The sequence below is a fragment of the Cottoperca gobio genome, chromosome 1 (assembly GCF_900634415.1).
Source record: "Cottoperca gobio chromosome 1, fCotGob3.1, whole genome shotgun sequence".
NCBI classification, from domain to species: Eukaryota; Metazoa; Chordata; class Actinopteri; order Perciformes; family Bovichtidae; genus Cottoperca; species Cottoperca gobio.
This window is the reverse complement of record NC_041355.1, coordinates 13,299,805-13,371,893: the sequence shown is the minus strand read 5'-3', so window position 1 is coordinate 13,371,893 and position 72,089 is coordinate 13,299,805. Positions and strand designations below refer to the sequence as shown.

Genomic DNA, 72,089 nt, shown 5'->3' with positions numbered 1-72,089 from the left:
AGGGATAGAAACAGCTTTCGAACACAACACAAGGGATATACTTACAGGAATAAACCAGTGGGCATCATAGATGGGGGGGAGGGGGTTACAGATAAACAGATCTATAATTTATATGGTCAAAACAATCTCTCAGGACCATAGAAAAAAAAAACTGCTCTACAGCTGGGTGCATTTAAATGTAGATGTAAAGTACCTTTAATTGCTGTTAACATTTTTCTCGAATGCAGCATGGATTTTATTTGCAAAAAGCTCTGTTGAGGGGCTTGAGACAATTTTCTACATCGACTTGCTAAACTGCCTGAGCTCAGCTGCCTTCAAGAGCTTGTGCGTATGTTTGTCTGTATATATAAAAAGAGAGAGAGAGCGAGAGCGAGAGCGAGAGCGAGAGAGAGAGAGAGAGAGAGAGAGAGAGAGAGAGAGAGAGAGAGAGAGAGAGAGAGAGAGGCAAGTCCTATGTTTGGAAATAACCCGGCTATTGATTTGTATGTGTAAATAATCTACATCATGAACTAATGGGTTTATACGTATTCCCATATTCCCCGACCACAGGCTGCTGAGTCGGACACATTTCATTTTTCTCAGACTGATGGGAGCCGCGGAGACTGACGGCGCCTTTAGCGGGTCCATTAAGAAAATGAGATCGATCAATCAAAAAGGATTAATCCAACTTGATCTCCCAGAGGCAGATAAAGAAATGTATAACGGACCAACACACCCACATGTTGGCAGGGACAAAAACAACATGTTGCCACCGTACTTACGCGCTCCCACCAACATGTAGATGCACACATACAAAGCACTTCATGATTAACTCATTTCGAGTTACTGTACAACATTGTCTCTAACTGCAACTCAACTTGTACTTAAAGAGAACATCATTAAACTCACAGTATTATTTGTGAATCCCATGAAAGCGACTGTACTCCACCACGTAGGTTGTAAAGAGAGTGTTTCTGACAAGGAGAAATGGTTGCGCTTGTTAAAGCTGTTTCCATTCAAACGTGATGCATTTCTCAGCAAACGAATCTACTGAATGTTACACGACAGAAACAAAGAAGAGATTTGGGAAAACCTTTTAGAAATTGCTTTTTTTCCCCTGTTGTGCTTCAGCATGTCTTTTATTTACTAAGAAACGGATGGTCCCTATCATCCGAGCTGACAGGTAATGCCATTTTAACTTTCCAAGAGAGAGGAAGAGCCCAAGGCTTGGCAGTACAGCTCACACACACACACACACACACACACACACACACACACACACACACACACACACACACACACACACACACACACACACACACACACACACACACACACACACACACACACACACACACACACACACACTACCAGATCAGCTCAGTAAGCTGCTAAAAAGATGCTGCAGTGAAAGAAAACCGTTAACAGGCAGGCAGGCAGCATGTACGTCTAGGTAAAGGATTGAAGTGCTAGTTACTAGTGGTGGGCGGATCGATCTAAAATATCGATGTATCAATACCAAGGTTGGTATCGGTATTAGTCGATACTTCATTTTCAGTTTCTCTTCTTTACGTTCAGTACACAACTACCGTTAAATCACCTATTAAGAGGTGGGCGAATTTACCCGAAAACACCTACAAACGACATACCCAAAGTTAATTAGAAGCTGCTCTTCAACCATTTGCACCAGCTGCATGATTTTGGTCTCATTCAAAAGATAACTCTCTTATTGTTCTTGCAAAACAGTGAAGACTCACTCCAAGTTCTTCTGGCACTGAGTAATAGTGGTCTGAATATACTGAATTTGAAGAAAATACACTCCGCCAGAATGTCTTTGTTGAAAAAGATATCTGAAGATGGGTACAGCTGGTAGTCCCGAGCTGAAATACACAATAGAAACATAGAACCAAGTGTTATCAAGTTCACCACCAAATTTCAGATAAAAAGGGATAAAACTTAATTTCTTAGACAGGTTTTTCTAAGAGTAACACCAGGCATACACCAACTGTGCAATATGTACATATTATAATATTTATTAATAAATATGAATTTTATTTATTTATAAATAACTATTATATACCCATATTCCCTGTTAGTAGTAATCACACAGAGTAAATATAAACACATTTCTTTTTTGTATTTTCTTCTGAACAATACATAATAAATATAATTATTTTAATACATTTTATTTTGTAAAAACAAACCATGGGAAGTGATGCATGTAACGTTCATTGTCTATACGATACGTGCGCCACCGGGAGTCTGAGCTGATCCAGGGTCAGTCTGTCAATGAAAGAAGTGGGCGGGCACTTCCTTATCAAGTTGACACTCATTGGCGCATGAAGTTTGTAGATAAGCTAAAAAAGCTCCGATTGGCTCAAATGAAGTGTCAATCTAACGCTAAGCTTCCGCCTAACATTTAGGAAGTAACTGGACAGCGCTGAATGCACAAGATATTACGTTATGACAGTTTATGATAAAAAAAATGTAAAAATCGATCAGTTGATTTCCCAGATTGCAACACCTGTTCATGGGCTTTTATCGAGGTGACGTTGTTCACGGTGGATATCTTTTTACCGGAAACAAACGTACATCTGGCAATGGCTGATGAGCGTCTTTTTCAAAATATTGCTGAAAAGAGGATATTTATGAGGCTTATAGGTAAGTGGGCTTAAAGTTATGATTTTGAGTGTGCTTGCTAGTTTGAGGAGCTGATTGTACCGCTGTTGTGATTTTCATCTCAATATTAAAATAGACGAGATTCAAAGCTTTCCAAAAATATAATATATATATTTATATTTTTGGAACCTCCCCCCACACACAAACGAAACGAAAAAAAAGAATCCCGCTACGCTACGCACCGCACACGTATTCTATTGATTTCTATGAACATTATCAACACAATGAATTACTGTCTCACAATCAAGAACACCCAGTGCCAAGAAGGTAATACACAGAATTAAACACACATGAGCATGTTGTAGACTAAAACAATCACAATTTAAAAAGTGAGAAATTGTAATGTAATCACCTGCCAGATCGCTGAAAGGACTACTCTGGATTTATTAATAGTCTTTCAAGCTTTTAGGTTGTAGAAAGTCCTCTTTACAAATAGGCTAGATTTTATTTTGTATGAAGAGTTTGCAAATAAAATAATGTCTTGTAAATGGAGAACAAAATGCTGTACAATGGTTCAACCAGACTGACAGGTTCCCTGTTTCTGTGTCAAGTTAACAATAATGCCTGAAACAAGCTTGAAGAGACCATGGACCCCAGGAAGAGTAGTTTCTACCTTGGTAGTGGCTAATGGGGATGCAAATAAAAGTAAAAATATGCAACAGCGTAGGAACATCGACTAAATGGTAGTCGTAGTCATAATTTAATCATTATTCTTTAGGGGCCAAAACTATTTCAGTGTCAGAATTATTTAATTGTTTTTACTTCTCTTAAAATAGCTATTGAAGGATAGAAAAACATCAGCATAACAGCTTATTCCAAAGATTTTATACCCTCTTTTTTACCCATTTTTAGAACAAGTAACCAGCGATTTGATTATTTAACATACAAGTGAGAGGTGGGATTATCTAGACAAGAATTTAAAACCCTACTTATTAGTTATGCCTCCTCCTTCAACTACTGGCCAAAGTTTTATCAAAAAACATACAACTATACTTCATAGCTGTACAACATTAATTAGTTATTGGACACAGATGCTGATAAGACAACCATTAGAGAGCTGTTGTGAGTCTGTGAGACAAGACTGGCGGCCAACATCAACAGCATCGTGACATTATCACGCACTGCTGACAGATGTGCAACATATCGGCTATTATCGTCGCTGCTGGCGTGATTATTGCTGCCACGTGATTATTGGAAGCACCGTAAGGCTTGACACATGTCTGTGAGTGTGTGTTTGTGTGTGAGATGTGCGGCAGAGAGAGCGAGAGAAACAAAGGGCGGGGAAGAGAGATGCAGTGAGGTTGACCGTAATTTCAACCGACTGCGTGACGAGTGGGCAAAAGAAAGTGTTTATGCAGTTGTGTTTACAGCACACATGCATATTAATTTAGCTTTGCGCCCATGTGTATCCTACTCCTTCAAAAGGAAAACATCTCAGCTGCCCTAGACTGACCCTTCTCCTCCTCTCCTAAACTCTCAGCAATCACTCTCTCTTCCTTTCACCTCAGCCCAGACAGTTCATCTCCCAAACAAGGTCTTCACTGACACACTGACACACACACACACACACACGCACACGCACGCACGCACGCACGCACGCACGCACGCACACATTTAGATGAGGTTAAGTCGACCTGTCTATTGCTTGGACAGACTCACTTGAGCTCCTTTTTCTGTGGTCAATGTGCTTCTCTCATGATCTGCTTTTACCTGTCAGGAGAAGCTGTGGTACGTGTTCATCTTTTTCAGGAATGGGGAGGTTTGGGGTAGGGTAATGCATTTTTTCATACATGATTGTGTTACATAAACATATATATGTTTTGTATATGGACGTTCAATTATGTGGAGTCTTCTACACGTGGAAGCAGTGGGCTCCAGTAAAACTGATTTGGTTGTTTTCTACATGAAAACTCACATCAGTAATTGATATGGCTGGTACATGGACAACCCATGCAGGTAATTATACTTCATTAACCACACTGATTGTGTCCCAGTGTGTCAAAATGTAAAACCTGCTGACAAAATTAAATGATATTTACTGCTCTCGAACTAGAAGCCAGATGAAAAGACGATAAGAGGGAGAAAAAGAAAGAGGCATATTGACATGGATGGAAAGAGATGATGCAAATCAAACAGGAAAGTATTGCACTGTGAAACTGAACAAGCAGAGCAGAGTTAACTCTTATTAGAGCGAGCTCTCTCATGCATTGTTTTCTTTTCATCTGTCTATCTTTACTGCCCTAAGAGACTTGTCACTTCCTCCTTGCAACATTTCCTGAAATAGCACCAGGGCCCTCATAGGCATTGTGCTGCTACAGTATATAAGCACCAAACAAAGCCCTTCACTTACATTACATACAGTATAAGGGATTTACTGTGCCACCAATTTAAAATCAGCGTTGGTAACATAATTTATTTATGATAGTTTATGCACGATTTGTCTAAGCGGAGTTCTCCTCTCTACCCATTTTTACCAGGGGCAGTTTTATTTTTTTGAATTTCATACAATTAGAGTGTGGCATGTCCTCTGCCAATTTTACAGCAGTCGCCTGTCGCAAATCCCTTGTAATGCTCTTTTTTACGTGTGTCTTCTTGAGATAAGGAGAAAGGTAGGCATGAATGAGTACAATCAGTTTCCTTGTTTGAATTTTTAAAATATTAATAGTCAGATATTACTGAATTATTCATACAACTTGTCAAAAATGCTTCTTAAACAACTGAGACTATGATTAAAAGGTATGTAATGCTAATGTTACTGCAAAATTAAATTTCCCATTACACTTCCTTTGTTCCCTGTGGTAAACTCAATGTTGCCACGTTCCTACCATGGCAGTACTTTGTGTGCAGTGTTTTCTTTGAAATCCTTAAAGCTGAAAGAACCGTGATTCCTTCTCAGTTTACTGCATTGAGGCAATGTTAGTGTGTATTTTCCAACAGATGATACACTATACACAAGACAGACACTTGATACACAACAAGGTGCAGTGTGGAGGCCCTGAACGCTCCAATGTCATGGCAATGGTCTCATTGATTTACAGTATATATATTCCAAAAATAGACAAAAACAGTGATGATTTATCAGTTATAAAAATGCTTCATTATTGCCGTTGGCATCTTAGATTCTTGAGCGTACCTTTGCGCATATATCCATCTTTCAAACCATCTCTGGAAAGATCATTTTAGATATTTTGGGGGAATGGGGGAAAAGACAACACAAGAGGTAAGGTACCCTGCACTGGCTTTCTAATGTAGTCTCCAATTGATGGTTGTCTGCTAACCATCTGAAACGAAGCTTCTTAATTTAGAGTCAAATCTGTCACTTTGAAGGTGTTAAAAGGGTTCAGAAACCTTTTTTTCTTTGCCTTTTCATCACGCTCCCACTATACTTCTTCTGTCAAAGAAATTAATTCCCCTGCACTGCAGCAATCATTCCTGTCACTTTTCAGACAAAGGCAGAAGTCGGGTTTTCTTGGCAGTGAAATAACTGTCCAACTGCATTCAACACAGGCACGTGTTAGAGAGGGGGGGTGGGGGGGGGGGGGGGGGCGATAGGCAAATACAATTATTCAGTCTAAAACCGGGCATTTCGGAAGGAAAGTAATGAGAGAGAATGAGAAGCAGGTGGAGGAGGAGAGATAGTTGAGGGAAAAAGGTGGCTCGAGGAAAGAAATAATCTCAAGTCAAGCTTGGTGTGCTTTTACGACCTTATCAGCCAACACCAGTAAAGGGACCAGACAAATACAGCTGCATTTGTTCCGTCAACAAAGACATAATACAATCTGTAGCCTTCACAAAACTGTCAAGCAACGGAGGCCATGGCGTCGTAAACACCGTTAGTGTATATCGGCGGAAAGGAAGCACAAGCATGCTTGAGTATGACACTATCAGGACCCGAGAAAATAACCAGCTTATGGCGGAGGAAATGATGAGCTTGCGACCTATAGACAAAGCTTGATGCAGGCTGGGTAATTGAGACACCATATTGCTGCAGAGTAACCTTCCCAGAGACATAACCATAATATAATGTGCACTGGAGAAATTTCTCATTTACGGCCGGGTAATAGCACTTAGGTTGGAACAATGGCCTTCTCTACTTTTGGAAATTGGATAGGCTTTCTCATTAATATGTATTGGTGTCGGGAATGGGCTAAGGATGGAATAACACAGCGAATGGCCTGAAGTTTGCACAGAGGGGAAACAAAGTTGGGGGGGGAGAGTTACAGTTTATAGTAGTGTGTGTAAAACAGATACGGGTACAAACCTACTGATATAGAACAACTGAGAAAAGGTGTATGCAACTACTTTTTAAGGACATAATATTGTCACAATAATGTGCTTTGGTAAAAGGACTAAGGAATCTAACTTATTACATCCTGGTGATTGTTTTTGACCAAGTGCAAAGGGATCGTTTGTGATGACCTCACACGGATGGAACACAGTGTCGGTTCAGGCAGAGCGTTGAAGTTGCAATCTCACGAGCTGATTCATCAGATGTTTTATTCATGCTTTACCATTACTGGCTTGTTTAACAGCTGCTTAGCGACCAGCTGACTACCAACGCCCAATCATATTCATACAGCTGTGGCAATTATAACCTCATATACTCTGCTGTATCTGTACCTTCATGTCAACACCATTCCCTGCTGTAGCTCCCTCCACCACCCCGACCTGCCCCTTAGTGCCAGGTTATTTTGCATTTGTATATTGTAGGGGTCGAAAAATAGACCCGTCAGAAAGATTACCATAGTGTACGATGGTGCTGCCCAAATATGCATGTGTTTCTATGAAGCCTTCCCATGACTCTCTCACGACTACCAAATACAGCCTAACATGATTTACCAGCTTCCTTTAACCACAACCCTTTATCCCCGACACTAAATTGCTTTACGTACCACTACATACTTTATTTACCTCACCCGAAAGTCTAACCTTGGCCTTATCTAAACCTCATGGGATAGTTTGTTTTCCCGTAGCTACCCACACACTTGTGGATGCCTTTCCTGTGTCTCTGGGTGCTATTTGATTGTATGATGAATGTTCAGCTTTGCTTAGCTCAGTCTATGGATGGGAATCAAGAAACAGCTCGTCTCTAAAAGAGAAATACACCAAGAAAATGTTTTCAAAGCAACATTAAGTCGTCTTCAAGTTGTAATTTGTGCGTATTTGTCACTAATTTGAAAACAAAATACTACATGATATTACAACTGTGCTCCATTTCCTGTATGTGCACAAAGGCACATGATTGGTTTAGTTGAGCTTAAAGCGACATTCAGTATTGCATACCATCCGCCCTTCATTCACACCACACACACTCTTTGGTAATGCTGTATCCTAAATTACATAACAAATGTTATGAGTAAGGGGACTAAATCAGGTGTGTATTTCCAGTGGACATGATATTTTATTACATATTCCACACCTAAAAGAGCGAAAGAATTAACTAGCCAAATGTCTAGTGAATATTACCCGCCACTAAATATAGATTAACATTGTTTTTTCTGTCCGGTGAGTGATGCAAACATGCATTTTACTAGCTTTTGGCTGATGTGTCCAATTGTGTGCACTGATTTGTGGAAGCGATAGATTTGCCACCATATACTATCCAACTTGCTATAACCTTTATCCTCTTACTTCGAATGTTATTGTTAAAGTACCTGGTAAATAAGACTCCTGTAAATTAAAAGTTGCCTTAATTTAGAAGATTTTCCTGATCCGCTATCTTGTATACTTGTGAGGACACGCTTGATTAGGAACACACAAGTGCACAGACACACATACACCCCCAAACCATTTCATATTTTCGGCACTTAGATGATCGTTATCCAGAGAGAATCACAAACCCATAACCCCTGCCCCCACTACCACCACCAAACACACATAGCCCATTCTACCTCCCCAGGCTATGAGTGCAATGATAAAGTGTACTCCCCAACTGTCTCCCCTGCTGCACCTAGCACCGGCGACATGCAGAAGATTGTCATGCCATATTTGTTCGACAAGAAGCGATGGGAAGGAAACATAACTGCAGGGAATGTGTGAGAGAGATGAACATCCAGTGAGAAAAAAAAACATGAAAGGGGACCACAGAGCTGGGGGGGGGGTCTGATGTGCTCAACCGGTATCAACTACTGCATACCGATGTAATGAAATATGCATGCATAATAATATAATGCATAAACGTGCATATTCACGTAAGATGCAGTTACTTGTTAGCATTTCTCTCAGTTGAGGTCCTCTTAGGACACAAGTAAAAATGTCTTTTGGGAGTGTGACACATTGGCGTGAGTGTTTTTCTGACTGACGGCATGGAAACTTTCAGTCGAAACATCACAGCACTGAGTTTAATGTGAGCCAAACAACCATTAGTCTCGGCCCCTGCTTGGATCTGAGAACAGCAACATTTCCAAAGAGAGCGCTCTCCTCGTGGCGATTAGAAGTTTCTCATTTTATAAATCACACACTGTGTCAGTATTCTCAAGCAGTTAGTCATTAAACCTACAGAGATGAGAGAACTGCAGAATTTTAAACGGAGGCAAGAATATAAAATCAGATTCTCTCTCCCAGCAGGGACCCACCTAGACAGTGAGGAAGCCCCGAGTCTTTCAGCTAGAACAAACACTAGTGAGAAACATGCTCGGGGTGAAGGGACTGTCATGGGTCCTAGTTAATGTAATAAACTGTAGAGTATAAACAAGCTCCATAGGGAGGGCCTTTGATCAAGCCAACATCTCCCCTATATCTGATGTATTTTAATCTAGTGGGGGAAAAAAAAGTCTGGTCATGTACCTTTCTATCCTGCTTTTTCATCTTCCTCTTTTGTGAGCAAAGCAACCTCTAGAAATCTCATTCTCTTGCTTGATCACAGATTCACAAACAAACCTTCAATCCCTATTCTACTTCCACCTCCATCTTCCTCCCCCACTTTCACTATTGAGTCTCTACCTCTCCATCTCCGGCGCACAGCTCTTGATGAGTTTGTGAGTCACTGAGGAGAGACGGGGATGTGAGCGTCAACCCAGCACTGTGAACCTCCAGTGGAAGCTGATAATCCACGGAAGAGAGAGGTGGCGTTGAAATTCAGCTAATACCCAAACAATTGATATCAGTGTGACTCCCACTAAGGTGACAAAGCCCTACACAAATTTGGCTGTTATTGCGTGCAAACAGCAAGCTAATATCTGTGTACAAATGACTGTGGCACGATGCAAAAGATGAATCCGGTGAATTTGATTTAAATACAGAAAAGCATCTTGTCTACTTGTGTTCCCGATAGCCTTGTTGTCAACACATCACGCATAATAATTAGGCTTAGATGAAAGCTACTGACGTCATCAGACATCGTCAACTGAGGACATAGAAAGCCCTGTTATATAATGACATCTAAACACAGTGATATTTTAAGAAAAAGGAAATGGACAGCAGTGACTAAAGGATTGCTGTGGGCTACAAGGGACAAAACTGTTATGGATGTGTTGTCTGCAAGGGTTTGAATATGAGGCCTTCTTTAGCTGACAATGTCACTAAAATCCATTAAAGAAACGCACCTTTCCCATTATTGCGACGAAGCATTTCCATTTATAGGTTGTGTGTGCGTGTGTGTGTGTGTGTGTGTGTGTGTGTGTGTGTGTGTGTGTGTGTGTGTGTGTGTGTGTGTGTGAGAGAAGACTGAAGGCAAATGACAAAACCAAACAGCCTTTGACAGTTTGCTGTGTAGTGACACTTCTTAGTAAAAAGGCTCTGGAATAAAGCTTTTACAGATACATAATGCATGACATGCGTTGGAAACAACAACATTTTACAGTAGACCAATGCTAAAACAAGAGAACTGCTCTCGGGGGTGAACAACTTCAGTTTAGAAATTAGAGGCCTGTATTTATTGTCCACATATTTAACCCCATTTCCCATGTCTGCTAAGGAAACATTAATTTCTATAGAAAACACACATTTAATAAGATAATGAGTTAGCAGTATAATGGACAATCGTGTTATATATATATATATATATATATATATATATATATATATATATATATATATATATATATATATATATATATATATATATATATATATATATATATATATATATATATATATATATATATATATATACATACACATACATACATATACATACACATACATACACACACACGTCATATTTTCACATTGAAGGTTTGCCAGAAATGACATGTAGTTAATGAAACACAGGACTGTAACCGTGTGTGTGTGTGTGTGTGTGTGTGTGTGTGTGTGTGTGCAGGTGATGACTGGAGGCTTAATGAAAGGGCCAGTTGTTTTTGCAGGGCTGATTTGCAATGAGCAGATGGATTGGTCTCTCTGGTCTCAATCTTGTCCCACATTGCTGCTGTCGCCCCATTTAACAGCCAATTTCCTGCCAGCTCATCACAAACACACATACACACACACACACACACACACACACACGGAGGGAAAAAGCAGCAAAAGCAGTGTGAGGTAGTAGACCACAGAGATGTGCATTAAGGGAGAAAAGAGGGTGAAACATCGGGGCATGCACAAGCAGATGTACCCAGGCGCACTGTAGATGAGAGAGATACAGGCATCTTTTTATGCATAGACAAGCACAAAACTATTTAAGTCCATAAAGGGATACAGACAAACACATGTAGAGACACACACAAAGTAAACTCCTACGGGGAAGCACGGGTGGACACGATACAGTTTTTAATGAGCTTGCACCAGATGTCTTCCCAGGCTGCAGTGCACGACTAGATGATTAATCAAGTACATTTTACTAAGAAACACCAACACATACACACTAATCCTAATTTATCACACAAAACACAGTAATCTCATTTTATCACAAACACAGTAATCCCAAAAGCCACCCCCCCCCTCCCCCCCACTCCCTATTATCTCTCTCGCACAGAATGCGCCTCATTTTATAATTTGCTTCTGCATCTACGCATTCAGTCAAGTCTGCTACTTTCTGTTACCATTTCTACTGGTTCATCTTCCTCCTTTACAGATTACTGGCACATAATCAAACACACACCTGACTGAGTCACACTAATAGTAGCGCTTGCTCCATCTCTTACTTGCTCCCACACCCACGCAAACTGACAGATGAATGCTTCAGCCAGTGGTGTGCATACACACATGTTACACACGTGTGGAAGCGCCCTCAGAACACAGGATTTTTAGATTTTTTTTTTTTAACTGCAGTAGTGAGAAGTGGCCGGCCTCCACAAAACGACCTCTGACTTTCAATCTTCGCACATTGTACAGCAGGAGATTACAATGGTATTTTTTCTGCCTTGCCACTGGCAGTCAGCCTTCAGTTCGGGTCATGTGATATCGCTGGCCGGCCAATGTGCTAATAATGTTCCACTGGTGAGATATAGCTTTGCCAGAAGCAGCGACCAATGTGCAGTGTGGAAATGCATGCTAATTGGGGTCATATTTACTCAGTAATTTCACACTTATGTCTGTGTAAAAATGAACACCCTGAAAAGTATTTTAAGATTACTGTGTGATGCTTCACCTCCGGGTAATTTTAATGTATTAATTTCGCTCTCTCAGTTTCAATTTGCTTGCAAACTCACGATTCTAACCTCACCTGCTCTGCTCTTATGAATCTGTGCTTCTCATATCCTAATATGCATGCTGTTTAGTGCAAAGTGAAGATATTATTGTTCACTTAAGTGCAGGGGCAAGACCATGTTTCACCCTTACTTAATTTCCTGCACATTTTTTTGTCGTTTAATTTTTATCGGGTTTTGAAAGATTAAACAGCATATGTATCAAATACAATTGCGCAATAACCTACGAACAAACCAGCAAGGACACAAGCATACTGGAAAGCAAACGCATAGTAATGAGGATGTTCAACAGCACATGTATATTATACCTCTACTCTTTAGAACCAAACTAAATAAATGAGTAGAGCCGTGTCTAACCACTTTCTCTTTGTCAGAGTTCTCACAAACCTCTCCCCCACATCCCGTTTCTCCTCCTCTCACTCTCAATAAAAGGAACAACAGGGGGATGATAACACCAAAGCTCAGCGTGACGTGCCCCCACCCTGAGTCTCACTCCCTGGGTTCCTCAACGCCTCCAGGCCAAAAAATCGATCCCCATTCGACCCTCCGTTCATCTCCTTGTACTTGAACTACTTCATCCCAACCCTCAACCCCCTTTCATCCCTCTATACCTGACCCTTAAATCAACCCCTTCACCACACCATGTCTTTGTTGGTGATCATTTATTTTGTGCTTCCCTGTGGCTAACGTTAGTCCTCAACTCAACCACTGACTCAAGACAATCTCGGGAAATGTAGGGAAATTCAATGCATCATCAAACTGTAACTGCTTGTGTTAATGCACTTCCATATGATGGAGTCTTAAAGAGCATCCTGAGAGGGTTCAGGGGAGCTGTAAAATGCATTTTAGGCTGGATTGTTTATCGTTTCTCAGAAGTCATCAAAGAGTGGAGTGATTTCTGCTGTCAGTCTATCACCATTAAGTGGATTAATTCTGTTGTAAATTAAGCAAAGTTTTGTCTTGCTGTACAGCACTGTCAGCTGAGTAAATAACATTTTACCAAACACATATTCACATTCTTATGCACTGTCATGCACACAGCCCCAGCATATAGTGTTGCTGCCATCACTGCAGAATCCCTGAAAGTAGTGAGGGTGAAACCCACAGATATAATATTAGCCAGCCACCCTGCTGGGGATCAGACCAATAACTTTTAAGCTACTGGCTGGCAATCTCTACCTCGATTGTGTTTTTACACGCATCTCACCACTATAACTGTAGAAAATGCAACACTATATAAATGAAAATCACTGGTCATACTGGTCCTGGAATGTCATTTACTTCATGATTTCTTTTCCTCATCCTAAAATTCCAGGCAATTTTATGTTTCCAGTGACAGGTGGTGCAGCGTTGACAAAGTTTCAAAAGTGCCAGCATGGAGAGTTATAGCACAGCAATATGCAGCGACATTACAGCATTTCAACTCAGTGAAGGAACCACACACACACACACACACACACACACACACACACACGTACCTTCTGTGCGGATGGTGAAGGGGGAGTCCCCCAGTCTCTTGGCTGAGAACTGCCCCCCCAGAGAGGTCATTAGAAAGCAAAGGCTGAAGAAGCCTATTCCCACCACGAATATCCTGCAACACATGGGGAGGAGAGAGGGAATAGGTGAAAAAGGAGTTGAGATAGATAGACATATGTATAAGGAAGGGCAGGTAAATAGATGTTTTGGGTCAGTAGATGGGAAATATAAAAATGAAGAACGAGAGCACGAGAGAGAGAGATATTTGGTGGCAGAAAAAGGAGTGGATAAAGAGCAAGAGGCATGAAAAACAAAAGGAAGAATGTAGGCAGATGAGCAAGACGACAATTATGGAAGACAGGTTTGCAGGAAAGAATGATTGGCAGCGGGACAAAAAGAGGAAGGCAACATAGAGGTGAAAAGAGGAGGGGTTGAGGGAGAATGTGGAGGAGAGCAGAAGCGGATGGGAAATAAGACAAGTCAGGAAAACACTTCCAGAAGGCAGAGCAGCAATCACATGTGAAAAGTTGAAATTTGAAGCCAAAGGGCACTTGAAACATTTTAGGGTTTTGATTTTATTGGTTGGTATATATATATATATCTAGGACAACTGCCAAAATAAGGGTGAGCAGTTTGTCACTAAGTGCAGGCGAAATGGGTGTGACAGTTTGTGTAATATCAGAGGCGCACAGAGGGGAAGGGAAGAAGGGGCGAGGAGAGGACAGATGAAAGGCAAAAATATTCAGACGTTTAGATAGCTAACATGCTAAGTGAAGTCTCAGCACACACACACTGGTCACACTCACGCAGTCTGAAATACACAAAATGATCCCAACAAAAACAGGATATGAAATACTGTGTCACCAAATAGCTTTATATTCTAAGGCCAGTTTTCTGATTTGTTGCATTTAAAATGTCTTGGTGAGGGACAAAATGTTTGTTCAAGTCTTTTCTTTAAAAAAAATATATATGCATACAAGATGTACAGTAAGAGGGGGATCGGTTGCTACAATAGCTTGTAGTATTACAGTGTACAGTATTTAATTCCACTGTACAGTATTTCATATGTATACATTTGACTGATTCCTGCATTTTACTTGCAACATTATGTCTCTTGCACCATTTTATTTCTTTATTTCTTGTGTTATGCCTTAAAGTATAATGTTGCATTGTTGGAGGAGCCTCGGACTTCAGATCGTCATTGCCAACTACCAATGTAGCTTTTGTGCATATGACAATAAAGCCTTTGAATCTTTAAATCTTTCTGCTGTCCATACTGACCCAAAGGATATCCTTTTTAATGTGATCGGGGGCAAAATCCACATTCCTCTGTTTAACTAAAGCTAAACATGAGGCTGCAGGACCCTGAGTTAGCCAAGTGGGTACCCTCGTAGCAAGTATGGACAACAGATATGACTTCAGCCACCAATAACTCTTGAAATGTAATCTATATGTTGGCCATCCATCAGGATGTGGGTGCCACAATCTGTAGCGCAGATCTTGCTTTGAGACATTAACTTCTTCTTTACCCCACGTTGTGGCACAGATCTGACATTTGAAACGCTGCCGTGCCTCAGAAGGGAAAATAAAAATGGAGACACCGTGTGGATTCTCAGTTGTTAGAAATCTGTGAGAGAAGCAGATCTTTGACTTAAAAGAGTTGAAAATCAGTGTAAATCCTGCCCTAGTTAAGCTACTCGGTTCACTGTGTATGGATCAAAGGTTATCTTATGATGCCGAGACTCTTCGGGGAACCAGATAGGCAAAGCTGTGATTCTTATCCGCTGGACAACATACTAGTCAGCCCTTGTGACTAACAAGTCCCACTTTAAAAATGCTTGCGCTCTGCTGCTAACCCCCACAAGACAACGTTCTTGGAAGCTTAAGTGGTGCAGTACAAAGGAAGATTTATGTGACAAAGAAAGGCTTACACTCCAGCACCTACACTGTACATTTGAGCAGCTAAAGATATTTAACTGAACGTCCTCATCCTCATGTTTTGGTTAAATGCATTGTAGTTTTTAAAAACAACACACGCAGGAAGAAAAGGAACTTTTGTTATAATTATCACAATTCACTTCATAATTCAAAGGCCAACCTTGCAAAGGTAACCTTCAAACTCATAACTTCTGCATCAGAGGTTGGACAAATTGAATGTTAACATAACAAATGAATAAATTATTCATAACTGTTGCTTTCTCTTCAAAGCCAGGAAAGAGCTGTTTGCTTGAATGCATGGCCCAGTGTGAAATCTGACGGCACATCCTGGAACGGTAAGTAGCTCTGAGCTCCAGTCACGCAAAGTTCTGAACAAAAGCTCTTAATATTGATGAGGCCGTAAGAAATGAGTTCCGACCAACAGCAAGGCAGAATGGCCCACTTAAAAGAACATTTGCTCGATTGATCTGATTGACCTAAAGGGATCACGATGATGTTGAATAATCTGTTAAGTATAGAGCGTGGCGGTTTGGCAAGCTCCCCGGGTGACTTTATGTTCCAAGACAGAGCCCGTGCGTCTTGTCCTGACTCGTAATACAGCGGCTTCAAGGACAGACGGTGGGATGTGGGTCTTTGAGAGGAAACTTTAATACAGCACAAGAACATATTGACAGCGAATAATCATCATCAAGAGCAAGGCTCTTATCTAATGGGTTGCATCAAACATGATTACAGCTATACAGTCGTTGCAGTTAAACTGGTCATTTATCTTCGTTTTCCATACGTGTTGGAAGCAAAGTGATCGGATTACATTTGAAACTGGAGTTGGATGTAATGAATTACAGCACTGATTACACTTGTAACAAGACAAACTGGAATGAAAAGGCTACTATTTGAAATGTATCAACTTCATCTGCCGGTGGCGGAAACTGATTTATAGACAACCTTTAAATGTGATGATCACTGATCGTCAGGATTACAGCAACACGCTTTAACTGATTTAACACGCTTTAAACTGATTTATTTATTGATTTACACTGAAATTATATATTCATACTGTATTTACAGCAAAGTCCCAGCATCTAAGCAGCTGGCACGTGCTCATTCACTATGGCTTCTTATTGTCCTCTCTCTCTCTCTCTCTCCCAAAAAACTGTAATGTTGTGAAAAAATTAAACATTTCCGCCTCCATCTGTTCCGGACATATTGTGGAGTGAATTAGAAAAGCTCAATCACTGTCAGAAGACCACAGAGCAGCAATACATTCATTTATGTGAATCCAATCCCAAACACTCATTACAATGATGGGATTATTTGTCATGAATATGACGCCATGATCCTGAGCTACTTTATACCACCACGGATGATGCACTTACTACACAACCATATGGTCAGAAACCCAAGTAGGTGGAAGCAGAACATTAAAATCGCTGACCTGATTTAGATGTTTATACATTTCAACTGCCCCATTTTTTTGTTTTGTATACTTGTCCTTGGTGCTTTGTGTTATTACAGTAAGGAAAACTGAAGAGGCCCAATGACAAGTTTGAAAAGATAAAGGGGTTACACAGAGGACATGAAGCAACACTGGCTGACTTTACAGTTTACCATTACACATTTTCTAATACACTTTATCTCTTCTCTCTGTGATCTAAGGATGGATACTCCTTTGTGTGTCTGTGCAGGAAAAAAACAGCAGTGCTTCTAAGCAACACAGAGATTTGATGGAACGAGAAAGGAGAGAAAAAATAATAATATTCAGTTCATGCGGGTGAGCAGAAGTTGGCCTGATGCTGTCCTAGGGCGATCGTTTCCGCTCTTATCATTGAGCCGTTTTCCAAACTGGCGTTAGGTGGGTGATACGAGGGGATTAGGCCCCGGTCTTGCCTGACGAGTCTTTAATTAACAGGCTTAAAGTAAATGCTCTGCTCCCTATAATTGGATCAGAAGGAGAGATCCGCTATCAGCTAATTGGCTTCCTCACACATATAGACTTATCAGATTTTGCCTCTAGGTACATGTAGATGATTTTGAAGCGAGAGGAGGATGTTAGTTGAGCTGTTTTCCAAGAAACTTTTCCTGGCACGTGATCTAGCTTAATATCAGACGTGTCGACTAATATTCCTCTTGGCTGGAAATCAGGACACAGTTACTTATCTTTATTGCCTCTAAAATATGTCTACTGCTGCTCCAGTGATATAAGATGCAAAGTCACAATATCCATAGATCAAGTCTGGCCAGGCCAATTTATCTATCCCAAGGTTTTGTGTCTTTTTCCTGTCAAAACTATCAAATAAAAAGGAAAAAATGTATAATTCAGTTAAATGACTGTAAACCAATACCTGGGCTGGAGATCTGCTTTAATTTTGAACATGATACACACACACACAACTCACCTGGGACATGCTCTCATTGTCTGTGTTGTCAAGGCTTGTGTAGCTTTGTCACAAAGCTGCTTCATTGAGTGTGTGAATAAATGCTTGATCTACTGACAGCTGCTGTATTGTATTAGTAATTCAATGCAGAATTAATGTAACCATCACAGGCGACATTATTGCTCCAGCCCACTACAGCGATTGTTTAGCAAATCCAACAGTATTAGTCGGTGGAAAGTGGATTAAAGGTGAATGGTACTATCTACTGAAAGAGATACTTGAGCTTGTGTATTGATAGTCACTGCTGCTTTTAATCTCCAGCTCATTGAAATGATGCCATTATTATACACCTATCAGGGCAAATGAAGGAAAGCAGGTTGGCACAGCATGGCTCAATGGGGTGTAAAGTATCAACTGTATAAGTGGTTAACATGTGTAACAGATTCCCCTTTATACCTTCTCAAACAAAGCCCAGCCACACAGTGATAACAGAGCTATCCATGCAGTAACAAACTAAATTAGAGCACAGCTGATGGGTAATACAGGCTTATTGACAATGGCTTCCTCGTGATTTATAGCTGCGTGTTGTCCCTTTATCCATGTGAATCTTAAGTGGAGAAACACCTGGTGTGAGTGGTGACACACACACACACACAGACCTCATGATGTTAGCTACACAATGACAAGATAGTGCATGCAAGCAGTGAAGGAAAAAAAACACATTGTAAATCAATATAAAATCAACCACACTGCTAGAGGGTAAATAGGAAACTGGGTTCAGAATAACGTCGTCAGCTCTTTGTCTCTTACCTGAACGGTTTGAACGTCACGAGACATCTTCTGACCATTATTTTACCGTCGGTGCTGCGAGTAATCATTTCCCAAAACGAGCGACCCCTGACATGGCTGCTGACCTCCCAACCTGGAACTTGACTTGACCAAACATTTCTATCTGCGTCCCATCTAGCGGTCCACGGCGGCAGGTAACGAGGTTTTTTTTTTTTTTTAAACGAAAACGGCACCCATTAGTGCTTCTTTATCCCTCCGGTGGAAAGTTTTACACAGCAAGTCTGCTTTCCAGTGTGTGAAAATGTGATTTAAAGCGTTATTCCGTCGTCACACTGGATCTCAGGTGAAGTCGCTGCAGGTTGTGTCGACCGTTGGAGTCATATCCGATGTGAGTTCTTTAAAAATAGAAGGAAAAATAGCGTTGTTGTTGTCAAACATGTGAGTAAAAGTATGTGTCGTTTGATATCTACGTTGTCTCTGTGGAGGCTTTTCACGGAGAGGAGAGCTAGCTTTATGGACGTTTTAACTTCACGGCGAAGCCAGCGCGAGTGTGGCAAGTAAGCCGTGTTGCCTCGTATTCGTTCACATCTGAAGAGGCAAGTTAGCTTTAGTAGCGTCCAAAACGTCCGGTTGACCGTTTCAAAATAATAGCTTTGTTCACGAGCGATCATTTCTAATAATGGCAAGAGGCAAAGCAACACAAATATGTCATGTTAAGCCGTCTCATTTGTATTTATAATAATAATAATAATAATAATAATAATAATAATAATAATAATAATAATAATAATAATAATAATAATAATAATAATAACAATACATTTTATTTGTAAAGCGCCTTTCCAAGCTAAAAGCAATCTCAAGGCACTAATAATGCTTATAAAACCCATAGGATAAAACCTAAAATCACAAATGTTTCCCCAGAGGACTTAACAATCGGTACTTAACAAATAATATCCTACCCTACGGTGTCAGCCAAAAAGAAGAAGAAATATTATAAAACAAAAAAAAAGAAAGAAAATAAATAAATGTAACTTTATAAGGAATCACATACTTGCGTTTCTAATCAACCACATTATGTGATGTTTGTTTTTGTGGTTTTTATTTTGTTTAAAATATGTTTCATGAAACAAAGGTAAGAGAGTGTAAATGGGTTAATTTGCTTCATGTATAACCTGGTGATCCTGTGGCCAGAATCTTTTTGATTACTGTGTCTCTACTCTGTTATGTTTGATGTGATTGTGCTGAAAAATAATAAACACTTCATTCTACCAAGCAGGTCTAAAGAGCCCCATTGATTTGAGGAAAAAGGTTTTGTCATTCATTTCAATAGCAGAATTGCCCTAGAGGCTATTGGCTAAAGCACTTAAACCAGTACTTTTCATCACATTTTGTGATTTTATTTGGGAGGCAAATCCGCACAACTTCCTGTATCGTTGTGGCTTCCTCGAGCTGACTTGATACTGGTCCAGCGGACAGATCATGATGGTCTGAAGCTTTCGCAGCCGCATTCACCTCTGTATGGCGCCATCTACAGCTTTAAATTGTGACATGAAAAGCACTCACGTAGCACTCAAAACTACTTACTATAGCCTACTTTTCTTCTATGCAGCTTATCAAAGGACCATTTCTTTATGTGGTTCTGAACTGTATGTGTCGGAGTGCTCCTTTGATTCCTTCCAGTGATTCGTATTGCTTTAGGAACTTGTTTTGGCGTCTCTTTGGTGGTGACTGACAATGGAACAATATGGGATGCTCTGTGTTGAGCATCGCAGTTGATCATTTCAGCACCGCGGACAGCGAATGCGATCAAGATGCAACAGCGGCACCCAGCGGCAGGTAGTATCACAGCAGCAGTCGAGGAAATACTGTGAAGTGTAAAACTTAAGAAAATAATAATAGTGGTCACTTAAAATTACACCCACAAAATACACCACTTATGGCACTGCATATAATTAGCCCAAACACATGTGGAGAGCCCCAAGATACAACTTCAAACAATTGTATTTGTCCAGTTAAAGTATTTGCTGTCAGTTTTAGTTGTAGCACAGATTATAAAGTCTTCTTGGCCAGCGGAGCATTGGAGCAGAAATGGAGGCAGAAAGGAGAGATCTGCAGGGGACCGGACCAAAGATGACAGTGAAATCTCAGACTCCCTTCATGCATCACTTGCCCTGGTACATGTGGATTTGATTGACAGCCCACCGCCACCCATGCAGGCTGCCCCTTCTCTGCGGGTTGTGGGAATAGTTCTGCTGTATCAGTGAGAATCCACAGGGCAAACATGGGATTTTTACACCTTTTTGTGTGTGTGTGTGTGTGTGTGTGTGTGTGTGTGTGTGTGTGTGTGTGTGTGTGTGTGTGTGTGTGTGTGTGTGTGTGTGTGTGTGTGTGTGTGTGTGTGTGTGTACTGCTTGCATAAACACGCACACATACAGGCATACTCATGCACATGCACACACAGTAGTAGAAATCACTGAAGTTTAAAAGGCATTTAGTCAGACACAGAGAATACCCTAAGGTGCAAAGCTTCACCTTGCTATATAGACATTATACCTGCCTCAGTTTTAATGAATCATTCAGAAACTGTTGCCTTATCTGCACGCTCTTTTTTGTTGCTATTTCTGGTCCAGTCCTCCTCCCACTCAGTTGGTTAAGTTACCTCCACAGCACTTGTCACAATTCCTCATTTGCTGTCTATCTTGAAACAGCATCTAGCCCGAGGCTGTGCTAACCAGCATCTGTAAAGCCACCACTGGAACAGAAAGCAGCCTATCTGTAATAATACAAAAGGCTGTCCTGATGTGTTTTTCACGTCTCTTGTGCTGCACATTTAGTGTTGTTGTGCTTTCTTTTAAAATCGCTTTGTTGTTGTTGATGTCTATACATGACATCATCACCTAGCAAATGATAAATACCCTCAAATGTACTCATGATTATATAGCTAGAATCAGGCTCCATTCAGATGTACCCTTAAACGGACACTGTACCTTCTGTTTCCTGCCGGCCTATACACCTTGCCAAATGATTGTAACTAAACTAATCAATAGTTTAGGGATTTGTGATTCGTCAGCTAATCAATGTGGCCTTTTGACTAATGTGCTCAAAATAGTTTAGCAGCCAAAGATCCATCAATACGCTCTTTTAGGAAGAATCCAACACAAGATGATTTACAGAGTGAAAGACATACTGCAAAATCACTTTCTTAGCATTTGGAAGAGTTCAAATGTTAAAAACCCAAATAATAATATGGAATTTGAATTGAATAGCTTGAAAATATGAAAATGAAACAGAAAGAGATCCAACAAATGTTAAACTCAACACCATAAGCACACATACAACAACTTTGCAGAATACAAAGTGAATGATAAATAACACACTAAGACATACATTCACAAAGAGACAGAGCAAGAGATATAAACATCAAGAGACAACACTCCTTACTTATTTTCTTGGAGGATGGATGACTAAACTAGAAGGCGAGCTCAATCCATCCATCAACAAAGTCAGGCGAGCATACATGGACATTTGTTTCAACTTATTTTATCTGCCCCACAAAGTTGTTATCAGATTTCTTCTGTAGCAAACTCTCCTACCAAGGGGAAGTAGTGACCTTGAAAATAACAGTGCAAAAGCAGTGTCTGTCGTGGAGTTAGTTACAGGGTGTAGTTCCCTGTAGGAAAGCCTAAATTGAGAATTTTCTCGTTACAAAACAATTAATAAAAAAGCTAAACATTTTATGGAAATGCTTTTAATTCAATTGCAAAGACATTATCCTTACGCTTGAAACTGGATTTAAAGAACACTTTTATTGTTCTAAGTGCTTCTGTTCATTTATAAAATGATCTTAAAAACCAGAGCAGCCCATGATGTCATGATGTATTGTGTCGGAAAGAAAAGACATTAGAGCTTGAGCTTGCGGTGCCACTCTCCTGTCGCATGGACTACGTGTGCATCACTGTAACATTTTTCTCACTGGTCTTCTTGATTTGCATGGTTTTCCAAAGCCATTGGTCCATGTATGCTTTTTTGTTTGTTTGTCAACATACACTTACACTGATTATGCTGCAGGCTGACAACACAGACATCTGGCAGCCTGATTTTCTTCTAGACTGCTTTTAAGACCAGACACGGTCTAAACAGACATGCACTGGATGATTGGTGTTTATAATCTTGTGCTGTGTGAGGGGTTAAGGAATCCATTTAGCTTGCAAATGTCAGTGAGCAGCCCGCAGGATTATCTCAAGCATGTTTGATTTTCACATGTTAAATTATCTTAACAAATCTGGATAGAGGGAGCAACACAAATCCGAGAATGAGATAATGACAGATCGTAACGTGCAGAGAAAAATAAATCATAACAATTTGATGAGCGATTATAAAACTAATCAACACTCAACAGTCTTATGTTTGATAAAGTTGCACTCAATTAATCTAAATTATCCTACTAGCCTCATTTGCAAATATATCCGATTAGTTTGTTAAGAAATAGATTAAGTTAAATGTTTCTTGCAGAAAAAACTGAACATTTATTTCATAATTATTATGTTAAATGAAGTAAATATGTATTAAAGTTTTGCATTTGTATGATATATAAAAAAAGATTAGCATAGCAACAGTACATGTTTGCTGTTTTTGTTTATACACTAACCCCTAGTACTATGTGATGATGAGTTACATTTAACCAATTAAATTGTACCTAACAATGGCTATTCCTAAATGGTGGTGTAACAGACATTATGTGTCTGGATGAGGCCAATGATCCTGTTTTGTGAGCCGATGCAGAAGCTGTTTATCGAGACAGCAGCATAAATTGATTTTCTGCTTCTGGACTCAGCAAAGGTTAAAGCCACTTCCTCATTTCTAAATGCATCTCGCAGGAACAAAGTGTAGGAAGAGTCAGCTAAACAAAATGCGAGTGATTTATGCTGGTTATTATAAAGGTACGTTACTGTCACAAGTGGAGTTGAGGACAACTGACTTCAAACTCTGATCACGTATATCAGTGTCATGCAACCGTGGCAAGAAGTCTAATTTAATTTTCTCTGGCAGAGAAGAGAAACTGCAACAAAAAAAAAGAAGGAAAACGACGTTGTGTCGCAGTCCTTAAGGTATGTCAAAAATACACCCAGCTGGAAAGATACATCAAGCGAAGGCAATAAATGACTTTATGTGCAAAATATACAGGCCTGTCCCCATATCTGTTTAGGAGTAAATATTTACGTTTGGCAGGTGGTCCGAAACACAACTGGATAAGTAAATAGGCAACATTTTGCTCACAAGATTGCCATATCAACTTTAAAGGTGATTATACATGAGTGTATTTGCAGCTTGTTCACATTAGATTATATGTTCTCATTTGTTGCTGAATGAGTAGAGCAGACACAGTGTATACTGCTCTTATTTACTGCAAGAAGAACTACAATTTACTCTTGCTAAAAGTCTTCTGTTTTACACACGTGGGATAAACACGTGTGCTTCTATAATCAAATGGAATTTGAAAAGTATTCTCACACAGGTTACATTTATGCCACAGTGTTGAACTGAACCACGTTCTGCTGCACAGAAAAAAAAGTGGAAATTAGACCAGGCAATGTAATAAGCCTCTCTTTGTTAATTAAGACCCACTCAGTTTTTGTCTCAAACTCACTCTTTCCATCCCGTCCTCCCTGGTGTACCAAACAAAGACGGGCTAATTGGGAGTTTGGAGTCAGCCACAAAAAACAAACAAAAAACAATCCATTACCTCTGAACTTTAATTGAAAACAGAGCCTGGAGTTAATTACTAATCATTAATCATCCCATTCACCTCCAGATACTTTTAGTTTAGTTTTCATTTCACCAACTTCTTTTCATTTTTTATACAAACCCTCCCTCTGCATGGGAAACCGTGGAAAAGAGGGATCAAGACAAAACAGATCAGATAAATGGAGGGATGACATAAATCGAAGGTGGAATAGAGAATAGACATGATGAGGGAACATAACAATAACGGAGATTGATTTATCTGTAATGAATGAGGGAAATGGCTTGGTCTAGTGATTTGTCCCAGTCACGTCCGTGTTGATTACGGGACGTTTTGTGAGAGGTTGAAAGACGATAGTGTATTGTGATGCTGATTGACAGCGCAGGTCGACACACGAAAGACAATTTGCATTTTCAATACATTCGAAATTGACTTTATTCTCCTCTGTGGTTTGACACTCGCTCTCTCTCTCACACACACACACACACACACACACACATACACACACACACACACACACACACAGTAATACACGACCCTCTGCAGTGTAAGAGTGACAGCTACACATTTACCCTGTGTGAGTCGGTGTGGGATTTGGAAATAGTAGCAAAAGAATCTCTCTCAAAATAGACCAAGTGGAGCCAAATTATTTACTGTAAACAAACTCTAATATTGAAAACAAGGTATTAATATAAGAATATTTGATACAGCCATGATAAGTTAAAGCTCATTAATTACATCACACACGCACAAACACACACACATATACACACACACACACACACACACACACACACACACACACACACACACACACACACACACACACACACACACACACACACAAAAAGCACTTTTGTTAAGCAGACTTCTCTGACAGCCAGCAGCCCTCAGCCTGAAAGGAGCAGTCATCTGAGTGTGGCATCACTGAGCAACGGCGTAGGGGAAAGGCCTGCGGGGGCCACTGAGGGCCCTAATACTGACACTGTGACTGACACATTCTGTGACAGCTGGGCATGGTATATACAGGGATGAGAAGCATCTTCCCAGAGACAGAATAGAGCTGATGCCTGCATTGTGATCCAAACAGAAATTCTCTCTGCGGCTTACTGTCTCACAAAACACAGCTGGAAGCCAACAGACATTCTGTCCTGGCAGAAGAAACTACTGGCGGTACATAAAAAGTTTAAAATGATATTCTAAAGTTATGCACACCCACACAAGGCAGGAGAGCCTCTCCCTTCTCTTCTTCATTCTGTTCTCCGAGTGACGTCTCTGACTGTCAGTAGCAAATGGAGAAAAGAGGAGTGATTGAGCTCATTTACTTTCCACCTTATGTGGCAATAAAAAGACAGACCAGGGCAAAATCAATAGAGGTTTATAAAGGTAGCTGTTGAGCTATAGATATAACGCTATGACCGCTCTGAATTAAACAGAGTGAGGTGGAGGCAAAGCAAGAGGGGAGCAATTGAAAGTTGGATAACCAGACAAACTGACCTGTTTTGAGGTGAGCTTTACATCAATATGTAGGATGAATACTAGTTTCTAGTGATGGGGTCAGATGAGGTCTATGATATAGGCGGCGCACAAGAAAAAACACTATCATCTTCAATGAGTTTGGGATGCCCACGTACCAATTTTCGCAGCAATTCAACCTGCGCTGGCTGTGCTCTGTTTTACCAGCTCTGCACAACACTGTACCCCCAATATCTAATTGTCTACAATGGGAGTGACAGTGTCCTAAATAGGACAAATGGTGCGAGTGCTCTGAGAAGGCAGTGATGTGTCAAACACTGCCATGGTTGGTAAGAGGTTGCAGAGCCAGAGTGATTAAAGCAATGAATCAACCAGTGGGGAGGTCTCGGCTGCTGGCGTCATCTCACGCGCAAGCTGGCTATTCAGGGCGCCCATAAGCAGAAACAGCAATTCTTCACTAAAACTAGAGAACAAATTGTGCGTATGTGTGTGTGTGTCTGAGAGGGAGAGATGTTTCAATGTAGACGCATTGTTTTTCACTCTCATTTCATTCTCAATCTTTGCTAGCCGAAACAAGACTCATAAATCTAGAAAGCACATGAGTGTGGAGGGCCACAATCACTTTGTAATGCTGTGAGCAAATGAGTTCAGGTGTTACCTGCAGGTGTGTAGTGGAGCGGAGCGAGGCTCTACTGTGTTTATGCCTAACACAGCAAGATAGAATCAACATTTCATTAGACTAAACTAAAAATATGAAAAATACATGGGCGTATAGACTGAAGCAAAAATAAAACCAGACTTTGTAGCATAACAAACTTTGTGAACAAACATTCTTCTCTGCATGTAAAACTGCAGAGAATAAGAGCATGCTAGCATGTTCGTGTTAATGTTAATATAATGTTAACAGTAGTGTGACACAGTAAAATAGAATACAACTCCTAAAGCCATAAAAAAACTGGACCAAAATAAATCTGAATTTAAAACTAATAAATCCCAAACCATAGTAACCTTAGACAGAAAGAATAAGGGGGGGGGGGGGGGGCAATGACAACTAACCGTGGCCCTGCTGGCCACAATGACAGACACCAAGCCAATCCATTCTTGTTCTTCATTTAACGCCTCTGCCTGCATCGTTCATCCTATTCAAGTGAGGCGTCAATGCCAATATTTAGCAATATGAACTGTGATTGATGATGACACCCGCAGATTGCCACAATAACTACTCTCTCCACAACGACAGGATACTTATGTCTGTTTTAATTGACAGAGCAGAAACAACTGGGAAAGTAGCAGGAAGGATAATGGTCCAGTAGGAGATATTACATACAGGCATTGTTGATATAGAGTATATTATGATGATATTACTGTATTATAAGTTAAAGTCCGTCTGGATTTTGAATTTCAAAGATTTGCCATATGCAACAACCATTTTAAGGTGGATTTTCAAGCTGTCAAAACTATTTCAGTCCTTTGATTTCAAACTTAGACACGGTTATTATAATAGTGAGGGTGCGGAGCTTTGCTGAAGTGAATTGATGGTGCTTTGACTAAGTTCCTGCAGATAATATCTGATCCCATAACAAGCGGGCCTATTAGTTGATCAAGATGGACACCTTCAACGAGCTGCAAGACAATGAGTCCAGAGGGAGAGAGGATCAGAGGGGCCAAGTCCATTTTGATTCAGCAGCAGATCTTGGTATTTATAATGCTCAAAGTCAAATAAAATAACTCTACGAAGTGGCCTGGAAGTACACAAAGTGTTAATTGTGTACTGAGCATCACACTTACAATAAAATAACATTAGACTGTGATGATGATACTGGAGAGAGACCTGTGAAAAAAATTGTTGAACCAATTTGTGTCCCATCGGGGCAAACTGTGTGTGTGTGAATTATTCTGGCAAAGTGTAGCCTAATAACAGGGAATGAGAGGAAGAAGAACTGAAAGCCTTGATTTACACCCCTCATTTCCCTTTGATTATACGAGTGGTTGATGCGCTCACCTTGGACAGTTTTCATTAGGTGTGTGTCTCCGTGCCACAATAGGCTGTCGTAAAGTCAGTTGGTAGTGGCATGATCTTCTCATGCGCTATACTGAGTTCATTCCTGCCTCTTGTCACCATTCTAGTACAGCACATAGTTTTCAATGATAGGAGGTAGATTTACTGTCTTTGCTAGATTTGTCTACTTGAGATTTCAGGTAATTCTTGTGTTGAATTGGTCCTTGACATCATACAAAAGTAGAGAAAAGCAGGCATCATTTATTTATTTTTTTGTTGGCAACCATCGATTTTCCTAGCTAAAATAAACTGTCTCTGGCAGATTTGATTAGCTGTAGATAGATAGATAGCGTTGACTCTGGGAGTTGGCTGGCTTATTAATGTGTCCAGCTGACTTATTTGAAGCCTACAAAGTCTAAAAAATGAATTTGGTGGTTACATACAGTAAAATATATTGCTCTTGTAGGGTAGCTTGTGAGCTGTAAAATAGCTAGCACAGTGTTGAAAGTGTTTCTTTGTAATACAATGCTATTTCTATAATTATTGCGTTACTTGGTAACTTATGCTCTATTGTTAATATTTTCTGACAGTGTAACCTGTAGCTAACGCACATAATAACGTACTCAGCTTTTAATATGTTTAGCTAATGTTACTACTGCAGTTAAATAGGTAGCAAGCATACTAACATTTCATTAAAGCAGATGAACACACTTTTTGTAGTAGTGATGGCGAGATGAAGCTTCATGAAGCATTGAAGCTTTCCATCCAATTGGTTCGCTCATGGGCCGAAGCTTCATGGCGCTTCATTTGCTCTACTGCGCCATCAAGTGGACAATAAATGTAAAACCGGCGAAGTGCAAGGCTGCAGTGGATTTAAAGTATCTTTGCCCTGAAAATTCTTTGACTCACACATATAAGACTGAATATAATGTTCTATTTAAAAATAAAGATTGATGTTATTACGTGTTATTGAGAAGAGAGTGCCTGGAAAAGAATGTGGGCTTTTTACGCCTTAAATGATAGTGCAGTTTAAGATTGGACAGAGAGAAGGGGAATGACATGCAGCAAATAGCAGCAGGTCTGTTTCGAACCCCGGGCCGCTGCGGCATTTGAATGTGGGTCGCCTTCTCTACGAGCTACGCCACCAGGGATGTGTAATATACACGTTGGATGTACATTATATTTTCAACAGATTTAGATTTGGTATCTTTACTTGCTCACAAGGAAGATGATGCTAGTGTGCATAACAATTGTTTCGCTAGTTGGCTGGCTCCATAATGATCCAATACAAACGCAATACCAACAACTCAACAGCAACAATGCATACTACAACAACAACCCACACATTCGCGGTTATATAAAGTGTTGATTATGAGGGGGCTCAACTGCGGTTTGCTCCCCATTATATTTCAAATCGCACGCCAAAACCTGTTCCTGAATCAGTCACATGGTACGGCAGGTTCGCGAGGCTTCGAGCATCATCACGTACGTCATCAACACAAGCCTCGATACGCGCTTCACAAAAACCTTCCGCGATTACTCGACACACACTTCGAAGCCTCGACACGGAAGGACACATCGCTACTGTTTACTTCATTCCTTACACTTTTACCCATGTTTTTTTGATTTTGTCGGTAAAAAATACATCAGCCCTCTAAAATTCCTCTTTCGTACGTATTACTCACTCATAATTTCAAGTCACTGTGTATTTAGTAAGTCTCTTCACTTAATTGACAGGCCCCTTCATAGTCTATTATTTTCTACCTGTTAAAAAGCATTTATTCCCTGCTTTTGAAACCAGAAAAATATGAGCGATTAGCTATTCACCAGTAAATTGATAGGTTTTCATTTTGAAATATCATCTACAATCTGGTACTGTATGTGCGAGACAATAACATACACAATATTCAGACATCCTTTTTTTTAAATGTATTTTTCTAGAAGTACTACCTGTAGGCAATGTAAATATTCAAAATTCCTGACATTGTAATCAAAACAATGCACCAAACAGTAGGCACCATCTGAAAGCGATTGGAAAAACTCGAGATGTATTCAGTCATCTATTTTGCAGTTGAAACACTGGCTCTGAAGCTCACTCCTGAGGGAGGGCTGCTGTCAGCAGTGAGCGATCACTGGGGGGCCACCCATCAAAAGGTGACATTGACAAGTTGTAACAGCTTTTTCTTTTTTTTCTTCTGATATAAATGAAAGTTTGAGTTTATTGATACTTGACTATAATCTCGACGTGTAGTCAGTGTCCTACAATCAACGAGGAAAGACATTTTAGTTGCATTAACTTTTTACATTTGTGTCACAGACTAGCAATCAGATGTATAAACAAACAATAGCAGGGTTTACTGTTGATCAAAGTATTTTTATTTGATCATGTAACCTATAAAGAGTCATTTCGGAATAAGCAAACTGTAAATATGTCTCTGCCTATATTTTACACAAGGTATTGTTGTAGGAGACAACTCCTTTCTTTTGCCAAGTAATGTTTGGCAGTCAGTGTTGGTTGGCTGTAGAGCAGTAATATTTGAGAAGCTGGGAGACAGAAATAAATGGATTCTATTTCTAGACACATGCTGTGTCTAGACAACCTAGATAGATGCCAATACTTGAACTGGCACACTGTCACTGGCAGCCTTAATGCCAAAATACACTCCTGGGCAAGACCAATTGTACTTGAGCATAGAGGTAGATGTTTTGTGCCACCTGGGTTGTTTGATGAAATGAAAATAAATTCTCTTCTCTGTGCTTTTATACGTCTCACATGCTTAAGGAGAGAAGTGCCCACTCTATCTGGACCTGGAGGGGGTGTTGTCACGCAAAATTTCCACTTCTGCTCCTCGTTCTGGTCCACAAATACTCAATATTCACACACTGTAGCTGTCCCCACGCTTACACAATAGGCTTTGCCTTTTTGTGTGAACATTTAAAAGTTTGGAAAATACCATCTCCCATGTCTCTTGGCCCACTGTTATCCTTTTCCCTGTGGCTGCTTGAAGTTTCTCTTCTTTAGCTCGGGGGAGGACTGGGATGGAAGAAAAAAAGCCAATCGACATTCATAATGGCAGATTATTCTGCCCATACTCTCAACGATCCTGCAGGCAATGTCAGTGCGTAACAATTTCAGACATGCTGATCGATAGCACTGTCATTACTAACAACGTCAATTGAGACCAATTCTGAAACCCATCTTGAGAGGTAAGGAATGTCTGCAATTACTGATGCAAAAACGTTTCTACATAACAAATATAAAGGATAATTTAGCCATTTGAATTTGTCAATATATGCAGAGATGGGCACAAATACTTTAAAAAGTATCTTGTTACAAATGACATAAGGCTCATCAAATGTGTTAACAAATAATAATAGAGAGATAGATTGATAGAGGGTATGAGAAAATGTATTACATTAAAATACAAGTCATTTGAAAATACAAAAATAAACTGTATATACACTAAAATTATCACATGTTAGGCATTTAGTAACCTCAATATGGGTCTGACCTCAACCCCCTGTGAATTAGGAGTGTATGCTGAACAGCCAATTGAAATGCAACTTTGGGAAGAGTAAGACCAGGGTGATTCACTAGTTCTTTCACACGACGGTAAGAACAGGTTTTTGGCAGATGCCTTTTTCACGAGCGATAAATACAAGTGCAGTGAAGGAAGTACATTTCTAAGATCTCCAACTTTACAAGCAACCAATCGAACGAGAGCAAAATACACAAAGCAGTAATATTAGCAGAATACATTACAGTACAAAATGGTGGAAGAGAAGCAGAAGCAATGTTTCAACACCTTTTTATCTATTTTTAAACAATGATAATGTAATGGTCACTTCTAATGGCTGTAATTAGGTCCCTTATACTTCATCTTTTATCTTTGTGTTGATTCATGGACTATGCGGGTGAAATAAAGTTAATTGAAGTGAATTGAAATAAAATGTGATTCCTTCTTTTGGAAGGAAAGTCATTTGCAGTCCCCCACCTCTACAGACATAATGTGTTTATCACCTTCAGCCAGTTAGCGGAGGGGAAGAGTGGAAAACAAAGGCTGAAGCCGTCCACTTGCATGATGTCGCTGTGCCCTGCCTGCCTGCTCTTCACTCCCTCTCTGTTTAAACTCCCATTAACCATTCACACTTAATGGCTCTGGTATTTCAGACAATTTAAGGGCCCTCTCCAGCAGAAAGGACTGTGCGATCGAGCGTGGCGAATAGCTAATTGAAGTCCGCTGACACCATTAGCAAACTGCCATCAGGTTGATAGCCAGTCGTATAACAAGAAGCCGCAGAACAGAGACAGCTGATGATGAACAACACAACACTGATTTCTTTCTCTCAGGTCCTTTTAACAAGCCGAAAGAGAGAGGGTGGAAACGGCTACAGACTGAAATGCATGAATACACACAAATGTACCCACTATCTTGAAGTACACTGGTCCAGTACTCTGCTACAAACTGGGGAAAAAGCTATATCAGTCGTATCTACAAAGGTCATTAAATACCATGACCTGCTAGCTTCTGTCACGCACTGGCCTTTATCTCTGTGGCAAACGCTAATGCACCATGACTGTTGCCTTTGCTGAAAGGACTAACAAGAGTATCTTGCTGAAAATGGGCTTTGTTGTGGAGTTTCCAAGAGAGTAAAATAGTGTTTGTATTATTTATCTTCATAAGCACGCTAAAGGTGTATTAAAAAAAACCAGACAATGAATAAATATGCATTATACTTACATACATTAAGTATCTACCAGCACCATCTTTTGGCAGCTACCCACAGTGGAAATCAAACATGCAGCCCTGGAGGTGCTAACAATATTAAACCCTTAAACTACCCCCAGCCTGGCTCAAGAAGCTTCACAGAAGGGGCCTAAACAGACCAGTAACATGCTGATCCATGGCATCGTCTTCCCCAATGTGCTGTGGATTTGATTTGGCTGCGACTATCTTTATTTCCCCGGGGCTGCACTGCTATCACAGTGAGGCGAGGAGGTGAGCCATCTTGCTGAATAGAAATGCTCCCATTGATGTGCAGTATGTGAGAGACTAGCCCTTGGGACCAATACCGGCTAATGGCTATCTGATTGACTGGGCAAAGAGAGGAAGAGAGGCGAGGAAGTGAAGACGGGGAGAGCAGGAAGGTGACAAGCCTGTCTGTCTGTTTTTCTTCCCAAACACTTGATTATAATACTATGCAGAGCGTGTTTAAGCATGCCAATCAGTCTTTATACACGTGTGTGTGTTTGTGTGTGTTCTGTGTCTCCCTCTGTCTTTCAGCCTGTTGATCTAATGAAGGCTGCTTACAGTGTAATGAGAGATGTGGTCAGATAATCAAGGAGGTAATTACTCCAGCGCGCAGCAGTCACTGGTTAAGAATTGCATTATTGATCGGCCAGATGCAGCAGCATGACAGGCCGGGGAGGGACGCAATAATAGAGAAGGGAGAAAAATCAACTCCTAAAATAAACAGCTCGTTCTTCTGACTTCCAATCAAGGCCGAGGCACGAGATGAGGTGTGTGTGTAGTCACGCGCACAAACACAAACACACTCCAGCTGAACAACTTGCCTAAGCAGGGAACATCTGCAGTTATGTGATTGTGTAGTGATCCCAACGGCTTCAGTGAGATTTCTGGGCTGCAGAACCTGACTAAACCTAGTCAAATGTTAGTCTATAAACCCAATGCTATCAACATGACTACAAAGAGTTAAAACATTTCATTCACATCGGATTCTGTACACCTGATTTCATTTGCTCTGGGTTGCTGTTAAACAACAAACAGCTTTGCCCAGAGCTACTGCACTGCCCAAGCAACGATTTGCACTGAGCACGTACAATACTTCTGCACATACCTCATAACACTTATTGTGGGCAAACACTGAAGAGTGCCCTCTACAGACACATTCGCTGGTTAGAGCTTTAAAAATGATTCAGCAGACCAAACTAGCTCATTTTATGGGAAAGAACCTGGAGTCACTAAAAAGGGTAACATGTTTATGGATTTGGTTTTATACTGCAGACTAGTTAAGGCTGAAACTGTTGGTTAGTGGCGGTGTTTACAAGCTGTTGGTAGTGAATCCGACTGCCTGTCATTATACAGTACTTAATTTATATAGCATGTCAGCAGAAGACAGTGAACACACACAGTGATGCTGCACACACCAGACACATTACACCGTACACACAGAGAATGCATTATCTTGACATACAAGCCTTCATCCCCAGCAGCAATCGATACATTACATCGATTCCCTCTTAGACAGCAGCTTGTAAGACATTTAGGATCTTCTCCAGTACCCCAGTTCTTCTGACCTGCCCATGTTAGAGCATCCCTTGCTTTAGCAAGGCACTAGACAAGTGACACAAAAAAAAACATCAGCCTACCATTAACACACAATTGAATCTACTTATTTCTACATATACACACAGGGGACATAGTTTTCACCCACAACCACTCACTTCCACTATAAGGCAGAAATGACATTTCAACATAAATCTCCCATTCAGCAGGAGGAGCTTCAGTTGTTAAATGCCAGGGGGACTACACACAGCATAGGTAATTATGGATCCAGGTCTGCCTGCTAGCTTACTGCAGTGTGTGTACGTAATGTGTATGTCAGTTTGTATGTGTGGCAGAATGTATGAGGGCTTTGTGTGTGTGGGTGTGATTGCTGGGGCTTTAGCTTTTCATTAAAACAGAGGGCCTCAATGTGCTTCAATGTATGTCCCCAGAGGCTGGCTTTTTCCACCAGCTCAACACAATCAATTTGCCAACCTGGAATAGGGAGAGATGGATGTGAAATGGGTGGACTGAAGGACGGATGGGTGGATACAGGGAGGGAGAGACAGGCTGAAGCATGGCAAACAGGATTGAGGACAGAAAACTCCACTTGCAGAAATCATTTTTGCCTGGAGGCCTTTTGTGGGCAACAGGGCAGCGTGGAGCAAAGTCAGAGGAGCCGGAGAAAATAGGAGGGGGGAAGACTGAAGATAGACGCCACTTAGTCACTCTGTGTGTGTAATGACAGGGAGCCACACACACTGAATGCTCACACTTTAAACTAAAAGGAAAAGAAACAATGACTCTAAAGAGATGAGCAAAAAATAAATGTCTTTCTGAGCAATTCACTGGCAAAACTCAGGCAGTCACTGTTCGGGAAAGTTCAAAGCAGCTGCTTTAGAGTATTAATGTAACTCTCTTCACAAACACACTGTACAGCAAATTGTGGCAAAATGTTATTGACAAAAGCCCATTAAAACCTCATTACAATCCCAGCCATACATTAACAGCAGCACATTGTGGCCAAGTAAATTGTGCTAAAGCTTGCTGATGTGGTTGAAGGCCTAATGGAAAATCTCAAAAACCTTTTAGCACTGAGAGGAAATTAAAACCATGGTGAGCGTAGCTTCATCTCAATCTATACATCTCAACTCATACGGTAAAGCAATGTGCCTTGAAATACAGCAATTTCTGTCACGGCCACGCCTCCTGTCATTCCTTGTGTTTCCCCTGGGTCGCCTGCTTGTTTCTCTCTGTGTATGTGCCTGTGTTGTGGGCGTGTCACCCCCCCTCACTCTCCCTTGATTGCAGTTCAATCAACTCACCTGCTCCTCACTCCTGCCATCCATTAACTCATCAACCCAGCAGTATATCAACTCCAGTCTTCAGCCACTCGTTGCGAGATTGTCTACTCAGCTACAGTGGTAGTTTGCGTCGCTGGCTGCTTGAATTGTGGAGTCAAGTACATTTGGTTGTGTGTTTTTTTTTTTTATTGACTCTTACTGTTTTTTGTGTTACAGGATCGCTGGCTTCCTGTCCACCTGCCTGCCTGCTACTTCCCCCTCTGCCTCCATGAGCCGGATGTTCTCCGTCCTCCGTCCCCTTTCCCTGGAAACCCCTTCAATAAACCTCCCACCTATTGCTCCAAGTCTGTGTCCCGCGTTTGGGTCCTTCCCTTATTGCACACGTGACAATTTTGACTCAAACATTTGTTCAAATTATAAGAAAATGTTCCATAAAACTCCAATTTTTTATTTTGTAAGTAATAATTCTCAATGGTCTCAATGAAAACATCAATGACCAATGATCAAAAAACATTTTGAGTTCTGATTTAACTCTATAGAAAGAGGGCCTCTCACTGTTCTATTAAAGCTTCACTAACCCTTGTTCTCTGAGTAGCATGAAGTGTTGCCTTACATTGGGTGCTTGACAGATTGACAGCCTGGATTGGCTGGAATCAAAGATGTGACAGGGTCCAGGGAGGGTGCAGACTCTATAATTTGGGTTGACATCACGCCATCAGTCAGCTCTTAGTCGCTACACAGGAGCAACAAAGATGGTCTGGTGAGACCCTCAATCATGCTACTCGGAGAAATATAAATAAGTCAAAGATCTGTCACAGACAGGTCTACTGCAAAGTCTAACTTTCCCATACAGGAGATCAATACTGTGCAGATAACCTCGGTCAGACTCCTCTGGACCAGGCCCATGAGGTGGTGAGCCCTCTGGTGGATAAGGATTAGCACGTCTACAGTAATTAACGAAGGATTTCAATCCCAAATGGCTTGCATTCGAAGAGAGGAAACTGTTACTGATGTTGCATATGTTGATGTGATATACAAATCATTTGAAATAACAGTTTTAGTGGTTGTTTTATCTGCTTTTATTGAACACTTATCTCTTTACCATCCTTCACTCGTCCCGTTTGACCACTCAATACATTACATTGCAGGTAATTTAGCTCTTACAGTGAACTAACTACAGGGACAGTCTCCCTGGAGCAACTTGGGGTTAAGTACCTTCCTCAGGGGTACAATGTTGGCAACTCACAACCTTCTGGTGTTCTGTTTGGAAGCCAGACCACTAGACCATCACCAGCCACGCTCCACTATAGTGGCTCTGCAGGCAATAACACTTGTTTACAAGGTGCTTTTCTCTTTGTCTGAATTATTTTACAACTCATTTTTATTGTTGGATGTGTTGGAGTGGCATGTACACAGATGGTATTTCAGCTAATTGTGGCAGAGTCACTGTTTTTATATTGTGGGGGAACACTGCACTGTTCACCTTTGTGTTTCTAATGTTACTTTTATCTTTTGTAAATTATTGCTGCGTCCAGCTCGTTGGAATTAGGCTAATCAGAGGGTTTAATCAGATCTGTTTCAGCAGTGGTTCCTTATGTTTTTGGCTTGTGACTCAAGAAAAAAACAAACATTAGAGAAGCATTTAATATTAGTTTATTTATAAATGTTTAAATTATAAATGTTTTTTTCTACTTTCCTATCCTGATTTTTTGCAACACCTCAGATTTCATCATTAGATTTATTTATCTAAATTAATAAATGTATTTATTTAAACTTTTTTGAGTCTGCTTAAATACCAATACTCAAACAGATACCGATAACAGCTGCCATGTCACTTTCATGATACGGGGCATTACACTCACTGAGTACAAAGGCAGACCACTGATCACGAGGAAAACAGCAAGTTACATACATACATTAGATGTAGAAGAAGGAAGGAAGAGCACTGTGTCTGACCTGACTGAGTACATCACTATACTTAAGACAGGAAGTCAAGATAATACAGAGACAATCGTTTTCACAAAAGGAAGTGACTCAGCATCATTAATGTTGCAGATGTAAGTGCTGGAGCTGCGATAGTGGGTGTGAGATAAACAATCCAGGAAAGATACAGTATGGACATTGCAAATTAGACTTCATTCAACAGCGGTCAGGGAGTAAAGAAAAGAGGTAAGAGAAACATTGCTTTTGTAATTAGCAAGCTAATGTTAGCACAGCAGATAAAACAGTTATGTATGCTGTTATGTACGTATGTGTATGATAATTCAACCACAAAGCCATCGACAGCGTGACTGACAGCAATAGCAGTCTTGCTTCCCATATACAAAGTTCAGGAGAGGAGATTAGGAAGACGACATTACGAAACCTAATTTCTACAAAACGTGCAGAAAGTAATTACAATCATATAGAACTAAAACTTCCCCCAGCTGATAACAAATGTTTTGTTTAGCTTCAAGCACTTGAGCTAAAATCTTTTAACAATGGGAGATAAGCTTTCTTCATAACTTTTGTGAGCAAATTGTTTTTCAAGCCCTTAAGCCTTATGAGAGGACTTTCTCAAGTGGATTAAAATGACATTTCTGATGAGTTTGTTTTGGCCCACATGGCCATGGAGCTGCTCCCTTGACACCAAAGTAATATAGCCGACTTGTCCTAGATTGACTGCCTCAGCATGGCACTCTTTCTGACTTTATATAAATTAGATTTTAAAGTTGTACTTGGTCCAAGCTTTGTCCAATGTTACCTAAAGGGTAATCAACAAGAAGCTGCTGGAAGCTCTCTCTGTCAAGATTACAATATTTCTTAGAAAATAACAACCGTAACAACCAGTAAAGTGTTTTGGTGTGGGAACAGGAAGCACTGTTGTCAACTAGGAATGTAACATTTACCTGAACTTTAGCTTCCCCTCTTCACTCCTGAAATGTAAACACGATTGTTCTTCATTCGAGCCTTGTTCCACCGACAGAAAAAAGGAAATACATGCATACAAAAGAAACAGAGAGACTGGAAAAGGGTCATTAAAGCTTTCAGTTAAGTGTAAATATTCTTACAAGGTTTGTTTTATAGATATTTTTTATTTTCATATTCTTAAAGGCTTCATTTGGGGCTTTTCAGTAAGAGTTGCTTTCCCTTACATGTGTATTAAATTCAAACGTGTGCCCTGAAATCCACCTTTCTCCACGCATTTTCAAATGAACTCTAGTAAATGTACTGTACAATCAAATACGTTTATTTAAGTTAAATTTAACCGAGAATAAGGTCTTTAATGCAGCATGAACTGATTATTTGGCCATGTAAGTATACAGTATATGGCCAATTTCCAAGCAAACAGTTGAGTTCACCAGCTAGTTGCGATCTGTGTCTGTCTGTTGTTTGGTGCGGAGCAGATAGTGTACAGTGGTGGTTTAAGTGTGTTTTCAATGAAAGTAGCTGCGTGCTGCGGCCGACACTACGAGAGCAATGAGACTGAACTAGAACAATAGTCAGGTGATCATTATTTGTGTCTTCAAATTTGCCAAATACAAGCGGTCATGTGATTTCTTTCATTTTTTAATTTAATCTTTATTAAGCCAGGAAGGTCCCCTTGAAATACAATAGACAGACAGATGGATACTTTATTGATCCCGAGGGAAATTTAGGCATCCAATAGCTTAAAATACATATGACATTACACATCTGCCACAGTTTCACATGTTAAAGCACAGACGATACATAAAAACAACACGAAATAAACAATAAAATAAGAAAGACATTCGGGCCAACCCAGCGTGATACACATTCCACATGAGTCGAGGATTATGTAAAACAGTTACGTTTCCTTCAGGGTAGTTTGTATAAGACCTTTAAAAAGGTATTCAAACAAGGGAGCACTTCTAAGGTAAATATATTCCATGCCCAGGGTGCATAGAAAGAGAAAGCAGTTTGACCAAGCTCTGAGACAGATCGCAGAACATTGTGATGCAATGTTCATGTCAATATATTGATTATAAAGCTGCATGATTGAGTAGAACAAAAGCTGACTATCTTTTACACAGGTCCTTTGAACATCCGTTTGTCAGCTATGTTTCTATGTTTTGCCTCATACTCAAACAACGCGCGTATGCACTATGTCTGCTGTGTCCCAAAGGAAAGGGGCTACGATTACCTAACAATCTTTCCTGTCTTTGTTTCCCCCTGTTGTTCCTCTCTTAATGTTTATTTGTCTTAGTTGATGTGCTTTACTTCCTGGTATTTCCTAGGACAGCCCTGCAGCCAGTTCTTTGTATTGCCTTAGTAATTTAAGGTGAATGATTTGACCGGGCAACCTTTGGCAATCTTTCTTCACAAACTTCTATTGATTTTCTATTCTATACTTCCATTGATCACTGGATTAGTGCTACGTTCAGGACAAACTGGGCTCTGACGGCCCTGCTGCCCGCTGCCGTGCCTGTCAGAGGAAAATGTTAACGTGAGAAGCATGATCACTAGATTCATTTTTCATTCTTTGATTTTTTAAATGAGTGTTAATATAAAGAGTGCACATACAGAACTTCTGGTATTTGTCAAGTTGGTAAAAATAATTCCCTTGCAATGGAGGATGTGAGGCTGCTTTCTTTGAACATTATGACTGGAAACCCCACAACTCTCTTTCCACAATAAATCTCCTGGAACAATGGTAGCCATAAATTTAACACGCTTACACGTGTGTGTGTATGTTAGATGGAGAGGAAGCAAGACAGCATTTTTTGCCTGTTTGCGTCCTTCGTAATCTCCACTCCCCCATCCACCCAACCGCCCTTTCAGTTAGAAATCCTTCTCATCTCTAAAACCACTTAACACTTTAAATCCTCAGGACCATATTATTGATGTTTCTCCATGTTTATTTCCCGTGTTTGTGACCTATGATGGAAAGATAATGGATGACACTTCCTTAGCGCTTTCTCCCACCAGGGGAGTGATCCTCAGTCATAGAGGTATGGAAGCATAGCCAGAGGCCATTTTCATCAACAGTCAAACAGCTCATTTTATGCACTATCACTAATGGACAGGACTTTCATTTATGAAGGATAATGCCTTTAAAAGGGACATCAGTGAAGGCTAATGATCTGACCGGCACTCTGTTAGAAGCAATCCTGCTGTTGGATGATATTTAGATGAGGTGCTTTCACTGATGCATGGTATAATTATCAAAGTTTCTTTCTCAAGTGGATTAAAATGACATTTCTGATGAGTTTGTTTTGGCCCACATGGCCATGGAGCTGCTCCCTTGACACCAAAGTAATATAGCCGATTTGTCCTAGATTGACTGCCTCAGCATGGCACTCTTTCTGACTTTATATAAATTAGATTTTAAAGTTGTACTTGGTCCAAGCTTTGTCCAATGTTACCTAAAGGGTAATCAACAAGAAGCTGCTGGAAGCTCTCTCTGTCAAGATTACAATATTTCTTAGAAAATAACAACCGTAACAACCAGTAAAGTGTTTTGGTGTGGGAACAGGAAGCACTGTTGTCAACTAGGAATGTAACATTTACCTGAACTTTAGCTTCCCCTCTTCACTCCTGAAATGTAAACACGATTGTTCTTCATTCGAGCCTTGTTCCACCGACAGAAAAAAGGAAATACATGCATACAAAAGAAACAGAGAGACTGGAAAAGGGTCATTAAAGCTTTCAGTTAAGTGTAAATATTCTTACAAGGTTTGTTTTATAGATATTTTTTATTTTCATATTCTTAAAGGCTTCATTTGGGGCTTTTCAGTAAGAGTTGCTTTCCCTTACATGTGTATTAAATTCAAACGTGTGCCCTGAAATCCACCTTTCTCCACGCATTTTCAAATGAACTCTAGTAAATGTACTGTACAATCAAATACGTTTATTTAAGTTAAATTTAACCGAGAATAAGGTCTTTAATGCAGCATGAACTGATTATTTGGCCATGTAAGTACACAGTATATGGCCAATTTCCAAGCAAACAGTTGAGTTCACCAGCTAGTTGCGATCTGTGTCTGTCTGTTGTTTGGTGCGGAGCAGATAGTGTACAGTGGTGGTTTAAGTGTGTTTTCAATGAAAGTAGCTGCGTGCTGCGGCCGACACTACGAGAGCAATGAGACTGAACTAGAACAATAGTCAGGTGATCATTATTTGTGTCTTCAAATTTGCCAAATACAAGCGGTCATGTGATTTCTTTCATTTTTTAATTTAATCTTTATTAAGCCAGGAAGGTCCCCTTGAAATACAATAGACAGACAGATGGATACTTTATTGATCCCGAGGGAAATTTAGGCATCCAGTAGCTTAAAATACATATGACATTACACATCTGCCACAGTTTCACATGTTAAAGCACAGACGATACATAAAAACAACACGAAATAAACAATAAAATAAGAAAGACATTCGGGCCATACCAGCGTGATACACATTCCACATGAGTCGAGGATTATGTAAAACAGTTACGTTTCCTTCAGGGTAGTTTGTATAAGACCTTTAAAAAGGTATTCAAACAAGGGAGCACTTCTAAGGTAAATATATTCCATGCCCAGGGTGCATAGAAAGAGAAAGCAGTTTGACCAAGCTCTGAGACAGATCGCAGAACATTGTGATGCAATGTTCATGTCAATATATTGATTATAAAGCTGCATGATTGAGTAGAACAAAAGCTGACTATCTTTTACACAGGTCCTTTGAACATCCGTTTGTCAGCTATGTTTCTATGTTTTGCCTCATACTCAAACAATGCGCGTATGCACTATGTCTGCTGTGTCCCAAAGGAAAGGGGCTACGATTACCTAACAATCTTTCCTGTCTTTGTTTCCCCCTGTTGTTCCTCTCTTAATGTTTATTTGTCTTAGTTGATGTGCTTTACTTCCTGGTATTTCCTAGGACAGCCCTGCAGCCAGTTCTTTGTATTGCCTTAGTAATTTAAGGTGAATGATTTGACCGGGCAACCTTTGGCAATCTTTCTTCACAAACTTCTATTGATTTTCTATTCTATACTTCCATTGATCACTGGATTAGTGCTACGTTCAGGACAAACTGGGCTCTGACGGCCCTGCTGCCCGCTGCCGTGCCTGTCAGAGGAAAATGTTAACGTGAGAAGTAGAAGCAATCCTGCTGTTGGATGATATTTAGATGAGGTGCTTTCACTGATGCATGGTATAATTATCAAAGTTATGTTGAAGGATGAATATCATCAAGAACTCTATTTTCACTGCTTCATCTACAATGGAGATGCGTATCTGACAGGTGAATACAAATATTGTAGTTTCTATTTGGGGTTTGGACTTCAGCACCTTTCTGTCTTAACACGCATAGCATGGCTAGTGGAGGTCAGCTCTCCTGTTGAAGATAAATACATCCCAGACCCATCTTGGATGATCCTCTTCCATGTGAATTCTCACTATTGGACAAAAGTCCAAATATACACATAAATACTTCCTCCCTCCCTTCCCTCTTATCCTGTCTTCCTTTCCTCATGCACATAATTATTTATCAGAAATCAGAAACATATACATGCAGATTCTTTACACCTGGTCATTGTAGATGCACCATCTCCCCCTCTCATTACTGCCAGATTAAGGTCCCTACAGCACCCTGTAAACAAAAGCATAAATCACTTGCGCTTCTTCTCAGCTGCCTCACTGAAATTCATGGCTCTTAGCTCCACTAAATCGCAGTGGGTGAGTGCCCAGGAGAGGCTAGAAGGCTAATACACACTGTCCATGAATACCATCGGCAGCGAGGCCAGTCCTATACATCTAAATATAGGCAGAGATGGAGGGATGGAGCAGCCATAGAGGAGGCGAGAACTTCTATAAGTCTGCCGAGCATTTGAGAATTGCAGTCAAGTAAATTTGATTTATATAACCCAGTATCACAGATTTGCCTTAAATCCAGAAAATGTGTCTCTCCCCTTTGGCATTGAGAGTAATTACCATGTGGGAGAGACCATAGCAACGGTGCAGCAGCTAGGAGTACGGTGGAAGCTAGAGTTGATGCTCATGATAAAAAGAAACTTGCCGTTCAGAGGAAGGATTTAAAGGTTATATACAAGAAATTCAGAGCATTAATATAGCAGTAAATAACTATTTGCTCTGTAAAGATATAGTGGAGTAATGGCGTTCTTAGCAGAGAGGGAAGTCATACTCCCTCTGTGTGTGTTGTAATCCAAGCTTCCCTGTTCCCTGGCGTGCATGCGAGTTCCTCCCTTCTTGGAAGAAATCTCAGGAAGAGCAACAGAGGAAGGATCCCTCATCCCAGAATGGAGAGACATGCAATCATTGTGTGTACAGAAGAAACCAATATGTGCAGTGAATAGAGCACCCTTGTAATTCAATATACACTTGTGTCATGAGAGGTAGAAAACTTCCACTTCTTCAGTAAAGTGGATATTTTTAACTGTCTTGTTTTGGTAGAAAGAGTTGTAACTGAATTCAGGAGACTAGAAAGGAATGTGAACAGGACAATCTGGAAAATCTAATGCCACGGGACAATTTGAGAGAGCATGACGAAGGATGGTACCCTGATGGTTAACACAAACACTTCAGTCCATGAAATGCTTTTCCTTCCCTCCCTAGTGAAGGTCTTTAAACACTAGAAGTGTGTGTTTATTTACTTGCCTCTGAACTAAACAGCACAACCTATTTAGTTTGTACGGCCATATCAAGAGCATTAACATGCTATTTCCCCTTGGAAAGGACCTCTGGCTTAATGCAGTGTTATAGTGTTGTGGCACTGTTCTAAATGTGCTATACTGTAGTAGTGAAGCTGTGTTGTACAGTCCAGGTATTTGTATTCATTATTTATTCTTTCATTATCTAACGTCTTAATCAGATCAAGATTTTTCAATCCAATATATGTAACGCTTTACACCATTCTAACACTGTCACACACACACACACACACATCTCTTTTTAACATAAACCCCTCCGATACAATTAGTCAAAGACCTTTATTTTGACACTGACCTCTGGACAATTATTACATTTACTTCACTATGACTGCTGCAGATCGAAAACACATTTTACAGCCTCATAGAGCAGCTAGACTGTAGTTACTGTATGGGTCTTCCTCCTGGTTTATCCTTTGCTTGTGATTATGCTGCAACTGTGATGCAGACTTACCTTGTCCAATTCAAGGTGAAGCACTAAAGTTTAATGAAGGGAGCTGCATTGTAAGCAGTCGGACATCTGTACAGTCTCATTATTAAATGAAAAATAATTTCTCCTGTCAGACATGGATGACTCATGAGCGGACTGTAATGCACAGAGATCTCTGTGTGCCTTCACTGTAATGACCGTAATAATTTCCTTATTTTATAATGCAGGAAAATATATCCACTTTAAATGTCTGTGAAAGAACTGTAAGCCCTTCAGTGTGAAGTGGTTGTATAAGTGTTAATCACACAGGGGGTCATCTTTTACACTGAGGCAGTTTGAACCACATTTAATCTTCCTATCATACAAACACCTTTATAAGCTAGAATCTCATCTGGGAGTCGTGCCAAACTGAAGGATATGTTTAGGCCCAGTAATGCTGCAATAACACATCAGCAACTGCAAAGTGCAAGCAAACAGAAGAGGCTAATCCTCTGCGTTAGCAAACATTGGCATCAAGTTTGAGCACGGCTCTACATTCGCTAAGAAGGTAGGCCAGCTATCCTGTATGCTCTGAGCCAGATTAGCTTCTGATTCTGCAGAAACATGCCTCTGATCTCCTCAGAGCTGGTTTCTCAGCGATAAACTCCACCTCAAACATAAATGTGTGCTGCATCAAAGCTGCTGACAACACCACCGGGCTTACAGGAGGCATGGAATGTGTATACTCTCCAAATACTGTATTTCACCCATTTACAGTTCAAACAAAAAGGTAATAAGGATTCCTGAGATGGTCGTTCCTTCAGAGAGTAGAACGAATTACGACTCAGATAAATCTGATTTTGCAGGACAGAATAATGTTCATCTGGTCAAGAGCAACATCCTGAATCCATGAATCACCTATCTATCTATCTATCTATCTATCTATCTGTCTGTCTGTCTGTCTGTCTGTCTGTCTGTCTGTCTTGTCTGTCTGTCTGTCTGTCTGTCTGTCTGTCTCTCTCTCTCTCTCTCTGTCTGTCTGTCTGTCTGTCTCTCTATCTATCTATCTATCTATCTATCTATCTATCTATCTATCTATCTAACTTCTATTTCCAGGTATTTACATCTAGATCAGTTAAACAACTTAGGAGATAGCGCCTTTTGTTTGAACTCACCCATTTTTCAAGTGAGCAAAAGTATTGGAACATGTGACTGACAGGTGTTTCTTGTTGCCCATGTGTGTCCTATGCATTGATAATTCAAACAATAAATAGTACTGAATGTCTACTCTCAGTTTCAGCTTTGGGTATTGCCTGTACAGACTGCATTTCTAGCTTTAAAGGTGACATTGTGAATGAGGCTAATAACAGCACTGTGGCACCTTCAACTGCTTATGAAACTAAAAGTGTCAAAAAAGAATTATTTAAAAATGTAGGAGGATGTTACAAGTCGTGCCATATAATGACTTTTCAAGGGTGGAAACAAATTGCAACCTCTAGTTTTGATTTTTAACATTTCACATTGTGGCTTAGTTTTTATAATTTAATGCACATAATCAAAAAGTGGACAATACATTTAGTCCTGGAGATTAATAGTCCTTTTGATGGAGGGATCACACATAGTGTCACATATTTTATGTTTTAAAAAGGGCATGAGCTTCTCATTTTGGCCCAATGCAAAGCCAGCAGTAATTGTATTTTTATAGGAATTATTACAACATAATGAAAACGGTAGAGTTTCTATTGGTCTGTTTATGATCACGTTACAAAATGTTATGAGGCTGTCTTGATACCAGAAATGCTGTGACGTTTCTCAGTTTAAATTGGTTCTCCAGTCCAGTATACCTAAGAAAAGACAAATGTCAAATGTTCATAGTGGATGTGTCCTTAATGTAGAGAGGGAGGAAAGTAAGTAAATTGTGGTGATGGATGTGTCCAAACCCTAACCCAATGTTTTATTTGCTTTACATTAAGAATGAAACCAGAGCCACGTGTTCTTCTTCCTTGTCAAAACCTGGCACCTACATGACCCACAATGCAACTCAAAGATTTGGTGTGTTAATGTAGCCCCAAGCGCATGAGCAGAGATGAGGCACAGCTACACAAGCTCACATCTTTCTAACTCCACACCTCCAGATTTTTTCTTTTTAAAACGTGGATCTTCAAGTTTGCAGTCTTCAAATTGCCTCAAATGACATCACTTAAGAAAATAATCAGATTTCGAGCAGCCCCAAAAAGACTTCATGCAACGTTTTTCACATATGCAGCAGTAATCCCCCAAGACCTGACGACAGACTTTGATGTGTAAAACTGTCAGCAACATGTCGTGATGGTTTTCGCTCCAGTCCTGTTCCTGCCAGCTGCAGCAGGCAGCTGCACTACAATTAAGATTATTCAATTGCATCTTTTTGAAGCCTGTAACAGCCTGTAGATCACAGTGAGATTGATGTATCAGAAGGCCACAGATGGCAAAGCACAATTCTCCTTAATGCCTCAATGTTCACAAAGCTGCAGCTTTCTCAAACCACATAAGGGTAATTTCTACTTGAATTCAGAGTAGCTTTATGTAAATGAATATAATGAGAGGCCATTTCTAAAAGCGGCGTTGAGGCCTTTCAAACATGTTAAAAGGAATGACCTTTAACAATCACATCATCCCAGAGAGTGAGCCAATTATCTGCATTCATGGCTTAAAAATGTCAAAAGAGTGTTCATTGAATTGGTGGGCTTTGTGGACTTTCCCACTGAGTTGTGATATAATGTTGAGACACACTACACCGCTTCTCCGCTCCCTTCACTGGCTACCAGTGTCTGACCCGAATCTGCTTCACGACTCTGGTGCTGGCCTACCGTGCTTTGAATGGATCAGCCCCTTCCTACATCCAGGCCATGGTCGAACCATACACCCCAGCGCGTTCACTTCGCTCTGCGTTGACCAATGGGCTCGCCACTCCCTCACTACGAGTGTGACCGAGATTTCCCTCAAACAAAACCCGCCTGTTTGCTATCCTTGCTCCAAAATGGTGGAACGACCTCCCCATTGATGTCAGGACAGCAGACAGTCTTCACACCTTCCATCGCAGACTGAAAACTCATCTGTTTCGACTGCACCTCGGCGAATGAAGAAACAGATTAACTGTTCTTTGTATGTTGCACTTATATTGGTTTGGCTTATTTATAGCTAGTTGAATTTGTATTCTATTGTTTCTGTATGTTGCTCTTATGTTGTTGCACTTCAAACTGGCTTATTTGAAGACAGTGTTCACTTACACGATTGTACCTATTTGAATCTATTGTACTTACAAGATTCTTGCTGTTCGGAGTTGTATATCCATGATTGTTTGCACTTTTTGTACGTCGCTTTGGACAAAAGCGTCAGCTAAATGAACTGTAATGTTGAGGAATTGCATGTTAAAGTGACGGGGGAACTATAGAACTTACCAACAATCAGCAATTAACCTTTCCTGTCCACTCTACATTTCTTTCTGCTCTGTCACTTGTCAGCACCTTTAGTATAGTTTTAATTTAGTGCAGTTTTTTTTGCCGCTTTTGATTGAAAAGGTCATTTATGAGGGCATAATCAATCATTCATGAAATCACCTCGTCTTTCTAGCCCACCTATATGGTTAAAAAAGGACATGAGGTATATGACTCTAAAGACTGTCCTACATTATAGATATTGGTCATCACTATATTGTCATCATATGTGCAAGACTAAAACAAATGTTTGCTTATTTGTCTAGTTAGGATCAGAATAAAATCTAGTTTGTGACCATCCATCCAGTCTGTTTTATTTACATAGCATGTTTAAAAAATACACTTGTCTGCTCAATAATTAATATCTCTAACTAAATAATTGGGTTGGAGGAAATACTCAAACTAATTAACAAATCTGTAAACCAAAAGAACCTCCACAACGAATCGTTAAAAAATAACCAAGAGAGATGTGCTCATAAGTTTCATGAAAGTCATTCAGCATGAATAAAAGATGAAGAAAGCATTAAAAAATTGGTACCGTCGTACCCTTTTTTCTTGTGTCTGAGATGAAAGACACAATGGGACTCAGCAGGGTTTGCCAGGGTCTGTGCCAGCTCAAAATGCTGACGGACGTAAAACGTCTTTCACACTCTTCCCGTTAGATAAGTAGATGTGTGGGATGAGTGAGTTTTATTGTATTGAGGTAAATTGAAAAAAAAATTCTTGTCTTACCTGTATGAGCAATTTTACATGTAATTCCTGTCCAAAACTACCCTCAAAACCACAAGGACAGTTCATCCCATTTCATCCCAGTACTCTCATTCTGTACCCTCCAACAACCTTCGAATAGACATTAACTGTGTGATGGCAGTCTTTATGGATGGAGATTGGGTCAGGTGGTGTGTTTATGAGCCCAGCGAAGCTTCCAGATCAGCTCATAAATGTGATTCATGATTGTGTGTGGTGGACATGTCCTCAGAGTTTGAGGTTTTCAACAGGGCACAGACAGAACCGGTAGAGAACGGCAGCGGGGGAGTCATATCATGTGTTGGTGTTTGTCTTTGTTAGCAGAGAGCATCTAGAATTCAGGCTTCTGGGTAAACTTGAAAAAGAGACATCACAATCTGTCAGTGTTCACAAAGTTAGGGGAAAATAGTTTCTTCTTTGAGTAGCCGATCTTATGTTTCAGTGTTTCAAGTTTTGAGCGTTTGTCAGCATATGTGTGTCTGCGTATGTCGGCGCAAGGAAGTGTCTGTCACTTTGACAGTCCCAGGTGTGTCTTCTTACCGCAGCTTATACTTTTTCAGAATTTAGCATCTTCAAAAAGTTTGCTAATGATCTCACAGATGTTGGTCGAAATGTATGTTTACATCAGAATTTAAACAGATTGTTCTGGATTCTCCAACTCCAAACGTGGCTCGGCCTTTTTCTTCTTTGCTGTGTGAACTGCGAGGATATCACAGTTTGGACTATAATGGGAGAATTGTTTACTCATTATTGGTTATGTCTGGGTAACATTGTTTCAGCCAATTGATGTTCTACTTTAACACCTCAACACTTTGCATATTTACATGTTGTGGAGCTGTACGTTGGTGTTTCATCACAGATCAGAATGCTGGACAAACTCTACTAGCTTTTTAAAACTACATGTAACTTCTTACAAGTTTTTGACCAGATAACCTAACTTTATAAATGTTCGAGCTGAAGAGAAGGACTGCTTTGGTTCATTATAATAAATGTATTGGCTTTGTGTTTGATAATCATTAGTCACAAGCACTGTGTCTCTCAGCTAATGTGTTACTTCTTTCATTATCATGCATCTTTTACTACCAAGTCAATAGCACGAAAAGACTATATAAATGATGATTAGTAAATGGACTGCATTTATATAGCGCATTTCTAGTTTTAGAGTCCACTCTGAGTGATTTAGAACACAAGCCGGCCTTCACCCATTCACACACACACACACACACACACACACACACGTTCATACACTGGTGGCAGAGGCTGCCATACAAGGTGCCACAGTTTGGGGTTTAGTATCTTGCCAAGCACACTTTGTCATGTAGACTGCAGCTACTGATGCTGAGTGATTAGTAGAGAGAGATTTATATGTTCATGTGACAGACAAAAAGTTGAAGAATTTTCTAAGAATTTAGAGTTTTTGTGGAACATCATGTGGATTTTTCTTCCCTTCTCTTACCTCAAAGATACATCAAAAGTTTTATATTTTACATTTTCATCTTGCTATGATATGTATATTGTTACTAGAAAAACAGGAAGTCAAATGAGTCTGTGTTGATTCAAGCATACAGGTCCATGACTTCAGCTAGAAGTCTCCAGCAGCTCCTCCTTGTTAAAACATAACAAAGTAAATAAAATAAAAGTATTACTGTGGAAACGTAATTAATACTTCATATCATGCACCACACTGAACGGTCATGTTTCATGGCAAAAATCAAAGGCATGGCTCTGATTCAGTAAACACAGCAGAATGGACGGTGTATTTGATCTCACCCTGAATCAAGTAAATGATTAACTTATGCTGAAAGTCCCCCATGTGTCAAAGGAAAGTCCCAAAAACACACGGCAACGTTTATTTGCATTTGGATATAAAAAGCCGATCAATTCTGTTTTTCACAGCAGGTATGAACTCAGAGTGACAGGAATGAGATGGCTGCGTGTTTATAGTCTCTTCAAACTTTTGTCCCTAAAAAACTCACTACAGTTAAAACTTGCAGTCATTGCCCTGCAGAGATCCATTGAGGCGCTTCTGTGACTGTTTGGTAAAATTGGCTCAATTTTATTTGAGTGACGAACAAAGAAAGTCGTTCTTTTTTGCTTCTTTGCTCGCTAAACAAATTCTGTACAATTTAGAGCCTTGCTTCTCATCTTCCGCACCCCTCTCACTTACGACTCTCGCAAGAGAGAGCAAAGGGTAGCATTGATTACATCCTGCTATTTTCTGGATGTCACCAGTCATATCTAATGGCTGCACTAAGCACTAGAGCCATGCCGCTGATGGCTAGAATCAGCAGTCAAAAGATGATGAGAAGGGAGAAAGCCATACGCTCAAATTGTTGCACGTAGAGAAAAGTCTTAGTTCATGTGAGTTGAAGATGCGGTTGAAGAAGTGATTAACGATTAACCTGAGCCAGAAAATACTGAGAACAAAGCGATATCACTTATGTGCTTATAATTCATTGTCTTGTCTTCTGGTCCAATTCCCCCGTACTGTACTGTATATAGCACACCTATGTACTTATGGTGAGATGTTATTGCTTCATAAGGTGCTCATAAATCTTAGTTTCTGGTATGAGGAAATAAAGTAGTAATAATTAGTAAACAAGAGATTGTATACTGTACAACTGACCCAGATAAGAATTATGTGAATTTCTAAAAAGGAGGAATAAGTTATCTCAGCACTGACTCATCTTTTCACCTAGAATAGGAGCAGGGACTTGAACTCATTTAATTCCTTGTCAACATGTCATGTCAAGTTTATTTCAACTATATCACAGGATCCAAACCCAGTTCAAACAGCCTGAAACAGCCACTGACTGACTGAAGAATTACAGTATGATACAAAGTTGTGCTTCTTTCTCACAACGTGCCCTATGATCATAAACGCTTTCTTCTTTTTCTGTTTTGGTGATTCACCTCCTGTTCAGGAGAACACTCTGCGTGTCGGAGTTGATGATTAACCCATATCACATGTTGACTTCGATAAGGGTAATACAACTTTCTGTTCCTATTTTTATTAGTTGACCAACTGTTTCTCAGAGGTTCATTAAACATGTATAGACACAGCTGCCTTTGCAGCCATGTCTCCCACAAAATTACGTTCTTATGCAAGTAAACTGCATTCTCAATTACATTTGGAGGGAAACAAATGTTTGATCGTTATTTTATACACGTGGTTAACATTGTAAATGGAAAAGAAAAATGCAACAAAACTACTTGGTTAGGTTTGGCAAACAGATCATGCTTTGGTTACACACAGGACATGAACAGCAGCCTCCTGGGGGACAGTCCAGTGTTTGGATTACCCACAAACCCCCCCCTCCTCTATAATTTAGTTGTTTGGTAATGTAATGATGGTATTTTAAACCTACAACATACTTCAAATGAACTGATTTAAAACAGAACTAAATAGTTTGTTCCAACAAGATGAAACATGGAAGCTTCAGTTCAGTTACCACTAATGCTGCAAGTTTCATTTTAAATAGAAACCTACACCTATACAACATTTTGTAACTTAGATTCTTATAGAACTTTTAGAGTTAAGTGCCAGCACTGGCTTACATTCTTTAAATCTCGTTGAGGCTGAGCTTTAGTGGGGCTTTGGGGGGGGGGGGTTAAACAGCTAAAGTCTTAAACAGGAATTAGATACACTGGAATTATGAGTGCTACTTACCAGCATCTTGAAGACTGATGAAATGGATGATCAACAGCTCATGTAATGCTGTAATCTTAAACAAGTTTACATTTCTGTCATTTGAAAACCTCACAACTTCAGTTTTGAGTTGCACAATTGCAGTTATTTTGTATTATTGGTAATTAGAATACTGATCAGTGTTTCCAGTCCCTGAAACATCAGCTTCTGGAGCCACCAGGGATTCATCAGAAGTGACATCCAGGAATGATCACATGCATCATTCTTTTTTTTGACACTGCATCTTTGAAATTATCCCGACGCTGTGGGGAAACAGTTTCTATGAGCGTGACAATATTTCAGTCCTTTAAAAAAGAAAAGAAATGTGAAGTTTTCCACTTGGTGCATACAAATCTACCTGATTAATCACCATAGTAACAGGTCCAGAGTGCGACTCAAACACAACTGGACTTTCTTGAGCTCAGAATTACTGTCAAACTTTATTTACCAGATGCCGGACAACTTTAGCGGATTACCAGACTTTTTGCAAATCATGTTAAAGCAACAGATACAACTCGGTGTTATGGATAATCTGGTCCCCACAGCAATTAAGTACAGGATAAAACTCAACATGCCGTGTAAGTAAACCACTTCGCTGCAGCTAGGCAGGGCAGGGAAGGCCTGAGACTTTGACACCATGATATATCCCTGATATATGAAACACTGAATGGAAGTATAAACATTTTTTTTGTATATTGCATGTGTGTGTGCACACACACAGCCGAAGACAGATTACAGGCAGGGCATTTAGGTGAGCCAGCTCCAGAGCCATGGTATTGTGTATGCTCACACACTGACATGGCTTATTGGGACATTTAATGGAATGGAGCCATCTATAGAGTTGTAACTGTGTGTTACCTCTAGCCTGTTGCCCCTCTGCCTTGTCATCTTTCTTTGTTTGCCTGTTTTGAATGACCACTTGTTGACAAACCCTGTTTTGAATTACTGACACTTTACAACTTGGTTTTAATTTGACCTGACTGCCTAGTCTCAAGTCTTCTTCAATACAGCATGATGTTCGTTTTGTAAATGATGGTCCCAAATAAGCAATAAAGCAGAGAATGCTTTAGGGCGGGGCCACCTTGTGATTGACAGGTTGCTACCTACCGTTGTCTGTTTGAGGTGCTCTCCGTGTTTTTGTCTTACATCTTGAACCCTTTCGCAGTGCGTTATCAGTCCATGAAAGTTAATTGTAAAATGTTGGTCATCTGAAAGTGTCTTGTTCAGCATTTGACTTTTCTTTGCTCCACCCTCTTGTATCACTTCTGGTTGCAAAAACAACAAAGATGGCGACGGCCAAAATGCCCAAACTTGAGGCTTCAAAACGGTAGTCCACAAATAAATGGGTGACGTCACAGTGACGATGTCCAATTCTTGTATAATGCCTATGATTGTAACACAGGAGCGATAGCTTATATACCGGTAGGTCAGGGAGGTTAATAAATGCTCAGAGAATAAAGAGAACAGGACATCCGCAGTTCACTTTTGTCCCAGGGCCCCCTATTTAGTCAATCCAGCAATGAACATCACTGGGACAAATGACCAACAATGACCACAACACAAGATATGCAAAGATAAATAGGTTTGGTCAACATTTCCTTGGTAACTCTTGCAGGATTAGAACAATAGGAGGTATGAATTAGCCATTTGATGACTAATACCTCTTTCACACCAATGACCAGGGTTGGTCCAGGGTCACCTGACCCTTCTTTTCTAAATTCAAACCAAGCCAATCAACATGGGTTTATCCCTGGATATAACAACTCAGAGACGACCTGGGTCCCAACCTGGGGGCTATGCATACCAATTGCCTGATGTGTTGGTGTACGTCCGGAAGATTAAGAGGGGATGATAGTGGCATCATCAGTGTGCGCAAAAACATAAAATGTTACACAAAGATGCATGTTTTTGGGATAATATGGAGTAACTAGTAATACACACAGGACTGAAATCGTTGATATTGTCCTGATAGAAAACTGAGCTGATATTGGCTGTTAATACAATAGATTTGAAAGAACTACAAGTGCTGGATCAACAGCTATATGAACAGTAATGAGGTAGATGTGTGATATTAAGAGTCAGGTATAATTAAATGATTGTATCATACATGAAGGCCGTTCAGAGGGTGATGAATATGAATATGCTATGGCCACATCAACCTTGACAATAGTGTGTTATAGTGTGCTCATAAAAACATAAATACCTACATCCAGGGCAAAGGACAATACCAATCAGAATGTATTAAAAATGTACTGTATGAATCGATGGCGTAGCAGGCAGGAGACACAGGCTCACTGGAGAGTTTCAGGGAGATGGCATCAACAGAAATGTGAACCGCTTTGCTTGGCTTCATGCAGATTAGAATCTGCCAATTATTAAGCTGTTTAGATTCACTGATAAGATGAGGACCAATTGTCAAGATGACTGCTTTTTTGTTGTGTTGTTCCTAATAGGCATGCTGTATGTGGGTTTAGGAAGAAGTCATTATGCATAAAACATGCATATATCATGTGTAATGTAATAACACAGAACAGTTGATGCAAGAAAACTGGTGAAATGATTCAGAACACAACTACTACTGCTATGTCTTAAAAGTGCATGTATTCTGCCAAAACAAAGTACGTGAAGCAAGACTTAAATATGTTTATGTTTTACTAAGAAGCCCTCTTTTGTGACGGTGTAAATAATGACTGAACCAAAGGCAGAAGCTGTGCCGCAAGAAAGGGTCAAGTATCTGCCTTAGTCTCCTGAGCCTACTCCAACTCACAATGGACAATTTACAAAGAAGTTTTAAAATCCATGCAGCAGAACCAAAGATATTGACGACTCATTTTTCTTCCTTGTCAAAAACCAGGCACCTACAATACTTACAGTGCAACGAGATGGTCGACAGTTTCGGTCAGAGATTCGGTTGGGCTATGCTAGTAGCGGCTAATTTAGCCTCAAGCGTTCCACTGTTTTGGCAGATGACCCTGCGTTTCATGTGAGCGACAGTGTTACTGTTTTTGCCATCAGAATCAGAATATTTTCAACAACGTGAAAGTTCTATATCAGCGGCAGCAATCTTGGTTGTTTTCGAGAACTCGTCAATGCTGTTCCTCTTTACAGTCATTGTCTCAAACACGTCTAATATTACTAAAACGGTTGAGATTGGCCTGTAAGATCTCAAGTTGTTGGATATCTATTCAAGGTGGAGGGGGACCAGACGCATCTGTCTGAACAAATAAAACATGAGCTCACAGGCAAGATTTCTGCATCATGGTGTATCTAAATTTGCATGTGTTGTACATACTCAGCAGTTTGTGCGATAACTCTCACCAGGGTCCCTACAACCTGCGAGATCTTCATTCACATTTATTTTTTGTTACTACCACAGCTGAAAGTAGCTTGAATCAATGTATCCTCTGTTATTTTGTGATTGGAAGAGACTGTTGTGAACCAAAGTAAAGAGAAAAAAAAAGTTTACACAGAAGGACATGTGGTAAATAAATCAACCATTGAATGTGTCCTTGATACACAACATTGAAACTAATGTTTGCAGTTGAACACAAATTGCTCCTGTATTAAGTCTCTGAGATCTCTCTGGCTGCTCTGCTCTGCTCCCTCACTCCCAGTGCTCAATTAAGTAAATGACTACGACTAACTTAATCTCTCTAATTAACACTCGCAATGTAAGTGTCCAAATAAGTGCTATTGAAAATCAATGCTTATTATGACTGGATCATTTGTTGTGTAGATGCACAAGAGGCTCTCTTTAAAGGATGATGCAAGCATCAACTCAAAATAAATAAATGTATATATTTCCCAAGTTTTGACTCTCTTTTCTAATCCAAAAGAATATGTTGTATTCCCCTTGGCTCGTCAAACTGGTAAAGCAGTGTAAACCCAGAATCCCTAGCATCCGAAGTGAAGTCTTGCTGAAATTGAGATACTCTAGAGATAGAAAATATAGCAGTAGACAGTTTTAAAATTGGTTATGTTCTTTGCAATGAAGGAATATGTCATTTGGTAACTTCGATTTGTTTTACCTGTACCCTATTTTCACATGTTTTTGTGTCTAAGTGACTAATGGAGAACACATTTTCAAATTGGTCCAGTATGGAGCGAGAACGCTGCAGACAGCAGCCGCAAAACGGCATGCAATCTAACTCGGGGCAATTACTCACCGTCAATTTAGATCCACTAAAAGAGTTTGTTTTGCCACCGACAGGCTCAGATTGCTATTATAAGTATCTGACAATATTATGGAAAATATCACTTTTTTCTTCCACTTTATCTTGATATGGTTCTTTGTTATTATGTCTAGAAATCTTGCGTTGCATCCACATTGTCTCAATCAGCTTAATATTCTGCCATAACATAAAAAATATTTTAGCTAACACTAAGCTTTCTATACAACACAATAAACTCCGACAGCACCGGCAATCCTCCGTTTCCACCGTTGTCGTCCGTCAACAAGTCAAATGACAGAATAACTAACAGACCCCGATTTGAGCGAAGTAAAACGTAGTATTTCTCTGTAGGGTCCTATCCATAATATTGTCAGACACTTAATGACAACCTGAGCCTGTCAGTGGCAACAACAAGCACTTTCAGTGGACGTACATTGACGGAGCGGAAATCCCCCGAGTGGTTACTGCAGCGTTCTCGCTCAATAGTGGACCAATTAAAAAACATTGTTGTCCCAATTAGTCACTTAGACACAACACATGGGAAGATAGGGTCCAGGGTGGAAGATATTGAAGGTACTCTTTAATACAGTAGTATCGCTCTTTCTATGTGGTTAAATAGATTTTGGACAATGATACAGTTCTGTGCCAGGGAGGCATAAGCATTCAATAATAGTTGTAGTAGTAGTATGATATGATAGAGATAGGAAGTAAGATACATTGGTTATCCTGGATAAGTTCTTTTTGGTTTTGGTATTTGCTGATGATAAGACAATAAGAAATAGTGGGATAATAATCCTTTGGTAAACACATATGGTTATCTGTATATTGATGTTAAAGCTGAATTTAGCAAGATTTTCATGCAAAAATATAGATTTCCCTTCACTTGGGGCACATTGTGCAATCTCGCTCTTTTCCAAAATTGAACTCTGATGTGGTTCAAGCACAGAAACAGATCCCTCTAATCGCCTCTTAAACAGCTGCACCTTGTCCATACAAGCAATGAGGAAGAAACCTAAACAGTAAAACAAAGAGGGACACAAATAAGTAAAAAATAGAGATATCAAATCTAATATATATCACCAAAGTTAAATACAATTTTAAAAGAACTGCACACTGTATATTTTTACTTCTCCTTTATTTGTTATGTGTTGATTTAAATCAGAGGTATGCAGTTGAGTATGCTGTGAAGGTCACAAGCATGAGTCAGTGTTTCTTACTACCTGTTTTGATCTGTGTGTGTGTGTGTGTGTGTGTGTGTGTGTGTGTGTGTGTGTGTGTGTGTGTGTGTGTGTGTGTGTGTGTATGTGTGTGTATGTGTATGTGTATTTATGTGTGTGTGTGTGTGTGTGTGTGTGTATGTGTGTGTGTGTGTGTGTGTATGTATGTGTATGTGTATGTATGTGTGTGTGTGTGTGTGTGTGTGTGTGTGTGTGTATGTGTGTGTGTGTGTGTCTAACATGTATCCTACTCTTCCATAGTATATGATAGCTTCCGATAAAATGACTAATGAACTTACAATAAGACAAAACAAAGTCCTTAACTGAGTGAAAGCGACTCTTTGGAACATGAAAGATCGCAGCCTGTCCCCTGTGGCTATTCCCATGGAGTTCGAACAATATAAAAAAGTCCTGATGACCTCACGGAAAAATCTAAATGAAAGTTGAATTCAGTCAAATTAATTGCTGCAACACATCAAAGAGCATCATACAAGTCTTTACTTGTGGCAGCTGTAACTCCTTCATGAATAGGCCTTCACTCTCTGTCTGTGCTTCTTTCACTCTCTCTCACAACACACACACACACACACACACACACACACACACACACACACACACACACACACACACACACACACACACACACACACACACACTCTCTCTCCTTCCCTTTCCCATGTTGTTCAGGATCCAGCACACACCCTTTACTGAGATAAGCCTGCCTGGTAGTTCCTCTTCATAATACTGTAATCATTAACGTTGTGCACTTAGGGACAAGTCTGAAGGACGGTATTCATGCGCATAAGGATTAGAGACTACTTGAAAAAAGCTGAGGAGAAGCACAAATCATCCTGAGGTCAGTTCCACTCAAATATGAGACTTAACAAATATGTTGCTTTTTAAAATGTGGGTGCTAAATCAGCCTGCTAAGAGTATTGTTTCAACCTGCCTGTCGAAATATGTGTGTATATGGAGATCTGTTTTTAATTAAATTGTTGTCCTTTTTACAGTGAAATGCAAAAGAAATGACAATGCAGTACACAGCATTGCATAAACTTCTCTGGCTTTTAAATGCATTAATTCTTACAACACAAGGTATGTGAAACAATTTTAAACTCATTGTTCAATAGAAATGTTTACAGTTCAGAAGTATCAGAGGTATACAGAAGTATAACAGTCCTGACTTTTTCCTTTAAAAGTTTAAGATCAGGAGGTAATGTTCTAATAATGTAAAGTGAAACAGTGGGATTGTGCTGATAACAATGCTGAACCAACACAACGCTTTCGTGTCCTTTAAATCTCAGTACAATATTATCTTTGTCTACAGAGTTGGTGAAACTAAGGGTGAGTCCCAGGATTATTGCAGAATGCGGCAAACAGGTTACCCTAAACTGCAACGTGTCCTCATCTCGAAATGGCCTATCGATCAAACACATGGAGTGGTTCCAAAACCATACCTCTTTCTGTTCAGTGGACAGTGAAGGAAAAATCACAAACCACAGACACACTCAAAGTGACTTCCATTGTGAGTACAGACATGGACAACTGTCACTCATCTTTAGAAGAGTGCAGCCACTGGAGAGCAGAAACTCAAAACCCTACGTCTGCAAACTACAGTCCAACAATGGAGCTTCACATGCAAAGACAAGTGTGGAGTTACAAGGTCAGTGTCAACAGCTAATCATATTTTCTCTTTAGCTACTTCCTCAATTTCAGTATTCAGATTCTTTACTTAAAGGTGCCCTGTGGATTTTTCTACAAACAAAAGTGTTTACATTCAATGTTACTCACCAAAGTGCATTGTGTTTATCCTCTAACAAAGTGTTGAATGCACTTTCTTCATCATAAAAATATTGAAAATGTGTTGTATTGTTTACATTCATGCTTACTAACTAGTAGTCTTCGTCTTTGCAGCTTTGTTGGCTAATTGTTGCTTTTCTTGACGTATATGTCTGGCATGTGTGCGTGTGCGTGCGCGTGTGTATTTAAGTACAATTTTAAGGTTTTTGAGTATTTCAATTTTTTTACTATTTTCTACTTCTACTCCCCAATACATTTTTTTGATAGCTTCAGTTATTATTTACTTTGCAGACTCAGATCTGATTTTTTTTCTCTCACACAGATACTTTTTTAAGGTGTAAGTAAATTACAACTATAAGCATTATCATTGGTTAATAGGTCACTTGATAAAAATGCAGAGGAGAAAAAAGTTGAAAATATATATATTTTAAAATGTAGAATGTAAGAAAGTAAAGAAAAAAATAATAATAATTAAAGAGAATGATGGATAAGAAGGAAGACATATTAGGAAGTTAAATGTAATCATGGGTTACTGTTGGTGGTGGGATTTTGACAGTTATGTGGTGGTTTGTTTTGGAGGGGTTGTCCCTCATGGATTAACTGCTTCAATGCTGGCTTGTAAATGACTCTATAATTCAATATTTGAGTAACCGTACTTTCCACCACTGCTCCCTTGTGATCGGTATAGATGTGATAATGGAAACCAGTGAGGGACGGTGGGATTTTCATGGATGAAGTGCATTATTTAAGTTAATTTCAAAACTGTTCTTATGGTCTTCTCCTCAGAGTGTTGTTGGCTCGTTGAGGGTGTTTGGACTAATGACCGTCCCACCTGCACCTTTAAAAATGTCTACCCAGATGGAGACGTGCACTGGTTCCACGGCTCCCGCAATCTCTCAGATGAGTCAGTGAAGCACCACACTACTAAACATGTGGACGAAGGGGGTTGGCTGACTATCCATAGTTACCTGGAGCAGAATCTTTCAGGTGGACCCTACAACTGTTCCTTGAAGAGCACCACATCTGGTAGATACATCGCCAGCACTTTGGTTGAGAATCCTAAACTGGCCAGAGTCATAGTCAAAGCACAGGAACAAGCAGACCAGTTCAGGTTCCAGTTCAACGGAGTTGGATCACAGGGACCTATGTTTACATTTTTTGTGTGTATTTTAATCTTCCTTGCTGTCACACTAAAATAATCGATTTGCCAATATAAATCCACATGATGTAGTATGAAAAGATAGCAGGGTTGAAGCGATGATTAACATTGATTAGCAACAAAAAGGTACTGAGATTAATTTTTGTACCCGGGCAACAGCGTTCTATGCGAGTCCAAATGTTTATTCTTCTTCTTTTTAGCTCTCGAATGAAATAAACAAGGGAATTACAGACTGCTGAGTAATCATTTTCCTGTATACAAATACCTTTGTGGTTTTGTTTCGATAGAGAGTCACGGATGAGGGATCAGAGCGTATTGGTTTTGTTACACTACACACACACACACACACACACACACACACACACACACACACACACACACACACACACACACACACACACATACGCACACAGTAGAAACACACACACAGAACACACACTCAAATACAACTGCAAATGTTTAAGGAGTCCTGTTGGCTACTGTTTCAATTCAGCCTGAAGATTAGAAACCATACAGCCACAGATTATGATGTATTTATTTCTAAGAGAGTGAGATAAAAATGTTTGTTGACAGGTGTGCCCACTATGTCTCCACGGGATGGTTGTATATCTGTGACTGTTGTTTGAATGCACACGTTCTGCAATAGAAAAAAACCCAACATCTCTCAATCTTGAATAAAATGAATAGCTCAATAGATGAGCTCTGCCGTGAATTCCCCTCAGACACACAGAAGCCTTTGTGTGCAAAATATCAAAAAGCCAGACAGGAAATCTCAGTCATGCAACATCCCTGACTGGTGTGTGGGTGGATGCTGCCCTCTGGTGACCTAGCTGTGGCTGCTGTACCACTAACTGTTTTAGGGGCAGTAGACTGTCAACATGGTCGGCATAATGGGTGCATTTAAAGGGTTGACTCACTCTGAGTGCAGCAGACAAGTAAGAAGACGGATACAGATCTGTTCTCCTGTTCCCCATCTTTCAACTAGCCCTCTGTCTTTACAGGTATGGCTCAAAGCTGGAGGACAAACGCAGCTCCAAGGCTAAAACGCTGCCTTTTTAACGCCTCATTGCAGCCACTTCAGCCACTTCATTGTCAGAATGACTCTCTGCTAATGGTGATACTAAATCGGTGCCACGCAGGAGCAGGTTGAACTTTTAGCAAGACGCTGCTGCGGCTGAGAGCCCACTGCGTGAATAACTACAAGGTCACCTTGACTATTCCAGTGCACATGGATACACATATTTATACACACACACACACACACACACACACGTAGATATTTGTGGAATAATAATCTCTCAAATGCATGGTTGTGACTAATATTGACACTGAACATTTTCTTTGTGAAATATTATTTAAAAATCAAAACAATCTACATAGATATTTACAAAAAATTAATAATGTGATGACTGAATTATTCAAAATGTCTTTTTTAAATAACTCTTTAATTCAAACTTTATATTGTGATTTGTTTCAACATTATTTAGCTGACATTAACAATTACAAAATAATAAACTCGTACGTAAGCTTTCAAATGAAAATAAAGAGCATTCAAAAATAAAATCATTTGTGGTTGTTTGCTTTTTGACAATAGCAGACTGTAGGTATTTTTTTTAGTTTCATGTCACGATGTAATGAAGGCTTCTCCTTGATTTACTGTGGCTTACATTGTACCTCATTTCTATGTCGCTTGGGACAAACGCAGCTGCCAAAGGCCTCTCCCAAATGACTAAATGTAAATGACTGCATCCTAATGAAGTGTTTAGAACTTGAAATAAAAGACTGAATTGGCAGTTATAAAAGTGTCTTTCTCATCTTGTTTTAATGTCATCAAAAAACATCTCTAGCAATAACATTCCTAATAACCGATTCATCTCAGAAGGAAAAGTATGCAAACAAGTCTCGGACAAAATTTAAGTTAAGGATGAAATCACTCATGTGTAGGTACGTGGATGTAATGTAAGAGGTTTTAAGTTGTTCTATAAAGTCACAATGAAGCTATTATTCTGCAGTGCAGCTTCACAGTTCATTCTTGACTTTATTTAAATGGGTATTAAAGAAAATCTCACCTCAAGTTCCATTCAGTAGCTTTTGGTGATATTACATGTTTGTCATGCATGGATGGACTTTACACAGTTGTCATGGAATTGCAGGTTATCAAATAAAAATGATTTCTGAGGCTTTGATCCAAGCTAACATGGACAAAAAATCCTTGTCAAGTGCTAAGACAACAAAGAAGGACATTTGGCCATCTGCAGCTACATAACAACTGCACAAACTCCATGTGCTGATGAAGATCATGTGATGTGATTGAAAGCTCTGCAACAGCTACTGAATGGACCTTGAGATGAGACTCTTTACTCAACTGTTGTATTCCAGTAAAATAACATTTTCTTCTGTGCATCCGAGCGTCTTGGTTATCAGTTAGTACTAAGAGTCTCTCTATGCACTTGTAGCATACACTTGTTACCACAAGAGGGAACAAGTTACACACTTAATAGTCATCCTCTGGACAAATAGCGATTCCTCAATGCTTTTTAAATGTTGATGCTAGGCTGCAGGGTTCAAAGGAGTCAAGTTACTAATGAGTGAACTCAGAGAACCTTTTAACTGCTCAACAAATGCTTTGCTTCGTTATGAAGATGTAAAAACGGCTCCATATGATACAACGAAGCATACTGCCAAACTAAATTGTCCTAAAATTCCCAAATACAATAAACATATTCAGCTGTACCTATATTTCTCAATACCAAAAGGTTTAATGTTTGTATTTCTTGTTCCATATTTACATGGTATCTGCATGTTGGCGCTATAACAGCCGAGCAGGATGTTCTCTGTTACATCATGAAACATGGCTGTTGTTTCTGCAAGTGGCCCTGATGCCTTGTTACATCATCTCTCAATGTTTGAAGTTTACTTCTCCTGCGAGCACCTGATCTGGGCAAAGTACACAGTGGGGGGTGTTGGGTGTATTCACTGAGATGTGTGTTTGTATACAGGGGCTTCAGATCAAGTTTCCATGGTAACAGAGAGGTGTCTCACTGTGTGCCCCTTGCATCATCATCTGTGTGTGTGTGTGTGTGTGTGTCTCGCCAATTATCCCAGTGGGCTGTTATCTCCTCTCGGAGAGGTTTACATTATCACCCTGACAGCCTGGTGGTCATTGGTCAGGTGAGCGGCCACAGATGGTTATATCATACACAAGAGCAGAGGGAGTCGGTTGGGGAGGGGCCAGGGTGAGGGGGTGCACGGATCAAAAGAAACAAGATAAGAAACTGACTAACCAAAAAACAGCAACAGGATGGATGGATGGGATAGAGAGGGAGAGAGAAGGAATGGAAAGAGGGGATAGAAGCCAGATTCTGTCAACAAACAGGGGAGATTTATGTGAAGCACTGATAGCCTGTTACTTAACGTTGCGGTAAATGGGAGTTGGCTTGGGATTAATTGCCCCAAAAGCTGAAGTACACAAGGATCAGTGTTGCTGGTGACAGTCGTAGCACAGTTCCTGTAGACGTCTGGGTGTAGTCTCTACGCAGTTACATTTGCTGTAAAAACACTCTTTTCACACCATTTTTAGGCCATGCACATTCTGCTCACACACATTTTATATACATTTTATAAAATGCTCCGATGGGTTTTATAACCATAAGAAGGATTGATGTTTGTTCACAGCCTGCAGTACTGTATGGTTTTATTCAGTTCAACATAAGAGTCAGATCATTTTCTTCAGTAAAAAGTACACAAGTATTGGGAACAAAATGCACTTAAAGAATCTAAAGTAATTGTATAAAGTGTATTGCAGAATGGCCCCTCAGTGTTATACTATTTTATATTAATGGATCATGATGCATGCATGTACTGTAAGCAGTACATTAAAGTACCCGGCCAGGGGTGTAACGTTGGGGGGCTTCCTCACTTCTTGCCCCCCTACTTTCAGCACCCTTGCTCTGACCACACCCGTCCTCGAACTCAGCCTTCATTTTGATCTTAATTACACACCTGTAAAGTTTCGTGAATGCATCTTGCACGGTTGCAACACTATCACAGGCACAAAAGTCTGCACACACACAGACTCAAAAGGCGAAAACAATACTAGCGTCACCGTCAAGGTTGGTAAACAGGTGTATTTAAAGTAGAACAGGTAAATGTACTCATTTACCCCTCAGTGTTATTATGTAAATTATAATTTTTATTGATGCATTAATATGAAAGCAGTATTTAAATATTGTACATTTCAGATAAAGTAGTTTAATCACATATCATATATATTTAGCTTGAATTGTAGATTTTGTCTTGTTATTCTCCTCTGAAGTTCTTCCTCAAGGGTTTCAGAGTTTCCATTTTGTGTACACTCAGTGTTAATCCAGACTCTTGAAAGGCTGCTTTATATAACAGCTGTTGCTGTTTAGAGATCAATACATCAATAGCCCAGCGGGAAGACTGAGCTGCGACACTGAGAGGAGACATTAAATGTTAAGGTTACAGCAGGAGAAATAAAAATGTTGAGAATAAATGAGAATAAAGATCAATTTACTCTGTTATATGTGTCAATGTTGCACTCAGCAGACGGTAGAATATAGGATATGTAATGCATGCATAAATAAATACATAAATACAATAAAGAATATGCCTTAAAAAATTAATAAATCCTAAAATAAAGAAACGAGGCAATAAGTATAGCAATACATGTACATATAAATATATAAATGAGTCAATATATAGTTCAATATATAAATAGGTTTTATTTTTTTCAAAGGATATATTTTTTTTAGGGGACTTTTATTTCCTAATGTCACATTTATTTCATAAGTCTTTTTATTTCCATCTGTGTTCTAATTAATGGCGCGTGGTTATCTTTCAGATTCAGACAAAAGCACAATAATTACAACCTCTGTCTCAAACCCCAGAGTCCCCGCCACTACCTAGGATTTATTTCATAGACACATTGATTTAATATTGAATGAAATGGCATTCTATCTTAGAAAGCCTCACAACAAACACACTGCGAAGTCTGTCTGAAGTGTGACATAATAAAACACCAACATATTTACAGCTAATGCTGAGATGCAGAGTGCTTGTACACACACACACACACACACGCACGCACGCACGCACGCACGCACGCACACGTCCACCTTTTGTTGTTCAGCAGGGAGGTCTGATCTTTGTCTCCGTCTGCAGCATTTTTGATCCCTCGATACTCAAGACCTAGAGCCAATAAGTGACTGTACGCATTCTTGTCCATGTTCCTTTCAGAAAGCTACAAGGGAATAATAAAAGAGAACAATCGACTGAAAGCTAGAATAATATATTTAGATTTTCCCAACAGCACATAGAAAGCTGACATCGTAAAGCTTATGTGTTCCTCTACATCGTGCATTTAACCATTCAGGCTTTGTTCGTTCAAGGACATTTCCCACCTAGCTGGTGCATTCATACCGCTCACAGATAGCAGCCAGACATGTTTGTTTAGTTGTGTGTGTGTCGTAAAGGGAGTATTTTGTGTAACTGCATGCACTCCCAGCCTTGGTTGCCCTGGGAGACCACACACACGCACACACACACACACACACAGTTATAATCCTCACTTCTTACATTAACATATTAAGTCCTGAGTAACTGTACACATCTGCAATACACAGTAGACTTAAGATTGTATGTTATAATGTTAGTGTGTAACAACAAGACTAAAAATACGTCATATTTAAATGATTTCATACGATTTTAAGTAAAGTAAAGTTAAGGGCTTCAGGGGCAGAGATGAGCTGCATGGCTCCATTGATCCTGAGATAAAAAGAACATTAATTAATACCAGATGTAGATGCAAATGTCATTATGCAAATCACTTATCCAAATACAGATCACATGGTAATACCAGTTGAAAATGATGCCTATGAGAGAGATAAGAGGTCTAATCAGCCAGAATAAGTGAACGCACCTGTGCTACATCCGCAAGAGTTGACTTCCTGCTGTACTACACATCTAAAACTGCCCAAAAGAAGTTAGATAACATGCAAGTACCTTTCAGATCACCGTGAGTCATCATCCTACAGTATTAGCGGGGCTTTTGCTGCCAAGGCACAAATGCACCGAATGAATAAAACATTTCAAGAGTCTTCCCGATTCCTGATTTTCCTTTTGTAAAGTCACATCCGATGTTTCAAAGCATAGAAATATTTGTCACATTCAAGTTCTTTCAGACTGATTAGCTTTACAGTTTTCACTGTAACACCATTTTTGTTGCAGGTATTTTGGAAGTGCTGAACAGAGTAATTATGTCTTTTAAAGAGGGAGAGTGCTTTTCCTGTCTCGCAGCCTGTTTGACAATCATCCTGCAGTGTGTATTTAAGTCACGAGGACTTTCTAGTTGGTTTTGAATGGCCTCACTCTCCAGACCTGCCACCCTGGAGACTCTCTTGGTCATCAGCCCTGCCGTTATCTGACCTTGCCCGCCTACTCACACACCTGTTTCCACTTTGCAGTTGATAATAAGCCCTTTTCCACACCGTTACCAGATCCTGAACTTTGACCTGGACCTGTATCTGCCTGTTTCACAGACTGATGAGTCTCTGCCTAACCCTTTTTGGATTTGTTTGCCTTGTTTGGACTGCCTTCCCCCTGCCTGCTCATGATTCCGTAAACTCTTGTACTCTTTTTTATTTTGATCAATAAAGCCCTGAACTGCATCAGTCTTCGTAGTAGTCTGCGTTTGGGCCCTATCCCTGTTACCGTGACAAGTATTACTGGATGGGGTGATGGTCGGAATAGTTTTTTCTTTAAAACATGAAACCGCTTGTCTGTTGTGTATAAATCTTAATGACTTAATAAACAATTAATTTTGTTTTTACAGTGCAATGGTGCTTTGTTCACACAACTAGCATGCTGCAATCCACATCCCACATCCTAAAAGTGTGATTCCAGGTAAATTAGACATAGTTTGTATTTAAAGTCCGCCTCCACTAAATGTGTTTGATACTTCAGTTGGATGTTTGACCTTTACTGTGCAGAAGTACAGAGTGTTGAGGTTTTTACGTACATGTTTCTACGTGCTCCCCTTAGTGTAAGAGATGTACGAGCATTAGTTCATTCATAGAACCATTGTCTGATATATTTTAGCCAGTTTAGGGCATACAGTGTGTTAAGCTTAACTGCATCTCGAAACAGTATTTCCAGTTGGTGAAAACGCATCTGCCAACGACAATCACCGGTTGTGTGCTAACTGTGTGAAAGTGCAGCTCCGGATAGTGTGTGTACTTGACTCTCCAGACATTAGCCCGGAGTTTATATGAGCAAACGGCATGTGAAATATGCGTGGCTTATTAAACCATTCTGAGTAATACGAAGCTAACAAATGGTCAGGTGTATTACTATGTATCCATAACAGAATCAAGTTTGAAGAGGTGCACTGTAAGACACCAGACTGAGCCAGACTTAAATCAAGCCCTTTTGAATATGGATCAATATACTGCTTCATTTAGCGTACCTGTTAGCTAACACCGTCTCTGGTGGATTGCAATTACCTCCAGATTTTGCATCAATGGGCTGCTGATTAGCTCATGTCAAAAACACACCTCTGTCTTTTCTCCGTGTATTTAACTTCCCGATCTATCTCCCTTTTCAGCTCCGATACGAAAGGATTTCTCTTTGGTCATTTGTGCTCATTCTCTTTCCCTAAAATCCACCGGTCTCACCGGCAACCATTCATTCTCTGCATGAACAGAGGGCTCAAAACAATAGACGCAAAACTAGCGTGTGATTGACCTGGTTCAGTGTGCTCGGAGAATAACACCTAAATGGTCCTTATAAATGGTCTTCCACTGCTTCAGTTTCCCGACACTGTTTGTATCTGTGGATTTATGTAACACCTGGTAACCCTGATCACCAAACCGACAAACACAGCTCTGCATCTTCACTTATTCTAGTAATTGCTTGAAAGCTATGAGAGCATGCCTGGCTCTTTTGTATTAAAATAGAGATGGCTGTATACTTGTGTTTTCCAAGTACAACAGATGGGACCTAGGGCGTAGAAGGAAGGAAAGGTGGAGTCGTTTGGTGGCTGGGGCTAATGCAGTTTCTGATTAGGATGGGAAAAGGACAGTGAGAGGATCATATTTGAAGAATAAGAAACCTTCTGAGACCTTCTGTATGTACCAGAGATTAATGAGTTGTGTTTTGATAGGATCATTTAATTAGTAAAAAATGGAAATGATGGAACAATGGGAATCAAAAGCCATCTGGGTTTCTTTCACAGATGGCTTTTGATTTTAGTCTTAACACTGTAATACAATTATTCTTATGCATATGTTGAATCCTTATCTGATGTGGAAGACACTGGAACGAGTTAAAAGACAGCACGGCAGAAAACAATGTTACAGACACATACACATGCAGTGCATACACTTGCAAAGGATCAAGCAGACAGACAGTCAAGTGCACACACAGAAATAACACCGTCACCCACACAAACAAACATAATATATTACAGCACCGGACATAGTCTTTCTGTTGACATTGCTTCAGCTGGAGGAAATGTGTGTCTGCGTTTTCATGATCACCAAACTGATTACATTCATAGATCCCATTTTGACAAATGTTTGCAATGTTCTATGTTTCACAGACAGAGTCTGTCTTTATTTGCGCACAGATACCACACAATCAGAATGCAAAAGCACACATTTACACGCGTGTCTATCAACTAGAGGCCGGTGACAAGGAACACCTTTCATTGTTGTGCATTTGATAAATAAAACCTTGAACCTTGACCTACTGGCCAAACTGTCACAGCTAACCAGCTAACTAGCCAGCTAATCAATGTTAGCATGTGTGTTTTTTCCAACTGGACAATTGACAGACAGGTAACACTGTAACAAGCCAAAGTATAAGTCAATACATCTGTCCATGCTTGTAGAAAGAAAATAAGTTTTTTTACTGGAAAGCTAATGTTGGTTCTTTGTGTCGGCTTAAAGTTCACGGCTCTTTTAAAGTTTGTGTTGTAACTTGTCAGTCAGTGTCACACAGATAATTAACAGTTACTGTTTTATGGAAATACGTTTAAAGTAAAATGGCTATTTGCAAAGCGCTAACACATTCCCTATTTACATAGATTGTCACAACCTGGCTCGAGAGGAGGTGACAAGGAGGGAGACCACACAATCAAATAACTTTTCTATATGGATTAATTTAAGTAAATGATACACAAAGCACAAGCACAATACAAATAGTAGGCAGCAGGCCAGAGGGAAGAGACAGAGAAGATCTTGCAGGTCTCTTTATAGCCTGAGCCCAGCCTGCTCAGGTGTGCTGAATCAGTGACGAGGACATGACGAGGACTCAGCTCCACCAATCAACCTCCTGAAACACAGGTGAAGCACACAGCCTGGGAAGGACAGGATAGCCACCTCTGAGGCCGTCACACTCCGACAAACTTAGTTGGCACCACTATTTGAACTACCGGATCAGCCACACAATCAAAACCCTGGGGCACCCACTTATGCACTAATACGTCACACTGCAGGAAATACCCAAAAGCTACACTTTTAGCGTCATTGCTAGGTCAAACAGCTCACTCAAAGCAGCGTCAGCTCGCTGTTCACCAATAAGCTCCTGTTGTGAGATGGGAAGAGATTCAGGTATATGCAACTCTTTCTAAATCACACTCTTCCTCCTCAACGGAAGAATCTGACCTAGCGCTAGTCATTGCTCGTGTCACAGCACAAACTGTGAAGACCTCAGGGAATTACTGTTGACACTTATCTGGTTCTTTCAACAAAAGGAGTAGACTTAACAGATGGGGAGCCATACTGACCATCAGCCCAAACCCAGTAACCAGCCAAATCATTTCCCATAATGATATCTATCCCAGCGATAGGCAAGGCATGCCGGACCCCAATGTGGACCTCACCATCCAAAAGTCCACAACACAGACTGGCTCTGTGCAAAGGAACACACAGAGTGGTTAAGCCCATTCCTATTCCCAGCACACAATCACCAGTATCTGAGTCCTGAGAAAAGGGCAGCACTGATGCTAGAATAAATGAATCCTTAGCTCCTGTATCTCATAGAATTTTCACAGGCACTTTAATATCATTACCAGTGTGAGCTACAACCCCATCTGACAAAAGCTTCAAAACCAGAATATTTTTCAGTTTCAGATTTAACTGAATCAAGCACCTCCTCCGAAACAACTGGACTTTTCCTAACTGGAGCACTGAGAGCAACTGGTCTAATATATCTACCACCCGTGCGATTTACCCTACTTTTTGGTAGAGGACACTGTTTTCCAATGCCCCCTCTTATGGCAATAGTTACACGCATGATCAAAACGAGATGAACGCGGACCAGGATTCATCTTTGCAGACTCAGACCAAGAAACTTTTGCAGCGTGACCAACAGCTTTAGCAGTAGCATTATCTGCCCCACAGTTTCTTCCAAACTTTCCTTTATGTGCCAGCACATACTCATCTGTCATGGTAGCAGCTTTAGAGGTAGTCTCTACTTCCACGCTCAGCAATACGAGTGGCAACCTCAGATGGAATACACTCTTTAAACTGCTCTAGCACCATCAGATCACACAGATCTTTAAAAGTAGTAACTTCCAACGCCGAACACCACCTATTGAAATGTTTAATTAAATCCCTTGCAAATTCAACATGTGACTGCTCGTCAGACTTCCTCCCAGACCTAAATCGTTGCCAATAGGCCTCTGGTACCAACTCATAAGCTTTCAAAACAGCATCTTTAACAGTAGAATATTTCAGCTTTCAACTGCACCAAGCGCTGAATAAGCTTCTTGGGCTTTTCCTGTCAATACCGATTGCAACATCACTACTTGGTCAGCCTCGGGCCACCCTCTCCCATTGGCAACACGTTCAAAAAGGGAGAAAAAAAGTGTCTGGGTCTCTCTCATCAAACTTCGGTATGAGACGCAAGTGTCCCACCACATCAAACCTTTTCAAATTTTGTGAACTGTATTCACCTGAATCCCTAGCTTTACCTGACTTAATTAAGTCCAACCGGTACTGCTCTAACTCCAATCCTCCCTTTTCCAAAGACTGTCATTCCTTTTCCAGGCCCTCTCTATCTGCAACAGCAATAGCTTTTTTTGTTTCGCGAACGTTAAAGCTATTGTAGGAGAAACCA

The 72,089-nt window shown here is 40.1% G+C and overlaps 2 protein-coding genes across 7 annotated transcripts in view; one reads left to right on the top strand and one right to left on the bottom strand.

Annotated features, from left to right (window-relative positions):
* The window catches only part of LOC115013261 (alpha-1,6-mannosylglycoprotein 6-beta-N-acetylglucosaminyltransferase B-like), a 98,845-nt gene extending 79,453 nt beyond the window's left edge, over positions 1-19,392 (bottom strand). For all 4 annotated transcript variants that reach the window (XM_029439399.1, XM_029439410.1, XM_029439427.1 and 1 more), the window contains exons 1-2: positions 18,842-19,392; positions 13,721-13,833 (exon numbers count right to left, since the gene is read on the bottom strand). In XM_029439399.1, the coding sequence (XP_029295259.1) occupies positions 13,721-13,833; positions 18,842-18,909 (181 nt within the window). In that variant the 5' untranslated portion in view covers positions 18,910-19,392. The remainder of the gene's footprint in view (positions 1-13,720; positions 13,834-18,841) is intronic.
* An 18,286-nt stretch (positions 19,393-37,678) lies between these two features.
* Positions 37,679-62,447, top strand: LOC115009102 (uncharacterized). 3 transcript variants are annotated; one of them, XM_029432995.1, is made up of 5 exons: positions 37,679-37,801; positions 58,760-58,844; positions 58,999-59,083; positions 59,316-59,651; positions 60,575-61,177. In XM_029432995.1, exons 3-5 carry the CDS (start codon positions 59,014-59,016, stop codon positions 60,985-60,987), a joined length of 819 nt encoding a protein of 272 aa, XP_029288855.1. In that variant the 5' UTR covers positions 37,679-37,801; positions 58,760-58,844; positions 58,999-59,013; the 3' UTR covers positions 60,988-61,177. The 3 variants fall into 3 exon arrangements, with proteins under 3 accessions (XP_029288855.1, XP_029288942.1, XP_029288770.1); XM_029433082.1 differs by lacking the exon at positions 37,679-37,801 and adding an exon at positions 61,949-62,447 and having other exon boundaries at positions 58,229-58,844; positions 60,575-60,814; XM_029432910.1 differs by lacking the exon at positions 37,679-37,801 and having other exon boundaries at positions 58,240-58,844.
* The last annotated feature ends 9,642 nt before the right edge of the window (positions 62,448-72,089 follow it).

Coding starts and splice junctions, on each gene's coding strand:
- LOC115009102 (XM_029432995.1), top strand. CDS start 59,014: ATGACAATGCAGTACACAGCATTGCATAAACTTCTCTGGCTTTTAAAT. Junction 59,084..59,315: donor ATTAATTCTTACAACACAAG/GTATGTGAAACA, acceptor CTTTGTCTACAG/AGTTGGTGAAACTAAGGGTG. Junction 59,652..60,574: donor GACAAGTGTGGAGTTACAAG/GTCAGTGTCAAC, acceptor TCTTCTCCTCAG/AGTGTTGTTGGCTCGTTGAG.